At 43.2% G+C, this 72,089-nt stretch overlaps 1 long non-coding RNA gene across 1 annotated transcript; it reads left to right on the top strand.

Annotated features, from left to right (window-relative positions):
* Positions 1-21,364: 21,364 nt before the first annotated feature.
* LOC128325230 (uncharacterized) lies at positions 21,365-54,151 on the top strand. The gene is made up of 3 exons (XR_008307318.1): positions 21,365-21,511; positions 49,994-50,067; positions 53,358-54,151. It is a non-coding gene; the product is annotated as an uncharacterized LOC128325230 (long non-coding RNA).
* Positions 54,152-72,089: the final 17,938 nt, after the last annotated feature.

Below are 72,089 nucleotides of genomic sequence, written 5' to 3'. Positions count from 1 at the left end.
TGAAACCGTGGACCACCTAATCAGCTGTTGTAAAAAGATCGCACAGACTACAAACAAAGGCATGTCAAGATAGCAGGGATGATACACTGGAACATCTGCAAAACATACAAACTACCTGTAGCCTAAAATTGGTGGGATCATACAATTGAAAAAGTGGTAGAAAATGAAGATGCAAAAAATATTATGGGACTTCTGACTACAAACAGACAAACATCTGCCACACAATACACCAGATATAACTGTAGTCGAGAAGAAAGAAAAACAAGTCAAAATAATCGACATAGCAATAGCAGGGGATAGCAGAATAGAAGAAAAAGAAATAGAAAAAATAACATAATACAAAGATCTACAAATTGAAATTGAAAGGCTGTGGCAGAAAAAGGCCAAAATCATCCCAGTGGTAATTGGCGCCCTGGGTGCAGTTCCAAAAGACCTTGAAGAGCACCTCAACACCATAGGGGCCACAGAAATCACCATCGGCCAATTACAAAAAGCAGATTTACTGGGAACAGCCTATATTCTGCGACGATAACTATAATAACAGCAACAACATTGACAATAAAATTCAGCCATCCCAGGTCCTTGGGAAGGACTCGATGTCTGGATAAAACAAACCAGTCAATTAGGGGTGTGCACCGGACCGCGGAGCTGCGGTCCGGCACTGGGGTGGGGGGGTCCCATTAAGGGCGGGGGGGCTTTACTCACCCCTCCCGCGCTTTGCAGCTTTGGCGCCATAAATATAAAAAAAAATCCGGGCGGCAGAATCGCTCTCCGCCCGCTCCTATGGCTCCGGGGCTCCTTCTTGTTTTAAAAATCGGGCGGCAGGATACTTCCCTGCCGCCCCCGAAGCCCCCTCAAGCCATTTCGCTTCTTTAAATCTCGCCCGGACCGAGTCCATCCACGCTTGGGCGGGCGGCAGCGAGATGTCCTTCCGCCCGCCCGCCCCCTTCCCTGCCGTCTGCGAAGTGCAGGAAGCCTTCTGTGTGCAAAACAATTAGAGAAAATAACTAAATACAAAGACCTTCCTATTGAAATTGAGCGGCTCTGGAAAAAGAAAACAATAGTGGTGCCAATAGTTGTTAGTGCCCTTGGTACAGTACCAAAGAACTTGAACACCATCTCAACACCTTGGGGATCAATAAAATTACAACACATCAACTACAGAAGGCCACACTACTCAGGACAGCATGAATACAACAACATCTTTAATTCTTCTTTAATTATCCTAGACTCTTGGAAAGAGCCCAATAATTAAAGTACCAAATCCAGTCAATAACATCTGGTAGACTGTGTGTAAATAAATAAATAAATAAATAAATAAATAAATAAATAAATAAATAAATATTACACACGTGCACCCCGGTACAATACTGCTCGAGGCAGCTCACAATAGTAAAACAGTAAAAGTTTTACTGTTTTACAATTAGTTTAACAATAAAACAAATAAAACACAATGTAGAATAAAAATCACTAAAACAAACCCAGTTAAAATTAAAAACCCACCGGACTGTAATAAAACACATTAAAAAGCCTCTCTGAACAAATAGGTTTTAAGATATTTTTAGAAAACCCTAAGGGAGGGAGCATGGCAAAGCTCTTCTAGGAGGGCATTCCAGAGCTGAGGGGCCAAAACTGAAAAGGTCCTGTCTCTTGTCCCCACCAGTTTATCTAGCCATGAAATATTACCTGGCACTTCTCTGAGCTCATTAAAATCAGTTTTCCTGAAATCCAGGATACATGTTTGTCCACACTTGCCATTAGATTTCCATAAACCAAGAAATCCAGCATGATATGGTCCTTTGCCCCTATGTTCCCTTGCTCGGAGAGACCATATTACTCCTGTATTAAAAGAGCTACACTGGTTGCCAATAAGTTTCCAGGCAAAATACAAGGTGCTAGTTATAACCTATAAAGCTCTAAACGGCTTGGGCCCTGGGTACTTGAGAGAACGTCTTCTTTGGCATGAACCCCACTGCCTATTGAGATCATCAGGAGAGGTCCGTCTGCAGCTGCCACCAGCTTGTCTGGTGGCTACTTGGGGACGGGCCTTCTCAGTTGCTGCCCTGATGCTTTGGAACACACTCCCTGCTGAAATAAGAGCTTCCCCATCTCTGACAATTTTTAAAAAATCTTTAAAGACACATTTGTTCACCCAGGCTTTTAACTGAATACCATTTTAATAGTTTATACTTCATTTTAAAATATTGTTTTAAGGTTTTAAATTCTTATAATGTTTTATTTTTTTGTTGTCATTTATTTTAACCAATGTTTTAATTTGTCATTTATTTATTTTAACTAACTTTTTAACTTTTTGTTTTTGTTGTAAACTGCCCAGAGATGTAAGCTTTGGGCGGTATAAAAATATGTAAAATAAATAAAATAAAATAAATAAAGTTCATACTTCATCGTCATTTATCAACTACTCTGTTGATTAGGATCAAGTCAAGGGCAGCTGATCCCCTTGTTCCCTCCTCCACTAAAAGAGGAATTTGTCAGCAAGGTATGTAGAAATTTGTTGAATATTAGATGCTTCTCAGAATTTGTCTTCCAACAGATATCAGGGCACTTGAAGTCTCGCATTACAGTACATCATATCCTGGACCCGTGCACTGGGAAGCCAGCAGAATTCATGAACTGACAGGTCCAGTCAGCGCACAGCCACCTCCCTATCTCTCAGTAGGGAGTCACCAAGCACCACCACTCTTCTCCTCTTCCAGCAGGTGTGGTAATTGAGCTACCTCTGTCCTTAAAGGGTTGCAACTCTTCCTTCCTAATGAACACATTCTGCTGTAGCTTTCCACCATTGGGATTCTTGTCAGGAAAACACTGAAAGGAACTTATTAATTCTGGTGGTTCAGAATAAAGGTAAAGGTAAAGTGTGCCGTCGAGTCGGTGTCGGCCCTGTGGTTTTTCTTTGGTAGAATACAGGAGGGGTTTACCATTGCCATTTCCCGCACAGTACGAGATGATGCCTTTCAGCATCTTCCTATATTGCTACTGCTCGATATAGGTGTTTCCCATAGTCTGGGAAACATACGAGCGGGGTTTTGAACCGGCAACCTCTGGCTTGCTATTCAAGTTATTTCCCCACTGTGCTGTTCAGAATACCTCTTGATTTTCCTGCTCCTGATAGTTCATTGCAGTTTCCTTCCACTTACAGTGGAAGGTCATCCTCTTATTGCTGTTGTCCTTTTTGCAATGTCCCCTGTGTGCTGTCCAAGAAAACCTCATCTTCTCAAATGAGGCAAAGTGTAGGGACCTTCTCCTCCAATCCTCTTCCAACACAGCTTCCTATTTATACTTGCTGAAGGTGTGTAGTTTATGATACTGTCAGGAAAGAAAAGACATTTCAGGTCACCACAATAGAGCCCTACTGCCCATCTTCTTATCTTTTGTTCATGTGTGCTGTCCTCTGTTTTTACAATGGAGTAACTTTTATTTCATCCTAACTTATTTATTTATTGAAAGTTGCCTGAGATACTGTGATGAGGTAGCGATGTACTGTCACGGAACTGGCCAGACTGGTTCGGCTCGAATCCAGACTGGATTTGAACCGACCTGGCCCGGTCCAGTCTCAGGTCCGGACAAATTGAGACCAACCCAGTCTGGCCATCAAACCAAACTGAGCTGGTTTGCGGGCCAGTTCAGGGGATATATTTGTAAAGGGGTGAGGATCCAGTGAGAATTCCTCTTTACAAGTAGAGGGCATTCTCTATATTAATGCAGTAGGGAAGGGAGAGAAGGGTACTGTTAACTTTAACTTAGAGGCAGCAGAGACATCGGAAACAGGGGCTCCTCCAACGCCCCCCCCGCAACTCGCCCAAATGACAGCCCAGTCCAGCCCTGTTTGGGTTTCTATGCACATGCGGAGGCCATTTTTGTGACCACCATGCATTTTTGTGACCTCTGGCCCGGGCTGACATTTGGAAGGCCAGCAGAGAGGGGGTGGAGGAGTCCTCAACAGCACCGCCAATGTCTCCGCTGCCACTGCCTCCGCTGTCCCTGCCGCCTCTAAATTAATTAAATATACTACTACTACTACTACTACTAATAATAATAATAATAATAAATGGGCGTCGATAAAATTACAACACATCAACTACAGAAGGTGACACTACTCAGGACAGCGCAAATACTACGATGCTATATTTAATTTTTCTTTAATTATCCTAGACCCTTGGAAAGGGCCTGATAATTAAAGCACCAAATCCAGTCAATAACATCTGGTAGACTGTGTGTAAATAGCATAATAATAAAAACAACTTTATTTGGTAGCCACCCCATAACATTGTTCTCTGGTAAAGGTAACAGTACCCGTTCTCTCACACACACACTCCTCATTAGTATAGGGAATGCCCTTTACACATTAAATAAAATCCTTGCTCGATTCCCCTTTACAAGTATTCCCCCAAACCAGCCCGCAAACCGGTTCTTTGAACTGGGGCTAGTCCAGTTCGAACTCAGACTGCCTGAATCAGGCTGGTTTGATTTGAACTGCAGCTCCAATCAAGACATCTCACACATCTCTATGATGTGGTGCTATTTAGGAGATTATGTTTGGCGTAATGCCCATCCATGGCTTTTGGCCTGCTGTTGGAGAAAGGACAGGGTGGTGGTAAGCCCAAGCCCCACTATCTCAGAGTGATCCCAAGGGTCTTCAGCAGAGGCTTCTGGGAGAATATGTTGATGAGCTGCTGCCTCCTCAGACCTTAGCTTGCTGGTGGAGAGCCATTTATTCCTGAGTAATGTCTACGTAAGTATTTAACATTATTTGCATTCTGTTCAATCTCAGAACTCGAGGAGCTCTTGAAGAAGAGCAGCTATTATGATCTCCCTTTTTTGGTTCAATTATTTTGAGGGAACATTTCTTTTTCCCTGATCTTAACTGATGTAATGCCAGAAAACTGGGTGGCTGGAGAAGAAAGGCCGTAATCAACATTAAGGAAGGTTACTCCCACATAGGCATACCAACATTTTTATCTGTATGCACAAGAAGAATAAAAATTCTTATTGTGACTGGACTTTGTGGAAGACACCAGGAAAGATGTGTTGTTTTATCATCCCAACATGAACAAGGGCTAGACACAACATAAATATGAAACATTTTCACAAATGCTATTCCGAATTTAGAAACATGCAATCATTTCACAAAAACACTTTTCTTTGGGTGAACATTTAACATTTTTAACAAGCCAAAAAACCTGTCTGCTAGTCGTAAGTGATTTTTTTTTTTAAAAAAAAATAGATATACAAATCACTTCCCAATATTCAGCAGGGATTAGGGAGCTTACCATCATTTAAGAAGATTTTCTGATACTGCAGAAGCAGCCTCCTCTGTATTATGTGATTAGGCAATATTTCCTTTCAGCCAAGAGAAGGGTATTCCCTAGATTGCTTAACTCAGATTACTCTTTGACTTTTTCTCACACAGGGTAGTTTAAGTAATTAAGTGGAGGGCGGGGTGGGAATAACATCTGAGTCAGCATCCCTTCTTGGCTACAGAGGTGGTCAAGTTGTCAGGCTACCAAGGGAAGGGGCTTTCCAATTTTCCAGCCCTACCGAGAAGGATCTTGATCTTGACACTGATAGTATCAGAGACTGATCAGGCTGGACACTGGCTGAGCCCCCATACCCATGAGAGTGGGTAATCACCTGGCCAGGACAACTCCCGAATGTCCCCAGTACTGGTGGCAGCAATGGTGCGAGTCACCTAAGGGACTTGTGCTGCTGCTTCGCTCAGCAGCACACACCCATCTATAAATGGGGGCATACCATAGAGGCCCCTGTGTCATTGTGGGGCCTCTACTGCTACACAAATATTTTGGTGAGGCAACCTGCACAGCAGTTCCTAATCCCACCTTTCCCATAAGACATCATTGCAAGGAGAAAGCTCATTGGCCAATGGAGAGGGTGGGAGAGAACTGCCACTGCCTCTGCCAAGAAATCTGATGATATTTGGATGCCTTCGAGTCCTGTGATGTCTGGAATTGAGATTTCTAATAGATTTTTGTTATTGTAAATAACTATTTGTATTGCTGCCCATTGGCCCTAGGGGCAGGTGACCCAGTAGGAACAAGCCCAGATTATGCATCCTTTTTATTCCTTGTAACTAGTTACTTGACACTTGCGTCTGGTGAGCACCATAATAAATTTTGAGGGTTTAATATTAACCACATTTTTCTACCTAAGCATTAAATATGTGACTTCCTATCTGGCTGTCAATCTTAATCTAATCTAATCTTAATCTTAATCTAACCTAATCTGTTTTGCATTTTCACATAGAGAAAAGTTCTCTAAATCCTAAACCTTGGTTCTTTTCAACAGAGACCATTGTATTTCATTTGTGGGCTCCATTCTTATGGATTAGCGTCACCATCTCTGACATCACAAGGCAAACATGTGGGTCTCAGCATCTCTCTATGTACACCTCAAGTTTCATGCTTAACTCAATTAAACCAAGAGCAGTTTCACTGTCTTATGCAACACTAGATGGCACACAATGGGGCTATTCACACGACGTGCATGTGGCCATTCAGACGTGGGGTTGGGGGAGGCAGGGTTCAACCTACTTTCCCTCCGATGACCGCTCTTAGCCTCTGCTGCACATAAGCCATATGCCTACACAACCCACACTGCTGGGAGTTGTTCCACGCTGGGATGTTCCAGCAGTGTGGAACAGCAGAGGCCAGGACTCGTTATCTTGGCCTCTGAGTATTCCACTGTATCCCAGTTATCCCACACAGAGACGGTTGCTCTAGGTTGCTCAAGCAGCTTGCGCTGACACACGATCCTGGCAGCCAGGTTAAGGGCGTGTTTGTGCCCTTAAGCTTGGCTAAGGGCCGGGCTTTGGCACTGGCTTTGGTGCAGCAGGGCTGCTGGGATTCACATGGATCCCGGCGGTTCTCACAGCAGCCAAGAGGAGGGCTTGGCTGCTCGTGAGAACAGCCTCACTGTGTAATTTTTTCTCCTTTTTTTGTGTGTGAAGGGTTTTAATCCTGCCATGACCTAAATCATTTCATCAGTTCCTCCTTCCATCTTTTAAAACACGTTCCATGAAACTACAGAACTGGAACATATTCATGAATAGTTTCTTTCTGCTTTAACTCAAGGATTTCCTGACATAACAGAAAACTGGTAATTATCTGGCTCGGATACTTTTACAATAGCCTCTTTAAATAATTTCCAGTATGTGGCATTGGCAGTATGGAGTTTACATTGCTGATACCACTGCAATGCACCCTCTATTAAACAAGCTGCATTGCTCAGAATAATCTTCATCTAATGGCTATTTTTGTAACAGCTCTTTGCCTAAGAAAAGTTCTCCCAGCTTTCCAGTCTGTTCCAGATATCCATCTACTACAGGAAAATGTAATGCAATAATATTAGTGAATATTTGAATTCTCTATTAGCCTTCAGGAGAGCCCTTAAAACATATTTGTTTGGCCTGGCTTTCCAGGGTTTTTAAATCTGTTTTAATATTCTAACCCAATTTTGGGGCTTTTAATCACTGTAATTGTTTAATTGTTGCTTTAAAATGTTTTTAAATTGTTAATTGTTGTTATATTATATATATATATATATATATATATATATATATATATATATATATATATATATATTAGCTCTTTATTGTTTTAGTGGTTTGTTTTAATTGTAAACCGCCCTGAGCCATTTTGGGGTGTTATATAACTCAAATAAATAAATAAATAAATAAAATTCCCACTATCTACAGTGGAAGCTGTGGAAGCTAGTCTTGTTGCTTGGCACAGTTCTGCAGAAGGGAGGAAGCCTAGGCTTTTGGTTTGCTGTCTTTTTAAAAATGCACTCCAACATTGGCAAGGGCAAGTGAAAAGGAGATGGCCAACACATTAGCAAATTGACTGGCACTAATAGCACAGGAAGACAAGGAAGGTCTACTCACATGAACATAAAAACAGCCCTGCTGGATCAGGCCTAAAGCCCATCTAGTCCAGCACCCTGTTTCACACAGTAGCCTACAAGAATGCCTCTGAGAAACCCAAAGGCAAGAGGGGACGGTATGCCTTCTCTCTCGCTATTGCTCCCCTGCAACTGGCATTTAGAGGCAACTTGCCTCTGAGGCTGGAGGTGGTAGGGGTGTGCGAGCCAGCCATTTGGCCAACTTGGTTTGAATCCAGACCAGATTCGAACTGACCCCATCCAGACCAGGCTCGACTGAACTAGGTCTGGTCCGGTTCAGCCATCAAGCTGGCTTAGCTGGGTCATGGGCTGGCTTGGGGGATATACTTGTAAAAGTAAAGTGGAATTTCCTAGACTAAAACGGGGGCGGGGATGAAAGGGGAATATTTACAGCTGGCCTGGCCTATCATTTGAGGTGGGGGGTGTTGTTTGAAGAGCCCCCGCCACCACTGGCAGGAAACTAAAGGTAAATTTCATTCCCCACCCCTTTTAGTCTAGGGAATCCCCCTTTCAACAGCCCAGTTCAATGGTTCAAGAGAAGTAAACTCACAACAAGGCAGACAATGATGGTGGTTTCTATCAGTGGTTCATATATTGTTGCTTGAGCCTATGGACCAGCTCAGTTATGGCATAAATTGCCACTCTCTTCATAGTATGTGGGACAGAGAGTTCTTCTCCCATTGACCATAAATTTATATTACTACACATTTCTTCAAGGGACAGAAGGGGATAATTGCACCACTGTTCCCAGTTCAGGGCCAAGAAACAGCTAGTTGAGCAGAAGTATCTCAACATTTTTGCCACAGAAGAATATAGCATCCAGGCTCTTCTCCTGGTCATGTGGGTCTCCTACACTACAAAACAGTGTAGCTATGCTCACAATAGCTATGCTCACAAACTGTAGTAGGTAGATACAACTTGATGGCAATAATGTCTATAACTGTTTTATTATTACCGCTTCTAAATAAGAATACGACTAATATCTCACTTTCCAACAAACGTTCCAGCAGAATGTATACAGAGTATTTCATATGGGGATATTTTATTCATTTGGGGATATTTTATAAATTTTAGTGTGTATCCATGCAAAAGTATGATATACTTGATCCAGTGATGGTGGCTCTGCTCTCAGTTTGAATCACTTCTGCCCCTGTCTGTAACTGATTGCGCCATCACTCCTATAAGCAACAAAAAATCAGGATGCAAATTCCATTTTTAGTACTTCCTCCTAGCATCATTACTGAGAGTCCTAAATAGTCTGTCACCTCATCCACTAGCAATCTAATAGTGCAAGAGCGGAAGGAAATCCCATTATTTCAATGGGAACTTTCATTAAGTAAGTGCACAAGGGCCATTTCAAGTTTCAATAGGCAAGATAAATTTTTGGCAGGGGCAGCAAGATTCACAAAGAAGTTCAAAGGTCTACCTTTGGATATATTCAGGATATATTTCAAAAAAAGCAGTGTACTAAAACAACATCTGCCTTACAAATGCTTGCTTTGAAAATGCTTTGAAAATGCTTTACAAATCACAGGAACTAGAGATATAAATGATTCTGAGAAATTCACATGTCACCTGAAACATGGGAAGGGGGTGCTAGTTGAAGGGGGTGCTTAAAAAGGGGGGGGATACGGTTGGGGTTGCGGGGGGGGCAGACTGCTCTGTGTCAAGGAGCAGAGCCAGAGTGGATTTGGAGTTGAAGCCAAAGAGTGAAGCTGAGGAATTTTTTATGGGCCTGGAAGCAAAAGCTACCTGTTCACTAATGGATGCAGCTAAAAACTCTCAAATGGAGAATAGTCTGAAATGGCTTGGTCCTACTGGTTCTGAAGCAAAAACAAAACAAAAAGTGAGCCTCTTTGTCTCTGACTTGCCGGCAGCCCCAAATGGTGTCCATGTGAGTGCGCTTAGAATCAATCATAGGGCTGTAGCACGAAAGCAACTTAGTGGGGAATGAATTCCATTGAAATCAATGGGATATACTCATGAGTAAACAGAGTTAAGCTTGGGCAGTACATTTCTTTGGGCTCTCTGCCTACTTTATGCCATGGCAGGTGCAGTGTTGTCTGAGGACATTTGGGAAGAGAGAATGGCTGCTATTTATTATTACTGGAAAGTTGTCAATTGCATTCAATAAAAATTAATATCCAGATTAACCCTAGGGAAGAGCCAAGATGCAACATGCACCACACGTCTATCCAGATAAATGCTTCATGAGTAATTGAGCTGCTGTTTGCTAATAGATTTCCTCTGCTTTTTAATTCTTTTTTAAACAGCTGTCAAGAAATCCACTCCAGTTTGATCCCCTCATAATGGTGATCTTATTTGTGAAATAATTCTATTTACAAACAAAAGCAAAACCTAAGATACTTTATTTACTTATTCTTCAGTCAGGGGAGTATCTAGGGTGGCGCAGGCAGGGCACGTGCTCCAGGTGCCACTGCACATGCTCAAATGGCCTCTGTGAGGCCCTAGGCCATGCCAGGCCTTGCAGAGGCCATTAGAGCATGCGTGGTGGCCATTTTGTTTTCAGTGGCCATTTTTTTTAAAAAAAAGATTATTTTTAAAAATGGCCACCACACATGCTCAAATGGTCCCTGCAAGGCCCTAGAGGGCAGTGTGGGGAGGGAAAACCTTTGCAGCCCCCCCCCCCCCCGGCATTTAGGAGGCCCCCCAAAGGGGCTACAGGTTAAAGAAAATTTAAAAGATATAATATAAGTCACTGTACACACATAGTTTGGCACTATGTACAGAGAATCAGGCCTTGTGCATACTGAGCTGAAGCTTATGAGCTAGGATTGTATTCATTTGCTCTTACTTTGCTTCTTGTGATAAGTGAGTTAAATGTGATGTCTTAATAATATGGCTATTAATGGTGAGTTTTTCTTTGAATCAGTGTGAAATCATTAGTATTAAGGCCACTGGGAGTTTCTTGCTCTCTTTCTCTCATTTTAACTGTCTTTCTGAAATACTAGAATATATTCCAAGCAGTGACACAGTTTACTCTGCATATCCTTTAATTATTTTCAGAGTATCTGGGAAAAGTCAAATTCTCCATTTATTTTTAAAACTCATGTAATAGTGATGCTATAATGCATAGTAGAGAATTAGACAAGCACTTCTGTTTAGTTTTCCAAGTACACCTGCACATAGTATTTAGGTATTTCATGAGCCCCAGCATTCTGAAATTTGCAGTTTTCCAGCATTTTTTTGGTCTGGCTATGTCCACTGCTAAATAGCTTTTGAAATATTAAAAGATTAATGAGCTTGACTTGTATTTTCCAGCTGATATTATGGTAAAGTTATCTGAAAGATGGGTGTCAGTTGTTTGGATAGGGAGCGCAATTTCAGTGCTTGCCCTAGGCGCTATTTTCCTTAGATATGCCTCTGTCTTCAGTATTGCCTTCTTCTTCACTAATGCTATCATTTAAAAAAGCATTTATACTACCAATCTCATACATTCACTCACCTTCTTTAAAAATAGTATACAGTACAGTGTAGCTGAGTCACAATAAAGGCCTAAAAAACAAACAAACCCCAGACATTGTCATTTTAGCTCTAATATCACTAGACTAATACAAGTACAGTTAATAGCCATCTGTGTGCTCGAAGGGCATTTAGCTCCTCTGCTTTTTGTATAGAAAGCATTTAATATTTAGAATTGTAATTAGGATTTAAAAGCACCATTTCTTCACATTTTAATGACTACTATGCAAAGCCATGTTGAGCACTAGGAAACCATAGCCAGGGTTCTAAGCAGTCAGGTTCTGCCTCCTTACCTCTTGTGCCCTCAGGGTCATATTCTTGCCATAAGTATTGCAGACTGAATTTAGCTGTTTTCCACAAGGCCACCATCTGGGCTGCATCTTTAAACATTCCAGCCTCAGAGTACGATACCTGTTTCTGGCCTTTGTAATCTTTAGTTGTCTCTTTTTGATTTGACCTTAGATCGCCTGAGATCACACTTGATACCTCTGGCTCTGTTGTATTGACATCTAGTTTCTCCTACATCCCTGATGGATCCCAAAGTTGCCTGTGTACAAAATTTGTCTATAGATATATATCTAACCCTATGTGTTGCCTATGTATTTCTCACCAGTTTAAAAGCAAATCCCAAGGAACTCACAATAAACCCCTATGGTAAGATTCCATTTACTGAAGTGAAATTCAAACAGGAAACAGGAAATAAACATCAAATTAGGATAAGATTGAAAGGATCAGTACATCACATTATTTCCTCATCTTCACCCCCCACTAAGAAAAATCCACACACCACACAATACAGCTGAAAACTTGTTTAGTCTGGCTGAGGCTGCAGCCTTGTCTCTTTGAAACAGGGCAGGGGTGGAGGTGATGCTGAAATAAACTCTCATGTGTATTGATGGTGAGCCTCTTGCAAGATGAAAGATCAACTTCCTCTTAGAGGTACTGTACACGTTTTGTAAATCAAAAGATGTCTTCAAGGCTAACTAGTGAGTCCATGGCTGAGGTAGAATTTCTCCTCACATTCAGTCTCATGTTCAGGGCCGGCCCACTAATGAGGTGCAGTGAGGTGGCCATCTTGGACAGTGGGTTGATGGAGGTGATGCAACTCTGCACCTGCCTGCAACAGCCACCCCACTTCTACTGGCCAACCTGCCTCTACCCTACTTGGTGGCAATGGCTGCAGGTGCTGCTGTGCTCCTCCTCCTCCTCGCAGTTCATCCAAATAACCTTACCACACTTCTGTTTTCAAAAGGCAGAGGGAAGAAAAGAGAGAGACAAGAAGTTTCATGCACTTCCTGCCACACACGACTTGCTGTTCTGTTCCTTGCCCGCTGCTTTTTCAAAGGTAGCTGAGTAGAGTTGTCATGTCCTGACACTTCCGCCACCATTACTACAACCATCAGATAAGGGCATATGGGTTGGGAAGATTGGGTGGGGGGAGGAAACTGGTGTGTGGCATGCTTTGCATGCCATGAGGGTGGGGGATAGGGAGACTTGAGTGGGGGAAAGTGAAGCAGGGGAGGGAATTGGTGTACAGCCCACTCTGCATGGAGGGAACAAGATCAGTGTGCAGTGGGGCTGGGGCACCAATTCACCATGCCACCTCAGGTGCTGGGGCCATGGCTGTGCTTATTCATGTTGCCTGCCCAGATCCCAATTATTTAGTGGCTCACATATAAATAATGATCCAATTGTTCCATCTAAAGAATGTGTGGGTATTCATAATGCAGATTACTCCCCAAAGTCTTCAAATTATAACCTGGGAACTATTGTGCAGAGATTCCCTTCTGCATGCATAAACAAGATAGCTATGAGCAGTTTCATAGTATTTTATCTCAGCCATTCTCTCTCCCCCTTTCTCTTGTTCATCATGTCTATTCAGGCCCTACTTTTTAAATATTCTCAGGATGATTTTTAGCCAAGGAGTCCCCCTCCTTCAGATTATATTTCTTCTCTTCCTGTGCAGGCCCACTGGAAACAAAGATCAGCTGCTAGATGAGATCTGTTTAGTTTGTTTGGGCACAGTATCAAAGGAAGTTTGACTCAGGAAAGAGAATGATTACATCAAGGCCTATAAAAGACCCCAAAGCTATTGCTACCCCAGTTTTTATTTCTATGCACATGGGGACTCATTAGTTTCTACAGGTAGTCCTGTCAGCGCTGAAAGATCCCATATCACTAAATCTAGAATTTATGTATGGGATCCTTTGCATGACTTTCCCTTCTTATTTTATCCCTTTGCAAACGACACGCTTTAGCCATCAGAAATGATGAATTCTGTCTAGAACTGTTTCTTCTCCTTCACAGCAGTTATTTTCTCTTGATTATTTTAAACCTATTGTATTTTAACTTATTTTCAGTCTGAAGCCGAAGCAAAGCATTGAAGTATCTAGCACAGTGTGATAACAGTAGGCAAGATGTTTTGCAAATTTCATTCATTCTAACAGGTAGTGAAATTTCAAAGCCCTCCATTGGGACATTGAACTGGAGAGGCTTGCATTGGCAAGGAGGAACAGAGCCTCTTATACCAGCTAATACAGTCTTCTTCTTCGTCTTCTTCATCTTCATCTTCTTCTTGCACAAAGAGTGACATTTGAATATTTCTATATTCTACGTCTGAAAAATTTAACTGAGTTATATTGGATACAAATGTTGCAGGAAATTAAAATTTCTTTTCATGCAAAAATTGTATTGCCTTTTTCAAAACCTATAATAAAAACACACTTTTGGACATGTTTTCCTTCCTGAATCTGAACACTTAAAATAATCAGATACACAATGAAATGTGAAGATTCTTCATATTTATCAGGACCAAACTAGACATTACAAGCAAAAGGATGTGTTATTTTGACATTAAAAAAAATAATCAACCTCTGGAAGTTGCTATCAGAGAATCAGAATGGTGGATGGGAAGAGGGCATGTAATCCCTTAATCGCAGGCAATTTTTCCTCTCAGTACCCCTAGTTGCTTTTCCTCCATGAGGAAAAAGCAGCTTGGGGAAGGTGGTTTTGAGCAGGAAAAGGGACAAAATTAAAAGAGCTAAGTACCTCCTCTCCCTGCCACTACCAGTGGTGAGCATTGAGGGTTGTGCAGGGGGATGGCAAGAGTTACCTTAAAAAGTTATTACCGACAATGCCATTGTCACCTAGAAAATGTGGGGAACAGTAGCAACCTGCCCGGCATCCCATGTAGCGGAGGCCCTGCCTATGGCATTCACCTGGCCTCCACTCATCCTGGCCATGTGAATGGCCACCACGCATGTACAGAGGCCAGATGAGTGCTGCAGGTGGGGCCTCCACTGCATGGGATGCTAGGCATGGTTCCGCTGTCCCCCGCGACCTCTAGGTTCCCGTGGTCTCACCAGTAATACTTTTAAAGCTACAGGTGGACCTCATTATCCGTGGGGGTTCCATTCCTGCATATTACCGCAGATAACTTAACTGCAGATTTAATTGTGTCTATGGGAATGTGGGGAGTTAGGTTCCCAGACTCAAAAAAATTCCCACCAAAAAACCCACTAGAAAACCACAAAAATGGGCCAGATAAAGTGCCCTACCATGCTCTGTGGGTCTCCTGGTGTCCGTCAATGCCCCCCAAATGGTCCCAAAAATTGGCTCTTTGTGAGCCATAACTGAGTCTTTGCAACTTGTTGGTCTTCTTCATCATCATCATCATCATCATTTTTTCTCTTCCTGTATCCCTAAAAACCCTCCAATAAACCTCATTTTATTTTGAACTTTAACTCCTCCATTCAGTTCATTTTGCAATCGAAGCTTTGATCAAATTTATAATGAAGGTGGACTGCTCCATTTAAGATAGCTAATTTCCCCACACAAGCCAAAAACATAGCTCGAGGTCCTGTCAAGTCCCCAGGAGCAGTTCCATTAACAATGCCATTATTCCATTAGGAGCAGGATTTTCTTCAGGGCCACATAGATTGATGTTATAATCTTCTCCTTATCCCAAATTAAAATGTATCCTAAACAGTACAGGTGTCTTATCTTTGTTATATCCACCATCCAATTGTTTTAGAGTCCCTAGGGTCAAAGATCTTTCCTGCTAGGGTCAAAGACCTTCTTGAGAGTGTTGTTTGAGAACATCATTAATGCATTTTCCATCTTGTGTATGATCCAAGGGCAAAGACAGGTTGAACTTTGTCACAGCAATTAGAAATCTGGAGTGTAATAAGGTAGCACCAGCTCAGAGATGAAAGCCATGGTAACCGCACATGTCTATTCAGCATGAGCAAAGCATGCTGTCAGCTCATGTGATAGAAGGGCTGGCCCTATCACTAGACAACCAAACATGTTCACATAGATTAGCACTATGTAGCATATTATATTTGCTGCTGCAGCAAATGAAATGGTGTGATACTATCTAGGAACTGCAAGGATCCAAGAGGAACAGAACCCAATTTTATGTAATTGGTGTGTGTGTGTGAATTATTGTCTCTGATGGTTAGTGACACAGTTTTGAGGAGCAAGGGTAGTCTGGGCACTTACCTCCTGTACCTTTCACCAGCCAGGCTCCATCAAACAAGTATTCCGCCCTAATTCTACTACAAAACATGTCATTGGATGGCTCTGAATTCTAATGATGGAGAGAACCAAATAAATATTTATCTGTTTTTTCTATACCATGTATGGTCATATAAACCTATCTATGTCCACCTTTAACTTCATTTTTTTTGGTGAACTAAAAAGCCCCCAAATTCTTTAGCTTCTTTCATAAGCAATATACTCCAACCCCTTGATCATTTTTATCACTTTTCTGTACCTTTCTTTTTTTTATATGGGGTGACCAGTACACAGTGCAATATCCCAAGTCTGACATAGATTTATGTAAAAACTGCTTTTTCATTGATATATGATGCCAAGAACTCTTTCCTGGTCAATCATCACCATTTCAGGCCAAGACTATATGTGATTGGTGGGTCTTCTTGTGCACAAAAAGGGGGGCAAAGTCCCTAAAGGTAACAAGTTTTGATAATAACTGTTATAAGATGTTATAATATATTGTATCAAGTAAAACCACATTAGACAACTCACTATCTAATTGATTGATTAATTAATTCTATCTGAATCTAGATAGAAGCTCAGAAGAACAATCTAACAAACATTGGGGCTGTGCAGATTAAATTAATTTAAATGGGCTTGCAACACAGCTTGCTGGATCAGGCCCACATATTACTTCATGGGTGCGGAGGGAGAGGCAAAAGACTATAGTTTCTAGACTATGTATAGAAATCAAATATTTGCATTTTCCCATTTGGATCCTTGAAATAATGATAGGAAAGAAGATTGTTAACACTTACTTCTGTGCTGATCTGGCTTGCAAAAAGTTTTTTTTATTGATTAAATTTCTATGCTGCTTTTCTACCTACTGTGCTCAAAGTGGTGTACATCTCTCAGGGATCTGGCTTAGCCAGCCCTGTGCTATAGCAACCCACTGCCACCAACTAGAATTCTTCATTGCTGAGGATGGCTCTACCAACAAACCTTGGCCTTCTCTGCCCTTTACTTTTTTCAAAACTGAAAGAATGGTAAGGCAGTTCGGCATGGGGTGGGAATGATAGACAGAGACAAAAGTATACTAAAAAGATTCAAAAGTTTACTTAGTTCAAAAAAGTAGTTAAAGTCAAACAGTTATATGCAGTTACAAAATTGAGCAAAAGAAAAATCAAAAGTTCAAATAACTGGCTCCTCTTGCAAGACGTGCAAGATTTGCAAGACGTAGGCCTTGCAAAACTGTCTCACCAGAACTCCCAGATCAGCCTTTCCCTAGGCCTCTCTGATCCCTGCAGCAAATCTGACTCCCTCTCTGCCCTACTTTGGCAAAATCAGCCTCTCCTGTCTGCAGTAGCTGGTACAAGGGATTTTACCCCCTCTGTTGAAGTTTTCAGCTCTCAGCAGGGATGTGTACGAAACGCATTTTGTGATTCATTTTGAGCTCAAAATGAATTGCAAAATCCTTGAAACGATTCATCAGAACAGTGGCCAAGCTGGCTGTTTCGCTTTAAAAAAAAAAGGTTTAAACAGATTTTTAAATCGCCTGCTTGCCCCTTTCTTTTGTGGGTTGGGTGATAGATAGCACCCATCATGCCCTACAGCCTGCTTTGGTGTACCTAGGAGCTACACATGGGGAACAATGGAATGTTTCAAGTTTCCCATTGTTCCCTATGGCCAAAAGAAGTGGCACTCATAAAATGAACACGACAAGTTTTGCATGGCAACTTGCAATGCATTTTGCATCCCTGCCTTGTAAAACACTGCAGGTTAGAAGCACACAGTAAGAGGGAATCTGTCCGTCTCAACACAGAACACAATTTCCCACCAACTAGAATGACTGGCAGTCCAAAGCGATCATCTGCCCAATGGCCCAGGTGATGAGATGAGGCTCTGGACAACCAGACAGCTTGCCCACTGACTGCACCCACTGTGCAGGCAACTTCCGCTGCTTGGGAGCAGGAGCATACACACCGGCCACTTCCGGTCTGACGCTGACAGCGGCAGCAAGAGAGTATGCTGCTGCCCCACACCAGAAATTTTGCAGACAGTGCCGGCAGGGAAAACGGGGTGGAGGGTAAGAGCACCCTCCCTGCTCCTTAAAAGTAACCCCACCACCACCAAACCAGCCATCTGCTGGTTCATGCACATCCCTAGTGGTCTCAGGTCTCTGATTACCTGACCACAGGTGTGTGTTTGGGGAGGGGCGTACCTTCTAGCATCTTCAGCTGGAGTCTGGCCAGGTGTAGCTCTCGAGGAACTTGGGCCAAGTAGACACAGGGACTCAACAGCAGGCGGGAGAGAAAGTGGGCACCAGTCAGGCACCCATGCAAAAAATCAAAAACGAAAAAGCTGGGGGTGGGGGAACAAGAAACACCAGGGAAACAGACAGCCTGGGCAGGCTGGGCACCAGACAGAAGTCACAGAACATCAGCCTGCCCACCCCGCTACATGCAGCCCAGCCCAGTCCAGGCAGGCAGGCACACAGCAGCAGCAAAGAGGTGAAACTTGGGGCTGCAAAAGGAGAAACCAGCACATGGCACCCAGTTATTAAAGCCACTGGGGAGAGCTACAGGGAAGAAGAAATCCACACAAGGAAAAAAAAATTCAAAGCAGCACCCAGTTAAAGCGCAAAATTCAAAGCAGCACCCACCCATGGGGGGGGGGCTGGGGGGCTGGTTACAAGTAAGAAGAAGAAAAATAAACAGAAAGTATAACAAAATTCAAAGTATCACCCAGTTAAAGCCACAATGGCTGCTGGTACAATTAAAGAAAAATTAGTGGGGGCGGGGGGAGTAGTTATAGACACTGCAAATTGAAATGAGAAAAGAGAGAGGGGGGAGGGGGAGAGAGAGGAGCCATGGGCACTTTCTGTCTGGGCCAGGTAGGCCCCACCACCACTCTGCTTTCCTCTGCTACTGTGCTGCTGCAGTCTCTGTCCTTCTTCTCTCCTGATGGATCCTCCCTCTTCAAGAGACAGACACCATAAGGGTGTCTGAGCCACATCTCTCTGGCTCAGAGTCCTCTTAAATACATGTTGAAACTTCCTCCTCCGGCCCTCCCTCTCCCTGCTCCCTCCTCCCAGGCAATGGGGACACAGTTGCCCATGAGAGCACCTGATTTGAATGACAAGAAGCCAGCCAAGAAGCAAGGAGATCTCAAGCCAAGCAGAAACCAGTGCTAGAAAACCAATCAGCAAGGGGAAAACAGGACTCAAAAATGGCACCCAAACACTTGAATTGATTCAACTTGAAGCACAGTCATTTCAATTCAAAGTCGAAACAGGCCCTTAATTTTAAGAGCATTTCATTTTGAGTTCAAATCATTAGAAATGGCCCATATCTAGTCCAATCGATTCAAACTCGAATTGATTTGCACATCTCTAGCTCTCCGTGATTTTTAGCTCTGTGAGGTTCAGCTCTTTTCAGCAGCTCCTAAAGCTCAGGAAGCTCTGGAGCTCCTGGCAGCTCCTAAAGCTCTGTTTCTCATGACTCCAGACTGGACCCCAGACTGGACCCAGACTGACTAACCGACTCCCTTCAAACAATTCAGTTTAACCTCCCTTTCCCTCCTAAACCAATCTGTGAACAGAAACTGTGGACTGTTGACCTGCTACGCAACTTAGAGAACAGAACAGAACATGTGGAATACACAAACACAATACAAGCAACAGAAAGATAATAAGCAATTCAACACAAAATGGAGGATTGATCCTCATCCTCCACAATATTCTAGATAATTTAACAGTGATACAATATAATTCAGTAGATGGTAAACAATATATATTCTAAATTAGAACCTCTTGTGTACTAATTTGTGACTACTTTGTTTATTCATTCATTCATTTGGACTGTGAACACAGTCTGTGCTGAGTCGCATGTAGAAGGTAACTGTTCAAAAGCAATTAATCATTAAAACATCTGAACATAAAAGTATTTCAAAGTATAAAAATAAACTTTTAAAAACATTCCTGCTTATCCCTGGACAATTTTAAAAGTCTTGCAAAACGTCCAGAATGTATTACTCATCTTACAACAAGGGATGTGCGAACTGGCTCGAGGTTGAGCTGGTTTGCCATTGAACCAGGCCTGTTCGATGGCTCGCCCTCAAGCCAAACAGGGCCTGGTTCAGTTCGGTTAGGCTCAACTTTGAGCCAAACACACACAGCCTGGGCTGGCTCAAGGGTTCAAGAAGTTAAATTTTTTTTTTTGAAGTTTAATTTTTTAAAAAACTTACAACCTGATGTGCGGCAGCTTTCAAAATGGCCACCACAAGCAGGCAGAGGGCCAGAAAGGCTCATAAATGGGCCAAAATACCCCTAAAACTGGGGGAGGCCAGCAGGGGAAGCAGGGATCGTTGGAGACCCCATCCCAGCCGCGGCAGTACCCCCTGAGGCCACCAGACTGGGCAATTAGTTTTTAAAAAATTAAACTTCTAGAACCCTCCACCTTCGAGCAGGGACCATACTGTTTCGGCCTCAAGCTGAACTGGGGCACGGTTCGACATACACGGAACCAAACCAGGCCTGGTTGGGTTCAAGTCCAGTTCTATTCTAACCAAACTGGGCTTCCCAGTTCCATGCACAACCTACCATACTTACAACTTTCCTAGGGAAATACAAGATTTATTCCAGGAGTCCAGGATTTTGCAGACCCTCAGGCAAAGAGGCCCCCTCACCTCTTGAGGTATGAGGGAGTAGAGACCACATTATAAAAGGAGGAAAGGCTGGATAGACTGGGCTTATCCCTAAGAGTGGGGTTCTCACCCAAATTGAGCCTTGGAAACTACTATTAACTATTACTGTTATTTATATACCACTTTTCCGCAAAACAGCTCTCAAAGCAGTTTATGTTGGGCAGGTTCATGTTATATGGAACCTGCATTTCCAACAACCCATGATCAGTCAGAACTTGAAATTGGCATCACAGACTATCACATAACTTGGTTTGTTGAAAATAGCTGTGTTGAGTCAGAGGTACATACTGTTGGAAATTCTCTGTGGTGAGAGAATCCCTTTCTCATTATAGCAGAGTACACAGAGGCACAACACAGCGGTAGTTTAGTTAGGCATGCGTGTATGCTGAGAGTAAAGTAACTTGGAGCCAATTCATCGTTTCAAATCAATATATAAGGCATTTATTAAGGAACTCCATTCTAGATAGGAAAGTGAGGAGTGAGGATCTCTAATCTATCTATCTAGCTGGATGCAGATGGATTCTGCATCTTCTCTGCACATATGGTGCAGGGAGAGAGGCGTGCCATGTTGCAAGGTAGACGGGCAGGAAGGGAAGAGAGGAGAGGAAGGAAGTTAGTCCCTGAGATTAGCAATCTACATATCCAAAGGGATAGTGTCAGAGCAGTAGAGAAGGAATGACCAATGTCTTGACCCTCTAGCCCTCTGACTCACTAGTCTGTCCTCCACTGTCTGAGACGAGACAGCGCAAAGTCCTTAACTTCCAACACATACAGCCCCTGTCTGTGCCTCCCAGCAAGGCCCTAGGATGCTGTACTGGCCTGCTTTGCACCACCTTCCCTGCCCTACTTCCTGAACTTTGTATACCCTGAGCGCAAGCTGTGCAAACAGGTAATGTAAAAAAGCTATATGTCAACCCCCACTCCCTCCAATTACTGTTACTGGAGTTTAAAATCTGACAGATCGGGCTAGCTGAGAGAGTTTTGAGATGATAGTTGTTAAAGCAGAGCATTAAACAGCCTTTGGATAGAGAATCAGTACTATACTCAGCATTAAAGGTGAAAATGAAGTGCAAATTCATAGGGAGACATTATGATTTTATGTAACTGTGTTTATCCCTTGCCAAGTAATTTCTATTGTGTCATTTTAATTATTTGAGTGCATTGAACAAATGATTTCAGGAAACCATTAACATGGGCTCCAAAATGTTTTCTCTGGGTGCAGCTTTAGGAGCCAACACAAAAACATTTTTTTTGCTAAGCAGTTTTAAAATACTTGTTTCTAATATGTTTCCCTCTCGTCTGTATTTTGCCTTTGAAATAATTTTAAAACCTCTAATTTCTCTAAGCCCCTTTGGCTAGCATGAACTTTGAACCAAACACACAGTTAATAGTACTTCCCAAGTTTGTCACAGACATTAATTAATTACCTTGCTCTGCCAAAAAAAGGGCATAAATATCATCAGTTAAAGTTGTATTTTGCAGATGAGAAAGTAGTATAGTAGAACTTGGAGGAGGATCTGCCCTAGGCCACCAAGTCTCTCTCTTTCTTTCTCCCCCTCTTTGCAAGCCAAAATAACTCAAAGATTACTGACTTTTTAAATTATATACTTGAACTAAAGGAGGATTCTAATTTCATTTTCTTCGTAACCTCTTTAGAATTCTCTCTTAAAGAGAGAAAACAAACTCTCTCTTCTTATTTTCTGCACCAATTAGATGGCTGCAGTGCACACTTTTATTACTGACCTTAGATCTTCAATTAGGTATCCTAATACCTCTGGGAGAAAATATCCTGTTGGTATCGTGTGGGGAGAGACAGTAATTTAGTTCTATTAATTGACCTTTTAGGTGCCCATGATGTCAGGTTTTGCTACATTAATGTCAGGTGTACAGTTGAAAGTAAGATGGAGCATTTGCCTGTGAGATATACTTTTCAGAACTCACCCAAGTATGACATAAGCACAATGTTAGTTCTCTATTTTGTGACTGTGGGGTTTATAAACATTGCCTCTGGGGGTGCTTCTTCATGTTGTGAAACTGCAAAAAAAATAGGATTCTGCATATATTAGCTTAAATCCATGTCAGAGCATGCCAGATTAAAATTGACTCTGAGATATTCAGTGCAAACATATGTGATTACAGTGTTTTTTTCTGTGTAGTATGATATTCGTTTTGATGTAGGAATGTCATATGCAATTCTACTTGATTAACTGCCTCATTAGCCTTCCTATATTAAAACCGGTTGATATTCACCTGCATTAGTATGGGAGCCTCTTCTCCATAATAAAATCCCACACTCAGTCACCCTCCTAGGCAATAGTTGCTTCAGAAATAACCAAGTCATTTGTCCTACACTCATGGCTCCTTCATACATAGAAATTGAATAAATTAATAATAATAATAATAATAATAATAATACACACATTTTCAGAATGAATGGTATCCATCCAGTCTGACACCCTGGCTTGTTCTCAAACTATGGTTAAAACAAACCTGGATCTGCCAGGTTCATAAGCAATGACAAATCATGGTTTATTTTAAATCTTGAACAGAAGCTGTACATTTCCTCTGCTTGTGCAAAAAGGGAAGTGACAGGGGCGAACAGGTGACCACAAGATTCATGCTAGTATATGGTCCTCTACATTAATGGAGTAATAAGACCACTGTTCAATAACAGTAATCTTCTGAATATGAACTTTCAGGGGTCTGAATCTCTTCACTTTCACAGTGTCATGTAACAGAATAATTCATTTGAACTCAACTGTGTGAATCTAATGCAGCTCAATGGTAATTTCCAATATATTTTGTTATTAATAATAGCGCAAACAAACTGAATTTTGGCCTTTTTTCAGAAGTCATCTTTTTGTTCCAACTTTGAATGTGCAAATAACATTACTTTCACCACTTGAGAAGTAACAATGCTTGCAAACATATGTCACACCAACAAGACTATGGAGATCTATGGCAGTCCACCATTGTGGAAAATAATGTATTGTGCCTAATATTTAACTCAGCATTGTTCAGGAAACTTATGGCTTATGTGCATAGATTCAAAATTGGGAGGGATTTCAAACACTTTAAAGGTTATGGTCAATATGGTATATCATGCTGCGATCTGCAGAAGTGCACCTAAGTAATTTTGGAGCCCGGCCCTGAAGGCCTTTGGAGCCCCCGCCCGCCACTGCAAGTTAAGCATCATCCCCCTACACACACATCGCGACACGTGCAGTATTTTTAACACGTGGGTCCTTGAGGGAACAAACAGCAACTGAACTGACAAGAATGTAAGGATATAAAACAGGCACATTTATGCATATATGCATAAACAGAAACATTTCAACACACAACTTAACACACTCCCACCCCACATATTTCCTTCCCCACTTCCCCCTCTGTTTCTAAAGAAGTGGTCATGCTCGGCGCCTGGGGCAAGCTACAGTTACGCTTGACTGTTCATTGCAGTGCAGGCCGGTGGTGCAGCGACCACACCGCCCGAGACAGACTAAAGAGGATTTGGGGGGCCCCAGGGGGTGTGGAGGCCCTGGGCTTTGGCCGGGAAGTCCAGGGGTGAGAGCGCCTCTGACAATCAGTACTCAGTATGGTATGAGCCAATTACAAAAGCAGAACACAATCAGAAAGAAATAAAAGTCAAATATAAATGTGACAGATAGGAAAGAAGAACCCAGAGTGCAACTATAAAAGGATACTTAGGTTATAGAACAAATAACAAACAATAACCCTGTTCAGTCATTCACCAAAGCATGAACTCTGGCCCAGATGCTGCATCTATGGCAGTGTGATGTCAAGTCTTGTCCCCTGAAGAGACGTATTCTTGGAAAGTGTTGGGGCTGGGCTTAGGCTATGGAGCATGTTGGCATGAGGCTGAGGTTTGCTGGCACACTATTGTGGGTGCTGCTCCAGGGTACAATGTCCAGGCATTGACTGAACGGGGCTAAAGTTATGAATGGAAAGTAATTGTACCTCTTGAAGTGCATTGTTAAGCTGCCATTTGGAAAACTCTTTTCATTTTTGGACATGACAACTCTGGATAGATGTTGACAAGCTGAGAAGGATTCAGAAGCTAGCTACAAAGATAAAAGTGGGGAGGGAAGCCTACTAGGACAAGTGGAGAAATTGGCTGTTTTTAGCCTAGATGATGAGAGATGTGCTTTAAAGTATCTAAAATGCTCTCTGCAAAAAGAAGGGAACCATCATTCATAACAGCCACTGAGAACATGACAAAATAAATAGTTTTCAACTACAGAGAAGGGAACTTCAGGAGGGGCTACACAAACAGCCAATTCCTTGATAAAACTGTTCCTTGGAAGTATGGAGGAGAGAATGTTGGAATGTGGTCACACACAAAAACCACCCTGCACATTAAAAAAAAGTTAGCATATCAGGAAAATGGCAAACTAGAACCTGTCTCCTTGAGGCAGCAACTAAATGCAACCGCAGTGGTACACAACTCTACCCAGGTCCTGCTGGATGCTTATAAAGTAGATCCATCTCTGTAGGAGCAGTTAGAGCATAGATGAGAGCTGGTGCTGAAACACTCCACACATTCACCTTGCTTTTCCTCCCTAAGCCATGTTTTAGCTAAATTTCTCCCAGCAATGATCATTTCCAGTCACGGAGCCCTACAAAACAAACAAAAAAGCTTTAAAAAGGGAATAGCTTTGCTCCCTCCTCACTGAGCCATACTGCATGTTAAGTCCACCATACTGCTTCATAAGGATTTGGCAGCAGTTCCAACTTAAGAGCAACCCTGCTGGATCAGGCCCAAGGCCCATCCAGTCTAGCATCCTGTTCCACACCAGATGCCTCAGGGAAACCCACAAGCAAGAGCTGAGGGCATGCCCCCTCTCCTGCTGTTGCTCCCCTGCAACTGGTATTTAGAGGCCTCTTGCCTCTTAGGTTGGAGGTAGCTTATAGCCTTCAGACTAGTAGCCTTTGACAGACTTGTCCTCCATGAGTTTATCTAAGCCTTTCTTAAAGCCATCCAAGCTGGTGGCTGTTACCCACATCTTGTGGCAGAAAATTCCATAGGTTATGTTATGTGAAAAAGTACTTCCCTTTGTTGGTCCCAAATTTCTCGGCAATCAGTTTCATGGGACGACCCCTGGCTCTAGTGTTATGAGAGAAGGAGTTTTTTTTTTCTTGCTGTCTCCACAGCAGCTACTGCACATTGTGCCAAAACCTTCAACAAGCTGCCCACCACAATCCCAGAATCCCTCTCCTGGTCAATCACTGACAGCTCAAACCCCATCAGTGTATATGTGTGTGGGGGGGTCCCCAATATGCATCACTTTACACTTGCTCACCCTGAACCACATCTGTCATTATGTTGCCCACTCCCCCAGTTTGGAGAGATCCTTTTGGAGTGCCTCACAAACTGTTTTTTTTAATCCACTACCCTAAATAGTTTGGTGTCATCTGCAAATTTGACCACCTCACTGCTTCGCCCAGCTTCTAAATCATTTATGAATAAAACAAAAAGCACTGTTCCCAGTACAGATTCCCTAGAGGACCCCACTTCTTATTTCCCTCCATTTAGATAACGGTTCATTAAGGAAACCTTGAAGTGATCCTCACAATCGCATGAGGAGGCTACCGCCTTCTGCGGGGTGGACGCCCAAAAGTGCTTACCTCCCTGAAGACCATCGCAGTCAGGGCTCTGGGCAGGCGGATCGGTGGTGCAGATGAGTGGTGGCTCTCCTGCTGGCCACCCACACCTCACCTGGCAGCTCCAGGGCTCAGGTGAATGGAAGCACACTGCCCCCCAGAGCCCCAATAATGCACCGTGTGAGTGAGCAGTGCATTTCTGGGAGGCCCCCTCCCCGAGTGTGTCTGCCGCGGCTTCAAGCCTAAAACCCAGGTTAAGCGGTGGGCGCCATAAGTGGGCTTTCCATCAAGCCACCACTGGGAGCCGTGTGGCTCCCAGCGGTACTCATGACCAGCAGGAAGCAGGCTGGCCCAGTTCCTGCTGGTCATGAGAATAGCTTCCTACTGTTCCCTGTCCCACAACCAGTTGCCAATCCACACATGAACCTCTCCCCTTATCCCCTAACTGCTAAGTTTTCTCAAGAATCTTTATGAATACAACAAATATTTATATACCGCTTTCAACAAAAGCTTTCAACTTTTCAACAAATGTTTCCCATAGCATTTTACATAGAAATAAATTAAGTAAGTAAATAAATACATACATACATAAAATGGCTCCCTGTCCCCAAAGGGCTCAAAATCTAATAAAGGAAACGTAAGATAGATACCAACAACAGCAACTGAAGGGATGTTCTACTGGGGATGGATAGGGCCATTTGCTCTCCCCCTGCTCAATAAAGAGCATCACCACTAAAAGGTGCCTCTTTGCTCAGTTAGCAAAAGTTGATGAAGAACTTTGTCAAAAGCTTTTTGAAAGTTCAATTATACTATGTCAACTGGATTATCTTTATCCACATGCCAGTTGACACTCTCAAAGAACTCCAGAAGGTTGGTGAGGCAAGATTTACCTTTGAAAAAGTCATGCAGGTTCTCCTTCAGCAGGGCCTGTTCTTCTATAAGCTTAACAATTTTATCTTTGAGAAAATCAATTTGCCCAGCACAGACGTTCAGCTAACCAGCCTGCAATTTCCCGGATCACCTCTGGATGAGTTTTTGAAAACTGGTGTTACCTTGGCTACTTTCTAGTTCTCTGATACAGAGCCTGATTATAGGGAAAAGCTATATATTTTTGCAAGGAGGTCGGCAGTTTTACATTTGAGTGCTTTAAGGACACTTGGGTGGATGCCATCTGGCCCTGGCAATTTAATTTTTTCAGTCAGTTTAGAACATCACCTCTCTATCTGATTCAGTTCTTTAATCTCTGTCCCTGAGAAGCTTGGTTCAGGCAAAGGTATACTCTCTGTATCCCTGCCATGAAGAGAGATGCAAAGAGCTCTAGCTTCTCTGCAATCTCCATATCCACCTTAATAATCCCTTTCACTTCTTCATCATCTAACGGACCAACCATCTTCCTGGCAGGTTTCCTGCTTCTGATCTATTTAAGTTTTTGTTATTTCCCTTGTTGCTTTCCGCAACAAACTTTCTTTACAGCTCCCTTATTTTCTCCTTGCATTCCCATTGCATTCCTTGACTTTACTGGTTAGCCATGCTGGAGCGAAATGACTCTCCTGATTTTCCCTTTCAGTTTTCTTTGCACCTAAATCCTCATTTTAGAGAAGTTTCCACTTCTGAAGTTCAAAGTGTCTGTGTTAGAATTCCTTGATGATTCTCTCCTTGCATATATGCTGAATTTGATCACACTATGGTCACTGTTCTCTAAAGTTTCCACAACACTGACATCTCGCACCAGCTCCTGTACACCACTCAGGATAAGTCCAAGGTCACTTCCTCTCTGGTTGGTTACGTGACTAACTGTTCTAGGGCACAGTCGTTCAGCATATCTAGAAATTTGGGCTCTTTGTCATTACCTGAATGTGAACTTACCCATGTGTGGATAATTGAAGTCATGCATAGTTCTGTGGCCATCATGTTTTATTTGGCCCAATTCTAGTTTTCAATATATAGAGCAGGCCTGCTCAACTTTGGCCCTCCTGCAGATGTTGGTCTACAACTCCCATAATTCCTGGCTATTGGCTACTGTGGCTGGGGATTATGGGAGTTGCAGTCCAAAAACAGCTGGTGGGGGAGCTAAATTGAGCAGGCCTGATATAGAATGTTTTATGAGAAAACTCAGACATTCACCTAGGTAATTTTGGACCCTGGACCTAGAGGCCTTTGGAGCACCTCCGCTGCCCACAAATTAAGCATCACCATGCTCAGCCAGGCAACACACCATCCAGGACAGACGAAAGAGGATTTGCAGGTGCCCAGAGGCTGTGGAGGACCTGGACTTCACCCGGAAGTCCAGGGGTAAGGGCACCTCTGAGAGAACTAGTAAGTGAGATCCATCATTGACTGGGCAAAGTCATTTTGCATTTAAAAGCAAGTTATTTACAAACACACACACACACCCGCAAGGATATTCCAGTGAAAAAAAGTAATACATCTAGCTCCCTCAAGTAGAAGGATCGTTCATGCAAAATTTGCTCTCCCTAGCTAGTCAGGAAGTGTGATTTTATTTTGCACAAACAAATCCATGAACAAACTCTTAAAAATATATAATAGATACAAATTCATATATGTACGTGAATGTTTTATTAATGTGCTTCCAAAGGGGAAGTAAAAGAAAAGTTTGCAGTTTGTAAGGTGTCAACTTGAAACATTCATTTTCTTAAATAATTACCATCGATATATTTAATTCTCCTAAACGTATCCGTCACAAATCCCATGCATAGCAGCCTTCGCAAGAGTTCGCGAGCGAGCTGCCGATTAGTGACGGAGACAGAAGGAGAAGCAGCGCGCTAGGTTGGCTGTGCAGGGGACACGGCCACTGCCAGATTGGCAGGCAGTTGTGGAGGAGAAGTGGCTGCTGGTCAGCGAGCAGAAGCAGCCCGGCCGCCGAGGGGAGAAAGAAATGAAGATGGGGGAGGAGAGACAGGGAGAACTAGGGATGTAGATGCTCTGCACCAGGTCAGCTAGTATATGGTAAATTTGAATCATAGTAAATTTGAACCTGAGAAAAGATCTTCTGTTTCTCTGGGGCATGATCTCATTTTTGAAATATTGATCTAATTACTGAGTGTTAAAAAAAATCTGTTCAAAACCAGAACAGTTAAAATATGATTATATTCAGACTATGTTCTAAAAAATAATAAAACACATATAACCTGTCCCCCAGCATGTTCCAGTGCAAAATTCCAGTGAATTTCCAGTGAAATGCAACTAATTTTAGTGGCAGGAAAGTCTATGAAAAATTTGGTATCTGTAAGAGGTTTCCCGGAAGTGGGGGCTTCACAGCGGGAGAAAGCGGTGTAAGTTAGGAAGAGTTAAGAGGAAAGTATATAAAGTGCATATAAATGTAATAAGCATACACTGGAGTAAATCTGGGTCGTTAACATTGCTGCTTTTTATTGCAATTGATTACAGTTTGTTATGGTTTTTCAAACCCTCACTTTAGGGGAAGAGCCACCATTGAGCTGCGCCTTGCACCCCATACATGCCCCCTGCATCTGACATCAGATGCAGGGGGGGGATGATTTAGCTCCCAAACGGGGCCACACATTAGCAGCGCTGCCGGAATGACTCTCCTTGGCCAATTTAGCTCCCAATCGGGGCCACATGGATTCGTTTAGGAGCTAAACCACACCCCAAATCTGACATCAGATGTAGGGGCATGGCTAAATGCTCAAATACTCCGTACATCTGATGTCAAATGCAGGGGGCAGGGCTAGGGTGGCCACAGCGGTGGCAGAACCCAGGCCACTGCTGGCCTCCCTCCACGCCAGCCTGGTTGGGAAACTTCTCCCCATCCATCCCACCCATTTCTGACCAATAAACTTGGAAAGGGGGTGCCATGCCTCCTGGTTCCTATTGATCATTCACCTGTGTGCAGGCAGGGCACATGAATCGTTTGCGTGTGTGTGTACATGCATTGTTTCTGGTTATTTTTATGAGTGTCTAGCTTAATTTCCTTAGCTTTAGAGATGTGCACAAAACTGGTTTGTGCGGTTCGGTTCAAATTCGAACCGGGTTCGAACCAGGAGGGGGTGGTTTGGTTTTGGTTTTGCTCGAACCCCCACCCCCCCCGGTTAGGTTTGAATTTGAACCATTTCAAACCAGTTTGGACCGGTTCAAACTGGTTTGAACTTCCAAATGTGGGTGGGGTGGTATCTGGCACCCATGGGTACCTACCGGCCAAATCCCAAAGCAATCGGACACTCGTATGATTTTTTATGAATTTTTGAAATTTATTTTAATTTTTTTCTCATCGGGTATAATGCGACCCAAACTAGCCCATTATCCCCTTTTGTGGAGTGCCTAGGGGCACAAAAGTGGGGTGGGTGGTAGGCACCCAGGGGTGCCTACCACCCACAAAACCCCAAGGCAATTGGAAACTCCGATTATTGGTGAATTTTAAAAGTATTTTTGAATTCCTCATAGGAAATAATGAGGATTGCAGCAAATGTATAGCTTCACCTCGGGGCGGAAAGGGGTGTCCTAGGGTGGAGTGTGGTGGGTGGTAGTTCCCAAGGTGGGCAAGGAAGCTATCAGAATTATTTGAAAGGAATTGGGCAAAGGGCTGATTTTTTAAGTGATTAAACAACAGAACCCAGTACCCCATGGGTTAGCAACCCATGAGGGTGGTTGGAATCCTCGCTCTGGGCCACCCCAGCACCCCCCAAGTGCAGTTATGGGGCTGCTGAAACCTCCATTCTTCCCTATGGAGAAAAACCTTAAAGCCACTTTTGGAGTGCTGGGGTGGCCCAGAGTGAGTGGTCGTGTAGTGCACAGATGGTGCCAACCACCCCCATGGGTTGCTAAGCCATGGGGTACTGGGTTTTGTTGTTTCTAAGGTGTTCTGAGTGTAGATTCTTTGGTAGCATATCAGATTTTCAATGACAAACCATGAATCCACTCTCATTTGCTAACCTTAAAGACACATGAGCTTCAAAAATCACTTTAAAAATCAGCCTGTTGCCCAATTCCTTTCACATAATTCTGATAGCTTCCTTGCCCCCCTTGGGCACTACCACCCACCACACTCCACTCTAGGACTCCCCCTTTCCCCCAGAGATGAAGCTATACATTTGCTGCAATCCTCATTATTCCCTAGGAGGAATTCAAAAATACTTTTTAAAATTCACCAATTCACTACTATTCACTAGGGGTGTGCACGAACCGGTCCGGAGGCCATGTTGGAGGCCTCCAAACCAGTTTGGAGCCAGACCGGTCCAGCAGTCCAGCACTGAGGGGGGGTCTACCTTTAAGGGCGGGGGGGTAGAACTTCCCCCTCCCGCCACTCTTCCTCCTCCGGCACTGTAGTTTAAAGCGAAGTTTTTGGGGCGGCAGCATTCCTCGCTGCTGCCCCTGCCCCCGTCGTCACGTGTTAGTCTCCGTAATAGCAGCACGCATGCGCGCGTGGTGGCGCGCACACGACTGTCGCCACCGTGCGCGCACGCCTCCTACGTCACACCTCCCCGCCCTTAAAGGTAGACCCCCCCTCGGTGCCGGTCCGGACCGGTCCAGACCATGCACATCCCTACTATTCACAAAGTATTCACAAAAATACTTTTAAAATCCACTAATTAATAAATAAATAATCGGAGGAGTGTCTGATTGCCTTGGAGTTTTTTGGGTGGTAAGCACCCCTGGGTGCCTACCACCCACACCACTTTTGTGCCCCTAGGTGCTCCACAATAGGGGATAATGGGCTGGTTCAGGTCCCATTATACCCTATGAGAAAAATAATTAAAAAATATTTTTAATATTCATAAAAAATCGTAGGAGTGTCCGATTGCTTTGGGGTTTGGGTGGTTGTTGGCACCCATGGGTGCTCCACAATAAGGAATAATGGGCTGGTTCTAGTCCCATTATACCCTATGAGAAAAAAATAAAAATAAATTTCAAAAATTCATTAAAAAAATCGTACGAGTGTCCAATTGCTTTGGGGTTTGGGTGGTAGGTACCCATGGGTGCCAGCTACCACTCCACCACCTTTGGAGGTTTGAACCAGTTCAAATCAAACCACCCCCAGTTTGATTCAATTCGAACCTGCAGCTCGAACCTGATGGCTGGTTTGGTTTGAATTCAAACCATCGAACCACCCTGGTTTGAATTCGAACTGGTTCGAATTCGAACTGGTTCGCACATCCCTACTTAGCTTATGAAATCACCTGGCATTGTGTGTGTGTGTGTGTGTGTGTGTGTGTGAGAGAGAGAGAGAGAGAGAGAGAGAATGAGAGAGAGAGAGAGAGAGAGAGAGAGAGAGAGAGAGAGTCCAATCAACTTTGCAATGCTTGGAACAATATGCACCAAATTGGGTACAGGGGTAGAGACACATAGGGACACCTCAACAGAATAGTTTGTGTTGATGTCATCCATCCCAATTCAAGATTTTTTAAAAAGAAAAGCCAAAATCGCACTGAGAATAGCAGCAAAAAAACCCTTCACATTTGAGAATCACTTAAAATAAAATAAAATAATAACAACAACAACAACAACAACATAAATAGATGGACCAATTATCTTGAAATTGAATACACCGAGTCCTGCCATCCTCCACTATGTGTGTTCCAAATTTCAGAGCTCTCTACCCAGCCATTACCATGCTCTGGTTTCTTTTCTCCCACACTGGTTCAAAAGAATCTCTCTCTTGTTTTTGTCATTTTGCAATAGTGTGGGTGCATGTTTACACTTTGTTTAAAAATATATTAAAAAAAAAAAAAGCTCAGAGAACGATAACTGCGACTGTGGGGGGGAAATTGCTCAAACTGCAGAAAGCGGCTGTGGTTGTCATGTTGTACTTCCACTGCTATTTTACCTTTCAATTTTCTGATAATTTTAATAATTTTATTTCTGGATTATAACCAATCAGATATAAGCTTCCAAATACAGTACAGAGTGTGAAAGCTGCTATGGATTTTGGATTTGCCTGTGTGGTGTTGTGGTGTCCATTGTTTTAGAACAATGCTGGCAATGCATGAGAGCACCAGGGAGAAATTTTATATACACACACACACACACACACACACACACACACCGGAAGTTGACTGCACAGCACAGGAAACAGGTCTGCCTGGTTAGGAATTGAGAAGGGTGGCAGGCAGAGCCAACACTCCCCAAACATGCACAGCCTTTTGAACAGCTAGTGTTGCACCTGGAAAAGTGGTGGGGTAGCAAAGGAGCAGGTAAGGTCCTTCTTATCTGCTTTTTAAAGGAGCTGACCCTTACCCTGCCCGTGGCCCCTGCCCACAAGTGCACATCCCTACTCACTCTTCAAAATGATTTATTATTTTTAAAAAATAGATGTCCAAACATCCATTTCTGGTGGTACTATCCATGACTGGTTTTACCATGTCATTCGTTGTTTGCATAGAAAAGCTTTTAGGTTAACATTAGAGTCTCAAGCAAGAGTAAGTTATGCATACTTCAATCTAGTGCAAACACATACCTGGACCGATTTGGGCTGGAACCAGTAATTATGAGCAACATTAGAGAATGCTAGGATAAGCTTTTTTTTCCCTCCAGAAATTCTAAAAATGCATATAATTAATTCTTCCAAGCACAAACCTTTTCCCATGAGCCCCTACATCCTCTTACTTGTGACTGTGGCTGGCTGCTGTGTTGCAGTGGCTGGTGGTCTCTGGAGGTAGGGAGTGAGGCCTTTCCCCTCATTTATCTTTCTCCCTTTCCACTCCCTCTTTTCTCTCTCTTCATCCTCCTATCATCCTCTGGTGCTTGGAACAATGCTATGCATGTGGGACCTTGGGAAAAATCATTTTCACCAGGGAAGGGTAGGGGGAGAAAAAGATGAGGCCTGGGAAAACTAAACTGGGAGAGAAAGAACAGTATTCCACTGCTTACTCTGCTGCCATCACTGAAGCTTGCAGTCCAGCAGGCAGAACAAGACAGGCTTGAAAGGGAGAAGTATACAGAACCAGAAAATAACTACAGTGGGGAACTGACTCAGTCCAGAATACCGGGTGTGTATTTTGAGTGTACCAAATTCATATTTCAAACCGGGTAATATGAAGATAGGAGACATCAAGCCCCATTGCAAGCAGAACATTAAAAAAAGAAAAAAAGGACTTAAGGCAAACTAATCTGCTCTTGATGACACCTTGGAAGAACCTCCTAACTATAAGAGCAGTTGGGCAAAGGAATAAAGAATTGTTGTAGAAGCTCTTTCTTTGGTGGTCTTCAAGAAAATGTTGGACAGGCATCTATCAGGAGCACTCTAGATGTAATAAGAGATCATGTCTCAGGCCAGAGGTTGGACTAGAACTTCCTTTGGTTTCTTTCAGCTTCTACAGACATCCCCCACCCCACCCCGACCCCAGTCCCTTCCCCTCTAAGTTGGTTGTGCTTTGTGGCAGGGTTTTTTGCGAGAAGAAAAGATGAGATTTTCCCTACAAAATGTTGTACAGCTTCTGAAGATTACATGTTTAATTTTACTAAGCAAGAAATCGTGAGTGAACATAGGACTTGTTAGTGCTAGGCAAGTAGCTGCTTCGGATATGTTTAAAACTTCCTTTCTGAGCTCTGAAAGATTACATCTGTGCTTCTAGACCAAGTTCTTCTCTCTGTAAGCTGTGGGGAGGGAAGCTTGTAAAGTTTAGGCTCATCCAAATGGCCCCGTTATCTTCTAAGACCACAGCCAAATGACGCAACATATATACACTCCCCCTTCATACCTGCCCCCATACCTTTTACAGAAATGACCTAAACTTGGTCAGGTTCACATGTCCCCAGAGATGATCACATTTCACTGCTTCAAAAAAGCTTTGGTCTGCACAGCCTGTAGCATCAAATTTACACTTCAAAAAGCAGACAGCTTTTTTCCACATCTTATTCACTTAATGGGTGAGAATGTAAAATTAGTTCCGTTGCTGATGAGGACCTTGAGCCAAATGAAAAGTGTTCATTTGTCAGCACAGACTTACCGCCCGAAACATGATTATATAGCTAATCCAATAATGGGTTTTGATGCTAAGCATTTATTTATATACAGCATATATTGTTATCTGTTGATGATTAGGGGCTACAATTTACTCTTATTTTCCAAGTGTGTCGTCAGATACAGCAGCATCCTAGATATTACATGTGGTTAACTGCACTAGAAATATACATGAACAAAACCTTGGGAACAGATTGCTGTATTTTTCTCTGCTTTCCAATGAATCAATGTTGAATTTTAGCTTTTACACTTTAAAATATTAATGATGAATAAAGCATTTTAAGATGAGAGCCTCTACATATTATTTAATGTGACACCAGATTAAAATTTTACACCTAAATTTTTCTGTTTTAGGGCATATTTTCCTTTTATACTTTTTTTTTTACCAGCTTTTAGTACTAATGTTTAATGATCTTTGGGATAGAGCGTATGAATGTCATAATCCAAATGTAAAAGAAATAGCAACTGGGTTATTTTTTAGGACTGACTAATTTCACAAATAACTCTAATGTGTTTTATTTCTAAGTAGCTTGTTGAATTTTCTTTCGACACACATTCTGCAAAGCACACATCACATTCTCCACAATAAAAGCACACATTAAAATGAAGGGGGGGAGGTTTATTGAGGATTTTAGAATAATTTTAACACAGCTACATTATAGTTCCATTGCTTTTAAAATAAGTGTAAATGTCACTGAATTGTAGGACTAGGTAATATTATTCATTATTTATTTATTTATTTTATTTAACATGTCAAACATATAATCAAACATATTCATGTATATTAAACATGTAATCAAACAAATAGGCATAAATGTAAACATAAATTCCAATGTTTAAAAAAGGGTTAAATTCTTAACACGAATGTAGCAAATAATACAGTGAAATATCCAGACACAATATAACATGAAAAATAAATTCATTTGGTATTAAAAAAAAAGATAATTGCAGATTTGGAGCACATTGAAAAACTGCAATGCTATTTGAAATTGAATCAAGTTACTTTGGGGTTCATTTGTTTTTAAAAGTTCCACAAACTCATATAAGGATTTTATTAACTTTGCTTGAAATTTGCCAGGAAGATACAATAGATCAGAAAATATTAAACTGGCACAATCATGCCAGTATAGTTAAGATGAGGAATGTTTTCAACATTCCACCATTATAAGCCCTGAACATTCTATTGCTTATAAAATCAAAAGTATCCATCCAATTTCCATGAAATTGTGCACTCATCAATTAGGGGACAAGAGACAGCACTGCTCCAAATCTGGTTCAGATCCATTGCAATATGGCTGAGATACAGCAGTTTAAGTTTTAAACTCCTAAAAAGAGGGTTCAAAGTGTTTGTGAAGTTTTTTTCACCACAGATAATATGTGTGTGTGTGTGTGTGTGTGTGTGTGTGTGTGTGTGTGTGTGTGTGTAGGTTTTTTAGCATTCCTCCAAAATTCAGGCCCATACTGAACTGGTGCTTTATGCTTGTTTAAAAACATCAAGCTAATGATTTTTGAGTAATTATTGTTCAAAATCCCTATAATAACAGGGGAAATAACTAAGGGAAAGTTAGCTAAGAGCATAACAGAGTCTGCCCACTATGAATTTTGAAGCCAAGGAAGGCGGGTATTGGCAAATTTCTAGCCAGTCCTGGCAATTTCTGTTCAGACTTCCTGGTTCTGAACATAGGTGCCTGATAAGGACAGTCTGTAAGCACTCTGCCACGTTTTTACTCAGATGTAAGCCCCAGAGAAATAAATGTGGTTCCCCCCTCAGAAAGGTTCCCTCCTTCTATATTATGCTGAGTGGCTGGGAGGATGTGGGGGGAAGATAACCCACATTCTTGCCCAGGATCTCTGCTGGTTCTGAACCTCGCAGTTCTGCTTGATTTAATTTCCTACAGGATGGTGTTATCAGCAGAATAGTGGTAGGCCTTAAACCAATCTGACTGAAATAGTAGGCTTTAACTCTCTGAATTGCACCAAAAACAAAACTGCCTGGAAATTCAGTAATCCAAAAACCTTCGGTTTAAGATGAGAGTTAAGATGCTTTACATTTTCAGTAATGCTCTAAAAAGAATGGAAATTGGAAGTTAAGGTGCCCGTCTTAATTTCCACACCATATAACCGGTAAAAACTTTGTACAGTCTGGTATATGTATTTATTATTTATTTGTTGTTTTTGTACACTGCCCCAAAAATCCATCTCTGGGCAGTTTACAGCAAAATAAACAAATTAAAACAGAAATTAAATCCTTAAAACGATTTAAAACCACAAGTCTAGTTAAGAGGTTTAGGTGAATAAATGTGTCTTTAGAGGCTTTTTGTAAGTTGTCAGAGATGGTGAGGCTCTTATTTCAACAGGGAGTGCATTCCAGAGTCTTGGGGCAGCAACAGAGAAGACCTGTCCCTGGATAGCCACCAGACGAGCTGGTGGCAACTGCAGACAAACCTCTTTGGATGAGCTCAATGGGTGATGGGGCTCATAGGTTATAACTGGCACCTTGTATTTTGCCCAGAAACGTATTGTTAGAAAAATGTAGGAGTAATATGGTCTCTCTGAGATGACCCAGAGACCAATCTGGCTGCCGCATTCTGTACCAACTGCAGTTTCCAGAATACATACAAAGGCAACTCCACATAGAGCGCATTGCAGTAGTCAAGTCTGGAGGTTACCAGCATATGTACCACTTTCTGAGTTGTTAATCGCATGAAACGGACGCACCTGGATTATCAGCCAAAGCTGATAGAAAGCACTTCTGGCCACCACCTCAACCTAAGACACTAGGGAGAGGTTTGGATTGAAAAGCACTCCAGATTGCATACCTGTTCCTTCTAGGGAAGGGTGACCCCATCCAAATCTGGCAGATCACAATTGTCTTCCTGCATTCTGACCCCGCACAATAAGGACCTCTGTCTTATTTGGACTCAGTCTCAGTTAGGGGTGTGCACGGAACCACACAGCTGCGGTCCAGCACTGTGGAGGGGGTTCCTTTAAGGGTGGGGAGGGTTTACTTACCCCTCCCGCTGCTTTGCCCCCTCCAGCGCTCGTATTTACTGTAAAAATTGGGGCAGCAGGATACCTCCCTGCCACCCCTTGCCCCTCCGCAATGCAAAAGGCTCCGGCAAGCCTTTTGCGCACACGCACGTCGCGTGCAAGCTTTACGTCTCCCCGATGCCGGAGACCCGGTCTACCCAGCCTCGGCCCCTGCTGGCGGGTAGACCAGGCCTCCGACCTCCGGAGGCCCGGTCTACCCGGCCTCGTCCCCGCGGGTAGACCGGGCCTCCGACCGCCGGAAGCCCGGTCTACCTGCCGGCAGGGGCCGAGGCCAGGTAGACCGGGCCTCCGGCGTTGAGGAGACGTAAAGCTCTCACGCGACGTGCATGTGCGCAAAAGGCTTGCCGGAGCCTTTTGCATTGCAGAGGGGCAAGGGGCGGCAGGGAGGTATCCTGCCGCCCCAATTTCTACAGTAAATACGAGCGCTGGAGGGGGCAAAGTGGCGGGAGGGGTAAGTAAACCCTCCCCGCCCTTAAAGGAACCCCCTCCACCTTGACTGAACTGGCCAGGTCTGAACCGGTCCGGACGGTCCAGAGGCCTTTACAATGGCCTCGGGACCGGTCCGGACCCATCCCTAGTCTCAATTTGTTATCCCTCATCCAGCCCATCACTGCCTCCAGGCAGGCATTTATGGAAGTTAGGCCTTCTCCTGATGATGTTGACATGGAGAAATAGATTTAGGTGTCATGAGCATGCTGATAACACCACACACCAAATCTCCTGATGATCTCTCCCAGCGCTTTCACGTAGATGTTAAAAAGCATTGGAGACAGTATGGAGCCCTGGGGAATGCCATGTTTTGAACAACAGCTGTCTCCAAGGGACATCATCGGGAATCTGCCCATGAGATAGAAGCTGAACTACTGCAAAGCAGTGCCTCCCACTCCTAACCCCCTCAGACGCTCCTGGAGGAATCTATCTATCTATCTATCTATCTATCTATCTATCTATCTATCTATCTATCTATCTATCTATCTATCATATTTGTACACCACCCTAAATTTCCATCTCTGAGCTGTTTACAACTTTGGTCAATTGTGTCAAAGCTGCCAAGAGATCCAAAAGGACCAACAGAATCACACTCCCGCGTGTCTATTTCCTGTTGGACATGGGCTTGCAGATGCAATAAAGACAGAAAAGAATTGCTTCTTTGCCTAAGCATAGGTCTTCAAATGTGCTCTATGCTGTACTCTGTTGGATTAGACTCGAGTCTTTCTCCCATCATCTACCTTGCCACTTCAGCTGCCGTAGTTCTTCCGTATACCAATGGACCAATTGCAAAGCAGGTCAGAAAGGATGCTTAGGACCGATCATGTCTACTGCCCTGGAGGCTTTACGCACAGGGCTTCTGCCCCAAATCTCCTTCAGAAGAGAGTGTGTGCATTAACACACCAGCCAAACTTACCTCAAAGTCCCTTCAAGATTCTTGGATCCACTCCACACACAAACCGGGCTTTGTGATGCGAATTCTGGCTTATCTCGACGTATTTCCGGGTTTTTAAAATGCTGGTTTTAAGCTACTTTTTCTGAAAATGTCAGAGCAAGTGGGAGAGGCACTGAAGTAGAATCATTAGCATGATAAGAGGCATGCTCTCTTCAGAAATGCAGATCTATCTCTGTAGGGAGCTCTCTCTCCACCCCCCATTGGCTAGAAGGAAAACACTGACACCTGCCATGTGAACTTGTTCAAAAGAAAACCGAGAACAGAGGGAGGGACTGCTTCCCTCAATGCTATGAGTGTAGTTCGAAGTGGCTTCGCTCAACATTTACCCCAAAGCCTGAAGCCAAGTGCGAATAATTCCCAGGTGAGTTTGTTGTTCCAGTTCTTCACCAGGGCATCAACAGAATCAACAGCAGAGCTAACACTAAATCCTTCCAAGACTTCTTGGAATCGTATTGGATCCAATAACCTTCTCTGGTGGACCATCCTAATAGGCCCCTTACGCCTGTAAAGGTGGAACATAATTGTGAGTCCAACCTTCACCAGATGGCAGTTGTCTATGACAAAGGGGAAATCACAGGAGTTCCCCCACCCCTCATGGAACACCAGCCTCAGATCAGAGGAAAAGACTCATGGAACACCCCTCATGGAACACCCCTCATGGAACACCAGCCACCAGATCAGAGGAAAAGACCAGATCAAACATGTGTCCAGCAACATATGTTGGTTCCAAGACCACTTAAGATAGACCCATAGTTGTCATGGCCACTATGAACTTCTGAGTAACCCTGGACAAATTGGTCTCAAAGTGAACATTGAAGTCCCCCACCACCATAAGCCTGGGAGACTCCAACACCGAGCCCAAGACGAAGTCCTTCAGCTCAGTTAGGGACTCTGTTGGGCAGCAGGGTGATCGGCACATCAAAAAAAGTATCAATCCATTCCTGGTCCCCAATCTTAAGTTCATACATTCAATATTGCCAGACACTTTGACAGGGATCCTGCTAAGCGAGATGGTAAGACACACCTATTTTCCCAGGCTTTTAATTAAAATTAATTTCAAATTGTTTTATTCTGTGAAATTGTTTTGTTTTACTCTGTGAATTGTTTTTAATCTGTGAAAGTGTTTTAACTGTTTATTTTTATTTTTATATTGTAATTTGGATTGTGTACACCGACTAGATGTGTGTGTGTGTGTGTGTGTGTGTAGATAGATAGACAGACAGACAGACAGACAGATAGATAGATAGATAGATAGGTGGTATATAAATATTTATGTATTTGTTACATTTATATACCATTATTTAGATGATAGATAAATAAATATTATGCTTATAGACCACAGTCACCGCATCTCCCCACCCACATCTTCTCACCTGCTCCTCAACAAACTACCCTGGAGGGAGAATCTGGGACCAAACTGGGCCACCAGCCTCCCCCAACCAAGTTGCTGTAATACATACCAGGTTGGCCCCTTCATCCATAATCAGATCATGGATTATTTCTGATTTATTCTGGACCGACCTGGCATTACAAAGGAGCCAGGTGAGTCTCTGTGGGTAGTTGGCACTGCTCCCTGCAGTCAAAGGGCTTGTAGGACAGCCAGAAGGGGAAATAGCTATTAGATTTCTGATTTCCCTTCTCCTATAATGGCTTGCTAAACTGCCAACGTTACTGATCAGAGGTGCATCAGGCAGAAATTCATTAGGGGCTTCTCTAGGAAGTGATTAGGGAAGATGCACCTGTTAAATGTCTGCCTACATGCATCCCTCCCCAGCCCACTGTCCAACTGAAAGATCAAGGCAAAGTGTGGGTGCATAGAGCCTCATTTCTAAATCTATCAAAGTACCAAATATTTACAGCTTATATGGCACAGAAGTTAAGATGGGCACATTAACTTGCAATTTCCATTCTTTTTTGAGCCCAAGTGAAAATGTAAAGCATCTTAACTCTCATCTCAAACCAAAGGTTTTTGGATTACTGAATGTACTAGCAATATAAGAGACACAAAAGAAACTATGTTTCTGATCCAGTGAGGCACACAAGACCTTTCTAGTACTTCACAGCAGCATTTAAACTTGTTTTTGGGGAAAAAAATAGCTTTTGATGCAATGTTAGGGCCTGCCTTTGGTTTCAGACATTTAAAAGTCTCATTGTGAGCACACAAACCCATACACATGCATAAAGGAGTTCTCTGTATTAAGGCAAATAATAGAATCATATAATAGAATGGAGAGACCTTGGAGGTCTCATAGTTTTATAGTCAATCTGCTCACAAGAGCAGGGACATTGGTATCAGACCAGTCCAATGAGATTTTGCCAACTACCAGAAAGAGCATGACAAAAGGTGGACAGTCATGGTAGGAGTACAGTCTTGTTTCCAGTGCCTGGCCCTCCTACTAATTCCTAACTCCAACCCCTGACTCATAACCCTACCTATTAAAAATAAAACTTAAAATCCAAAACTATAGTCGATACTTAGAAAGACCACAATTACACTGTCCGCTTCTGAGAAAAGGAGCACTGTTGGTTTGTGGACAAGCTCACTGTCCTGATAGAAAGAAAGGAAACTTCTAACTATAGTTCGTTATTAAAATGGATCTGAAACTTTCACGTTGCATAAAACATGATGTTTCTAGGTGGAAGGTGCCTCATAAGAACATAAGAACAGCCCAGCTGGATCAGGTCCAAGGCCCATCTAGTGCTGTTCCACCCAATGGCCCACAAGATGCCTCAGGGAAGCCCACAGGCAAGAGCTGAGGGCATGCCCTTTCTCCTGCTGTTGCTCCCCTGCAACTGTTATTTAGAGGTCTTTTGCCTATTAGGCTGGAGGCGGCCTGTAGCCCTCAGATTAGTAGCCATTGATAGACCTGTTCTCCATGAATTTATCTTAGCCCTTTTTAAAGGCATCCAGGCTTTATCTAAGCCCTTTTTAAGGCCATCCAGTCACATCTTGTGGCAGAGAATTCCATAGGTTAATTATGCATTGTGTGATTTCTTTTGTCAGTCCCAAATTTGTTGGCAATCAGTTTCATGGGATGACCCCCTGGTTCTAGTGTTATGAGAGAGGGAGAACATTTTCTCTCTATCCATTCTCTCTACACCATGCATAATTTCATTGACCTCTATCATGTCGCCCCACAGCTGTCTTTTTTGTAAACTAAAAAGCCCCAGATGTGGGAGTGCAGTCACCTTGTAAGGAAGATGCTCTAGGCCCTAATGGCCCCAAGACTGGTTGCCCTCTTCCACACCTTCTCTAGTTTATAATGTCATTATTATTATTATTATTATTTTACATTTATATCCCGCTCTTCCTCCAAGGAGCCCAGAGCGGTGTACTTGAGTTTCTCTTTCACAACAACGCTGTGAAGTAGGCTAGGCTGAGAGAGAAGTGACTGGCCCAGAGTCACCCAGCTAGTTTTATGGCTGAATGGGGATTTGAACTCGGGTCTCCCAGTCCTAGTCCAGCACTCTAACCACTACATCACGCTGGCTCTTTTGAGTTATGGTGTCCAGAATTGTAAACAGTATTGCAAATGTTGCCGCACCATAGATTTGTATAAGGACATTATGAAATTAGCATAATGTCAGATAATTTTCAATCCCCTTCCTAATGATTCCAAGCATGGAATTGGTATTTTTCACAGCTGCTGCACATTGTGTTGACACTTTCAATAAGCTGACTACCACAACCCCAAGATCTCTCTCCTAGTCAGTCACTGACAGCTCAGATCCCATCAGTGTATATGTGAAGTTGGGAAGTTACCAGCCATGGGAAGTTACCAGCTGACAATCACAAAATGAATTGCTTTTATCTGACAGTGGCTTGAACTGGTCAAGTCAGTCTCCCATTAAAATCACCTGATGCCCCAAAGGACTTGTTTTTGCTTCTTGTTTTTGAACTGGGTTGGATGCACAGGGTGGGAGGGACTTGGATTGATCTCAGCAGGACTCCAGTGGGTAGGTCTATTCATATCATAACATCCACCCCTATTCTTCCTCTGCTGACCACACTCCAGTGCACTGCTCCAGTCTCTACCAACATGTCTCATCAGCTGAAACACACCCTGCCACAAATACCCATATATTGCTGCAACATGATGTTATATTGGATTGCTTTGCTTCACTGAAAACACTGTGCGACACCTGGCCAAGACTGTGGGTTTTGCCCATAATTCATCCGAGCGCGGAAATGCATTGGAAGAGATGGAAAACAAGATAATAAAGCCAATTAAGAAATAGCTGAATTATCTACCTACATATATACAAAATACATTGCGGTTATGTTCCAATAAATGTACTTTTGGTGAGAGTGGTTGGTTTCCCCCCACCTTCCATGTATTACCTTTAAGTTAGGTGATCCATTAGGCATTTGCCTGGATGCAGAATAAATGAAGACAACGTACATTACATTGCCACTCTAGGTGCAGAAACAAATCTTTCTTGTAGCAGCCAATGTAATCTTCTGAATTTTCCTTCCATAAAACACCTCAAGAAGAAGAAAATGCACCTTGGTACGATTTACGCTTTATAACTCTAATGATTCTACAAACACAGCCACAATGTGATGAAAGGCAAAGCAGTCCCGATCTGATTGAGAGCTAATAAAAATCAGTACTGAAAACTGAAAATAGCACCCTTATCATCTTTCTTTCATTTAGACCTGATTACTAGGGGATTATAATGCAATCACAGCTATGTGTGAGAGGTAGCTATGGGAACCAGTTTTAACTGTTTATCTAGCCAAAGATCTTAATTTAAGTTTGAACACTCAGATTCATTTATATGTAAGACACCAAGGAGACAAAATGCAGAAGAAACAGATGCTTGCTTGTTCTTCCCATTTAACTTCATAAGCTACCAGCCAATTTGTCTTTCACGGACAAAATTAATTTCTGATGACAATGTGAGCAAGTAATAAACTAGGAGTTCCTGTCCTGGGAAACTTGCTAGGGCTGTGTAAATGTTCTGGGGTTAGTGGGTGGGGGCAATGTGGGGAACAAACCTCCCGCACGATTTGCTCATAGCTATAACAAGGACATCTATAACAGACATTTCTTTGTCCTTGTGCTGTTACTCATTTTCAGAGAGAAGGAGTCTGTGACACCTTTTTCCAGAGGTTAATTTGGGGAAAAAAAATGCAAGAGAAACATATTGCCCCTTTATTTAGTTCCTGGGGGCTATTTCCCAAGTAAATGCCTTGTTTTCTTTAACTTCAGATTCCCAAATCATGCATACTTCAGTCTGCCTGCTTTCTCTCCATTTAGCAAGATAACAGCTAAAATTAAACAATTTTTTAAAAAACGGAAGACAAAAGCTATACTTCTACCAGCTGTTTTTCACAAGATTTATACCCGAATGTACCATGAATAACTGACTGATGCATTTGATCCTTTGTTCCATCATGGTTGCTGAATAATTTGGGGTGGGGTGAGGGTGGGGGAAGGTTCCGATGAATGAAACAGGTGTGAGGCTTCACATACAACACATGCTCCTCATGTTTGTTTGGCCCTGTGTCCCTCAATCTGGCCACTGCTCCCCTGCTCTTCCTCCATTGTGAGATTATTGTTTTGTTTTAGACTCCCCACCCCCACCCCAATGCTTGTATAAGCCCACCCATTTGCAACCCACAACAACAAGCAAACAACTAATTGAGCCCATTCTTATGAGTGAGTGAGAGGGCTATTGGGCGGAGGGGAAGGCTGCTTAAACCTACCTCCCCTCCCCCATTAATGAAACTGTTCCAGGGTGCTGGCTAAACACTCCAATTGTATTTTTGGACTAGTGGGGGGGATCAATGTGATTATGCGGAGGAGTTCATTACAGTATCAACTGGTGCAAAGTTTTGGTCTGGAAATGATGAGAAGACAGGGATATGGTGTGACTTATTTAGGGCTGATCGGGGTACAGGAAAATAAAAAGATTGGTTAGGTAAGAAGTGGAGGCAATGAAATCTGTAATTAGCATTATTAATTAGAGTATCATGTAGAGGTGTTTTAGCTTAAGGTCCAAATTATCGCTGGGGAGCTCTGGAGATGGTCAGCTCTCTTAGCTTGGTTTCTAGTGATCGTGGGAATAGCTTCACTGATTTGCAGTGGTTCTGCTGCTATCTCTCGGGTAGATTCCAGATGGTGGTAGTTGGTGATAGTTGCTCTTCCAACAGAAGCTATTATATCGAGTCCCTCAGGGCTCCGTTCTGCCACCAGTGCTTTTTAATACGTACATGAAACCGCTGGGTGAGGTCATCAGGGGATTTGGTACAGGGTATTATCAATATGCTGATGACACCCAAATCTATTTCACCTTATCATCATCATTGGTGTATTCATTCCCTTAACGCCTGCCTATAGGCAGTAATGGGCTGGGTGAGGGATAGCAAATTGAAGTTGCTATTGCTAGCAAGACGGAACTGCTCATTGTGGAGGATCAGAATCTGAGGGATAGGATAGGTCTTCCTGTACTGGATGGGGTTACACTCCCCCAGAAGGAACAGGTACACAGATTGGGGGTGCTCTTAGATCTAGGCCTCACCCTTGTATCTCAGGTGGAGGCTAGGGCTAGGAGCACCTTTTATCAGCTTTGGCTGATTCAACAGCTGCGTCCATTCCTTGAAGAGAATGATCTCAAAACAGTGGTGCACCAGCTGGTAACCTTTCGGGGTGTCTAAGCCAGCTCAAATTTGAGCCTGCTCGAAGGGGTTTGGGTCAAGCCAAACTGGGCCTTGTTTGGCTTAAGCCAGCAAGAAACTAATTGGTAAAGGGGAACCTGGAAATGATTTCCCTTTCCCAGTAAAGTGGATGACCAGGAGACATTGTTAAATATAGTTGGGGTGGAAGGGGAGTCAAAATTTACCATAAAGGTGTCACCACCGGCGGCTGCAGTAGCAGCTGCCATAGGGGTGGCTATAGTGGCTCCCTGCCAGAGCCGGCAGGCCCATTTCAGGCCTCTTTGCATGCATGGAGTTTACGCGAATGGCCTCCACGCATGCACAGAGGCCATTTGCATGACCTCCACATATATGCAGAGGCCTCAACCAGTCCCGAACTGGGCTTGAACCACGCCTGTCTGTTCCAGCGAGGATGGAGGGGACCTGCCGTAGGCACCCCTGCCCACCCCCACAGCTGCTGCCACAGCTGCCACCAATGGCACCTTTAAGGTAAGCTTTGTCACCTCTTCCACCCCAACTATGTTTAACAAATCCCCCTGTCCCCCCACCTTCTCCTTTACAGGGCCTGCCTGCTTTGGCAGGGGTGGGGGGAACTGCCACAATCAATCCCCACCCACCCCAGCGGCAGCTGCCACTGCCAGTGGCAGCACCTTTAAGGTAAACTTTGACTCCCCTCCTGCCTCAACTATGTTTAACAACCCCCCCGGTCCCCCCCTCTACTGGTAAAAGATTACCATTTCAACTTTGGGTCCACACAGACCAGGCTCAGTTTGAACTGAACCAGGCCAAGTTTGAGTGTGTACAAAACTGGACTGGACCCGGTTTGGCTCAGGTCCAGTTTGATTCGAGGCGAACTGGGTTTTCTAGTTTTGTGCACATCCCTAGTAACCTCCAGGCTAGATTACTGCAATGTGCTCTACATAGGGCTGCCTTTATACGTAGTTCAGAAACTTCATTTAGTTCAAAATGGGGTAGCCAGACTGGTCTCTGGGGTAACCTGGAGATATCACATTATTTTGATTGATTGTTTAAGTGCCATCAAGTTGGTTTCAACTCTTAGCGACCACATCAATAGATTCTCTCTAGGATTATCTGTCTTCAACTTGGCCTTTAAGGTCTCTCAGTGGTGCATTCATTGCTGTTGTAATCGAGTCCATCCACCTTGCTGCTGGTCGTCCTCTACTTCTCTTTCCTTCAACTTCTCCCAGCATTATGGACTTCTCAAGGGAGCTGGATCTTTGCATATTGTGTCCAAAGTATGATAGTTTGAGCCTGGTCATTTGTGCCTCAAGTGAAAATTCTGGATTGATTTGTTCTATGATCCATTTGTTTGTTTTCCTGGCGGTCAATGCTATCCTCAAAAGTCTTCTCCAGCACCAAAGTTCAAAAGTGCCAATACTTTTTCCTCTGTTTCACATATTATTACATGTGGTGGTGACTCAGGATCAGGCTTTCTGTGTAGCTACTCCTGGGTTGCAGAATGAAGTCCCCACAGAAATTTGTGGTTTAGAAACAATACTGGCCTTTAAGAGAGCCTTAACATTTATTTTTTTGGTCTGGCCTTCCAGGGTTTTTAAATTGTTTTAATTGTTTTAACGGTTTTAAACTGTATTTGAATTGTTTAAATTTTATAATTTTAAGTTTGATTTTTAAATGATTATATTTTGTTTTGTTTTCGTAAACTACCCAGAGCTGTTGGATGGGTGGTATAGAAATGTAATAAACAAACAAACAAATCTCTGTGAAATAAACCTGTTAATTACTGACATTTGTATGGAGCTGGAATCCAGTCAGTAGCCAAAGGTCAACAGACAACACCATTCTCCTATATCTCAAATCTTGTACAATTTTGGGGAACCAATCAGGTGCAGTGTTAGAGCAGAAACCCTCTAGAATAGAGAGGGCTCATAGAGGAAATTCTAGGACATATAGAGGCTGTTCTCTAGACCAGCCTAACCCAGCCAGGAGCAGCCCAGCCAGAGTTAGGCTGGTCATGAGAAACAGCAGGATCCTTGTGGATCCCTCCACCCCACGCCCGTCTAACTATAAAACTACTAATATTATATTAGAGAGAGAGAGACCTTTTTGTTGTTTTCCATTATTGCTCCACAAAATAATAGGAGAAAGTTTATAACACAGCTTCAGAGACGTAAGTTTTGGGCGGTATAAAAATATGTTAAATACATAAATAAAAATAAAATAAATGTATGCATCCCTCTAGCAGTTATTTATTTGACACATTTACAGCCTTATTTTCCTTTTTGCTTCGGCTAGCATCCTTCCTTCCTTTCCTCTATGTACTCCTTAAAGGCAATACTTCACTCGTGTAATTCTTTTATACCTTTCGGCTTGCCTGTATACACTCAATAGTTTCCCCATCTCCTCCTCTCCCTTCACCACCTTGCCCTCTTTGCCTCCATTCTTTTTCCTTACGTAACTTCATACCATATAATATCCATCCATTAGCGTTTCTAAAACCCTTCGCTATCTCTTGTGCTTAACATTCTTTTATGGTGGGATTTTTAAAATATCCTTCCTATTAATGTTCTTCTTTCATTGCTTCTTTTGAAGAAAGTTTAAAGTAAAGTTTCAAAGTGTTTTAATTTTTATTTATACAGGGGGAAATGAATTTAGGAGAGAGCCCCGGAAGAGCCTGAAGGTTTCGCGCTTTCAATTTTTCAACACAATCCAACGCTTCTCTTGGAACACATCTCTCCCAGAAAGCTATACAGCACCTGCATTTAAGCAGCAAAGTGTTCCCTTTCTTCTTAATAATGTCTTACATTAATAGTGCCTTTAATCTAGAAAAATCCCAAAGCACTTTCCATATAGACGCAGTAATCTCTCCATTTGCTGCTGAAATGCAGCTGTCTCTGGAGTGAAACTTGGCAACAATGGAACAGCAGAACGGTTTACAAGAAGAAATTATTAAAACATTATCCAACTGAAGCTGTAAGACAAGTTAAGGCCACTTTCACACCAATCCAGCTAGCTGGCTCCCACATGTGTATCCTTAGTTGGATGGGGAATCACAAATGCAAATGAAGGCTCCATATATAATATCCAGACCAGTTGAGCACTTGGGGATGCTGCCTATACAAAGCCCGATTATTATTTCTTTAACAGAGTCCTCTTCCCACTTGCCCACCAAATAGCTGATTAGTAGGATCCAGCATCTTTAACTGAACATAATCTCTGCGCAGGGAGTTTCCCCCATGTAAAAACAACTTTGTTAGGCACCTAGAATGCTTGAGCCATGGAACTGGGCAGCAGGGCCCAAGCATATTATTTTCTGTGTCACTAGGCAGTTTGCAGGCAGCAGAAACAAGGGCTGTCCTTTCTGCCCTACAGCAGCACCCATTTTATGACCAGAAAGGTTAATACAGATCATCAATCCAGCCAGATCAGGTGCTCTAGGCAGCCAATGGGACCCAGCTGGCCATACATAACTGCTGTATCAAGCTTGGTTATCTCGTCTAAGCAATCTGACAGACAGGGTAGCTGCTCCATAGATGGCCTTTCCATGCCATGCCATGCCTCGCCTGTCTAATCCACCCCTGGATTTCTGCCTTCTGGAACCTGCCTGCCTGCTGCATCTAGGCCATTGAATGTAGGATTGCTGTCTTTGAGATTTGACTTCTTTCCTGTTTAGGACCAAGCTAACTGCCTTTGACCCTCCAAGACTGCCATATTTGGAACCTGACTTATTGCTAAAGGAATCTTCATGTGAGTTGACCTGTGCCTGTTTGTTGCTTACTTCATTAGCCTGCACTGCAGGATAGGTTCAATAGTTGGAAGAGGGCCTTCTTCTAACACCTTTAATCATCCTTTTCCTGACTCAACGCAAACAAGGTTTTACTCAACTAAAAGCTGAATGACAGCACCATCCTGAGCTTGTCCCAACTTCAGAGGGAAAGGTTTTTGGATGCCTCCCTATCACTGGCTAGCTTCTCCACTGTTGTGAGCCATAGACTTAGAAGATGCTAAAGACTAACGTTTTCTGTAGTCTCTGGTCTTGTAGACTATAGAAGATGCTACACTGACTGATGTTTTCTATAGTCCATGATCCTACTACTATGAATATTTATATACTCATATAAATGTAAACGCTTCATATCTTATAAATATAAGATAAACTCTTTATATCATATGAATATAAACTCATTAACCAAACTTCTCAAAGTGGTATACATTAAGAAATAATAATAATACTGAGAGCCAGTGTGGTATAGTGGTTAGAGTGCTGGACTAGGACCGGGGAGACCCAAGTTCAAATCCCCATTCAGCCATGAAACTAGTTGGGTGACTCTGGGCCAGTCACTTCTCTCTCAGCCTAACCTACTTCACAGGGTTGTTGTGAAAGAGAAACTCAAGTATGTAGTACACCGCTCTGGGCTCCTTGGAGGAAGAACAGGATATAAATGTAAGAAGAAGAAGAAGAAGAAACATAAAGTAGATACCAGCAGCAGCCACTGGAGGGATGCTGTGCTGGGGTTGGATAGGACCAGTTGCTCTCCCCCTGCTAAATATAAGAGAATCGCCACTTTTAAAAAAATGTCTCTTTGTTCATTTAGCAAAGAGCGAGGTGATCGCTTCTGTTTCTGTTTTTAAAGCCCCAGCTGTAGCACAGATCACCAGAAGGGGAGGATGAGAAGGAGATAGGTAAAGAGGATTACATGGTACCCTGGGCAGGAAGGCTTACCCTGGCATTCCTGGAGTATGACCACATCACCTGGGGCTCCCCTGCTGAATGATGATATAGTTCAAGTTTCTTATTCTGGATATGTACTGTATACTGCAACATAGTGAGCATTCCTGTAGCAATATAGTAAGGTTCAAATGATTCACAAGGCAGCACAAGACCATCTTTTGAGCATCTTTGCTGCTGTCAGGCATTTCATCTTGATTTGGGCCTCAGAGCCCAGGAAAAAGTGTGATACATGGAGGGCACATTGTAAGCCAACACAATTTGTGACATTGCACAACATCATTACTGATCATGTGGCATGTCTGTTAAGGCATAAGCATTAGGTTCCAATTTTCCAGCTTCGTGGAACTTGAGCCAAAATAAGATAGTCTTAACTCTAGTCTTCAACTGGTGGGGTGGGTTTTTTTCTAACCATCATTCTTATAAGACCAAATATAGTGAAGTGAATTTGCTAGTAATGCAAAGTGCCTTACAAAATGGTGCTCTGTGGGGCAAAGAGCAAGCCCTCTCCAGAAGCATCTGCCTCCCTCACCCCAGACTAATCTGGGAGTGGAGCAGATAACAATTTATGGGTCATGAAGTCACAATTGCTGCTGCCACACTAAAGGCTCTTCTAGATGGCAATAAAGAGCGTTTTGAAAAGAGTGTATGTGATTAAGTCATCCTTTCCCCTATTTGTCGGAAAAGTAGAACTTGGAAGTGGCAGGGTTAATCACAGAAAGCAAGAGCTGGCCAGCAGATGGCCCTGCAGAAACTGTGCAAGATCCCTGCTAGCCATGTGACCTGGACATGCGATCCCACTGGAAGGGCCAATGAAAGTCTGTAAGAGTGTGTGGATGCTGAGTAAGCTTTCACCTTCAACTTAATTTCAAGCTTCTTCAGAACACTGCTTATTGCCATCTGGAAGATACAAATACAAGGATAACAAGAATATTTAGGGGGACGGGTTTACCAATAACCGATAGGTGCTGGCAACCGTAAATGGCCAAAACAAAGCTACCAGGAATGACTGCAAAATGCTAATATTTTTCTAATAAACATGGAAGTAAATAGTGGTCTTATTTCTCCCGCATAGTCAATCAGTAACTTTCCTGAGCATTAAACTGACATACAAATAATTGATAGGAAAGAAAATGCATTCCACTTGCAGCTCTGCTGTTCCTCAGTTATTTAAGATAAATCTGATCTGCTGCTTCCTGCTGTGGAGATTACATCTTGAATACTTAATACCAATTTGGTTACTTTTTAGGGAAAAGAAAAACAAACTTAAATACCACACACACAATTTATCTAATTGTATAACACTAATGCAAAGCATGATTGTAAATGCAAGCAAGGAAGTGAAGGAAGGAAGGTGGGGAGGGGAGAGAGAGTGAGAACATCCAGTAGATGCCTCCCAATGTCACGCCGAGCTAGTAATAATTCCCAGGATAGCTGCTTTTTAAAACAAAGTTTGATCAGCAAGGAAAAAATATATTAAAAGTTAAACCTATCATTAAAAAATAATTACAGTAGAATTATTCACTCTGGCATTTCATTTCAAAATCTGGTCTCAATCAACATGCTTTAATGAGATAAATGTTGGCTTTCAGAGTTTTTTATTCTTCTACTGAATATATAAATCTGCTTTGAATATATTCAGCAGTTTAATGATAGGTATGAGGAAGCAGCTTTTACTACATCTTTAGGTAAGCTCCCTTCTATGTCATAGGGCTTCTTCCCACTGAGCTTCACCTTAATCAAGTAATGTCCTACATGGGCTTGATAGTCTTGTGGCAAGTTCGTTCACTCTTCAAGAGCTAAGTGCCATTTACCCTTGAGGGGCAACAACCAGAGTTCAAGGTGAAGGGTGGAAGACCATGCATGAGATAGATAGATAGATAGATTATGGTACTTGATCAGAAATCATTCACAGCAATTACAGTTCATAGCAAGCATACAGTCAGTACAGTCAATCTATCAAAGTAACCACATTTAGACAAAGAACAGTTCTCCTAATAAAGTAAACACCTTTGCCTAACCAAATGAGGAAGATATAACCATTACTTGACGGACTGAATATGCAATCGTGCAGAATTTAGCAACACAGAAAGTAACAGAAGCACTCTTAGCAAAAAGATATGTTACATAAAATTCTAAGGATCTTCCCAGTAATCCTGTTAAAAGGGGCAAAATCAATTTACTGTGTGGGATGCTATAGAAAACCTATATTTTATATTGAATATTTTATAGTGAAGTAAAATATGTGCCACATTTTCCACTTCTCCTGAACTTCTCTGAACTTCTCTTCTACTTCTCTGCCCTTCAGCCATGCCAATGGAAAAACATTGAGATAGACCAGGATAAAAGCTCTCCGACGTGTTGGGCATGTCAAGTTGGAAAGATAACTTGCTGAGGATAGAGAAGGGCTTACCCACCAATTCTTGATGGAAGCAGGGAGTTTACTTCTCTCCTCCATGTATTAGGTACAAATCCAGGAATTCTGACCTCTTCGTTGACTCTACCCTACCCACAATGAAAAATGCTAAGAGATAGCCTTGAAATTTACACCATAGACAAATGTATATAGCATTTTGTTGTAAACTTATGCAATATTTACATATGGAATTGGAAACACATTTCAGATTTTAGGTTCTCAAACACCAGAACTGATGCCCCAGTGCCATGTTTTCATATCTGTTTAGCTTTCGTGTGCAGCTGAAGTATTTCACAATGCATCAAGGAACATATCAGAAGAAAAGATTATGAAAAGCAAGGCAACCTGTTAAATAATAAGATAGTAATCTGAAGAGACTCACCCTTCTCTCATAAAATAAAAAATGCCTAGAGATAGGCATTAAGGCCAAGCTTACTTTTGACGAGAGATTAGAAATGTTTAACTATCTGGGAATGAAAGCCACATACCATCCTGAGGTAAATGTAGAGCACTAAAAATGACTTCCCCATCAGTAACTCAGGAACAGAACATTTCACAACTTGGCAGCTGGATGAAAAGATAATCATGTGGATAGAAGCATGGACCTCCCTGCCTTGAAGAGATAACAGAACCAAAAAAGAAGAAGTAGTCAAGAAGGTATTTGCTTTCTAAGGTCATTGTGGTCTTTGCAGTTTATTATCATGCTAAAACTGAACTTCAGTGGCAATGTGGATTAAAAAAATAATAATATTGATAACATCATCTTTTGTAGTGCTTCCCTCATAAACACAAAGAAATCTTATGTAGATTTAATGAAGAGTTTATTCAGAAACAACTCCATTTTCTCCTTCTCCTTTTCATCCCTTTTCCTTTATGACTCCACCTCCACACTCCCTACAGGATTCCCACAGGGACAAACTTCTAATTAACAAAACATGGTGGAAGATTGCTAGATAGAGCGCAACACATTAACACACAGATGTCTGGCTTCCACACCACTATTATTAGTATTAGTATTAGTATTAGTATTAGTATTAGCATTATACATTTCTATACTGCCTAAAATGCAAGTTCTCTGGGCAGTTCACAAAACAATAAAACAGCCAAAAAAGATTAAAGCATTTCAACAATTAAAACTAAAAAGTTAAAACTATTAAAACACAATTAAAACACAGTTAAATTGCTGTCTTCTGATGGTGCAAAATGTACAAAACTATTGGTGCACAATGGAAAGCCGTCTTATTCCTTGAAGTTTAGGATAAAAACTGACAGCAAAGAATGACAATAGTTTTTGAGAGAGTTAAAAGTGGTTTGAAAGAGGCTTCACTTCTCATGATGTAGACACATATTTCATTTCTCCCACTGCTGCCTGGATCAATCAGGTTCTGCAAGTTTTGAAACAACCTAAAAATCCTGAAAAACCTTCTAACCAGAGGCAAAAGTGGGATAGGTATACACACCAAAAACCCAATCCCTGTTTGAAACCACTTTCAACTCTTGTCTGTCTCTAGCCATAGAGAGAGAAAGTGAGACACTGAGAGGTTATTTTTTGAGGAACTAACATTGCTCTTTTGTCAAAATTGTGTTATTTTTATTATCACTATTTTACCTTGTAAATGGTTGTCACAGTTAGATCAAATCTTTTTGACATTTGTCAGTATGATCGTTTTAGCATCCTGAAGAGTTCTTCCTACCACTGAAGAGTGAAGGGCTACCTCATTAAAGGCCTCTACTGTCCTCGAGCAATCTCTTAAGACTTTCACCCCATTACAGTTCTATCTTTCTTTGCAGAGGTCAATAAATGGGCAGCATCCACCTCATCATCCTTATAAATGCATCATTTGAAGCATTTCAATTAAAGTTTCATCAGATCACTGTACTGAGACTGCTTTAACGAGGGAAAGTAATGACCTTGCATTGCAGGTTGTTTCTGGCACACCAGCCCCCTCCCCCTTTTTAAATTCTTCTTGATCTTAACTGTAACCCTTTGATACCTTTTGGATCAAGAGTTGTCTTGAAATGCTTCAAGCACATTGTGGGACTTTCAGGGGACTGTTGTGGGATGGTTTCATTCCTTCTTGTCTCAGCAAAGTCAGTCTGCCACCTATGAATTCCCCATATACATTCAAATTATCAAAGATTAAAAGACTACTGGGGGAAAAAATTCTCTTTTTTATTTAAAGTATATAACAGTGGATACCTGGTTATATCCCTGAAGCAAATAAACCTAAGGAAAATTCCATAGTAAGATTAAGACAACTGCTTTGATGTTTGGTACCCAACTGGAATGATATTATGATTAGAAATGGCAATCAGAAAGAGCATAGGAGAAAAATATTATTTAAAATGACACTTGGAAAGGGAAATCTATACTTCACAACCATCCTGAATAGGGCATTTGACCAAAGTGAAGCTTCTCATCTTCGAAGATTGCAACATTGGACTGGGACTCAAGATTGGGACTCAAGATCTAGGCTGCAGTTTGGAATAATCACCCATCATGATCAATTTCAACCACAACTGGTTCTCCACCTTTGGAGACACATCTAAAATATTCACTTTGACTGACAGTTGCCAGATACTATATGCCACTCACAACCATTCATGCAGCTTGATCCAGAGCATATTTACTTGGAAGTAAATCCCACAACATTCAATGGGATTTATTCCCAAGTAAATTACTTCAACTACTACTACTGCTGCTGCTGCTGCTACTACTACTACTACTACTACACCATCAGTGTATATAGCACTTTATCAAGTAACAATATGGAAACTGGCTCCTTTCGCAAGGAGCTCAAAATCTAAAATTCACCACAGGGAGAGGCAACAGAGGAGAAGATGTAGGTTAGGGTGAATCAGGGGTGTACCAAGGTTGGAGTGGGCCCAGAGATAAGATTTTATAATGGGCCCCTCATTGCCTTCCTCTCCTTCTCCTGGCCTAAAGGCCTTTGGAGGCCCCCACAGTCTGCTGACAAGTTAAGCATCATCTCTCTGTCTCTCTCTGACACATACAGTATTTTTAACATGCGGGTTCTTGAGGGCACAAACAGCAACTGAACTCACAAGAAAGTAAGAATATAAAAACAAATATATTCATGCCAATGTGCATTAGCAGAAACATTTCAACACACAACTTAACATACTCCCATCCCACATATTTCCCCCCTCCCCTCCCTTCTGGCTCTAAAGGATCCAATATGTAAGCAACTGAATTTGTAAAGATGTACAAGACTCTCTGTGCAGATATACATTAGTAGAAACATTTCAGCGGGTATAAGGCTTCACTGGGCCACAGATCTAAGAAAGCCCCTGCCTTCTGCCCCTTCCTCTCCACAGCATCTCCAACGGGCAGGAAGTGCCATGGAGACACAAAGGCAGCAGCCCCCACATCAGCCTGGCTATACAAATAATAAAGCAAAATTGGTCACCTCTTAAAATATTCTGGCCACATACAGCTATGATCATGGTTTCCCCCACATCACTTTTGAAGTTCCAACGGAACTTATATTCTATTCCAACTTATCATGATAGCCTGCATCTCAGCTATGACAGAGGGAGGTGTGGCAGTGAACATTTAGAAGTCAAAATAATTAACCCATTTTACAGCACGGACACACACACACACACACACACACTATGGAGGGATACATATAGTAAGAGGCTCCCTTTGCTTCTGAAAACTCTCAGAAACATTTCGCTATATTATATTCAGTAAAATTAAATAAAATATTTTTCAGCGGATTCAGATAGATATCTGAGCAGTAACTTATTCAGTCTTCAAATAAGTAATGCTAAGGATGGGGCAGTGGGTGGGAAGAGTACAAGAAGACAGGAATTCAGGGAGGTGATGAGAGGCTGTGATTGTGGAAGAAAGGGGGACAACCAAGAGGGTGGGGACAACAGAGAAAAAGCAGAAGGGGCAACAGAAAAAAGGAGAAAGAACAAAGAGAGGGGGCAACGAAGATTGCAAATAAAGAGGGCAACAGAGAGGAAGAGGGAATGAACAAAGTAAGAGGGCAAGGAGGGGACTAAGTGTGTGTGGAGGGGGAGAGCAGGTGATCTGATTTGTTTAAGGGGGAGAGCAGCAGTCAGCAGATGGTTGTAGCTGTGTGCTCCCCACTGTTTTGAGCTTTGTGTCCTGCCTGCTAAGAAGGGTAGAAAAAGAAGCACAGCTATGTATTGGGAAGGGGGAGGGAAGTCCCTCGATAAGGGGAAAGATGAAGAGTCAGGAAAGGATTAGTTTCAACTTCAGAATCCTGGGGGCTGGGAGGGAGGATTTAATTTTTCCAACCTTCTCTATGCTCCTCTGACTGAATGATGGGAGGGACGAGGGAGACTGTGTGAGCCCTCAACCCAGATAGGTGGAATTAAGTTGCTGCACTTCAGACAAGAACACACACAGACACTCTACCCCAGCCAGCAGAGCAGTCGGAAAGCAGCAGAGCCGAGGCTGTTGCTACTCTCTACTGGAGCTGCTTCTTCTCAATCACAAAGTCAAGGAAGCTCCAGTCCAGAGTGTGGGAATCCCACCACCACTCCTTCCTTGTCTCCTTCATTCAAGTTCTTTGCAGGAGCAAGGAACAAGAGCGGCTGGCCCGCCGACAGCGAGCAGTGAGTCCCTACCCCAGCGGTCGTTGGGGAGCAGCAGAGGTGGCACTGTGGAACTTCTTCTTTTCATCTCTGGACTCCTCGTTCTTTTTTTAAAAAAATTACAATGAGGCAGGCACTGACAACGTCATTGCTGCCACCTAGCTAAGCTTCCCTTCCCGTTCCTGGCTGCACTTCAGCCTGGCTGCCTGCCTGCTACTCACAGCTGAGCAGACACGAGGCAAACAGGCGGTTTCTGACCACCCTGCCTGAGCCCAGACCGGAAGAGAGAGGGCAGGGCATGCATGCACAACTGGGCAGGACCGGTCTTGTTGCAAGGGAAAGCCCGCCCGCCCACCCTCTCACCACACCAAGGGCAGCGATGGCTGGCCATTGTGCGGTCCGCCCAGGCTGGCTGCACCTCGGGAAGGCACCAGCCATGGGGCAGTGTGCATGCCCTGCCGTGCTGCACCATGGGGGGAGACTGGCCTCGGGGGGGTGCCTTTGAGGCAACCTGGCCAGGAGACAACTGTCTCCCCTTGCCTAATTTACCGTTTGCCCCTGGGGTTAATAGAAGGCTATATGCAGAAGAAGAGGGTGAATAGAAGAGGAATATATCAGTGATGTACTTAGGCTTAGGCCACCTTAAGTGGCACAGCGAGGAAATGCTTGACTAACAAGCAGAAGGTTGCCGGTTTGAATCCCCGCTGCTACTATATTGGGCAGAAGCAATATAGGAAGCTGCTGAGAAGCATCATCTCATACTGCGTGGAAGGAGGCAATGGTAAACCCCTCCTGTATTCTACCATAGAGAACCACAGGGTTCTGTGGGTGTATACTAAGGAACTAGTCCCATTGAACTGAGTGATATTTACTTATGTGTGAACATGCTTAGAATAGGGCAAAATCCAGCAGTGAAAAGAACTGCAGATATTACTTCCTCCAGTTTGTGTGAGCAATGTAGTGTGGGAGATGAGGATTCATGGTAGTTTTTCTAATCAACAGAGACAAGTGGTGATTTTCCACAAATCCTCTCTTCTCACATTGTATTGCTCTCATGAACAGACCATTCACAGAAACGATTATTTGCACACCTACAGTAACATCTGCACATATCTGTTTCTCTTGGAGAGCATTGGAATGGGATTGGTAATGAGTAAAGTCCCATCATTTTCAACAGGTGATTTGAGCATCTTGTTTATCCTACCCAATGAATGTAGTAGGACTTAACTGCCCGTGCCCTCTCAGCCTTCAACATTTGCACAAAAATCTTGTAAATGATTGTTGACAACAAGAACAAGAACAACAACACAACAATAGCAATAGTTAACTTTGGATGTTTGGAAGATCAAAAGTAGCCAGTTCTGGCTAGCGGAATTCCATAAGAACAAGAAGGAGGAGCTTTCCACCTTTAAAACATGTGGAATTTCATTAGGACTATGAGTTTAAACCTCCTCCATTTAAACTTCCTCCATTCAGCTTGCAAGTCCTGGCATTATATGCTACCAATTGAAGTGGTTTTACCCTAGTTCTTGCCTCCAACAACCTTTCTGACTTTACCTTTAGAGGTTGTGAGCCACTGCAGTATTGCTACTTTCCATGCTGCTCAGTAACATCAAGAGACCTCATGGAAGGAGCCCCAAACCCCTTCACAAGGCTGTGTTGCTCCAGCTTCCAGGAGGAACATATGAAGGTAGAGAAAAGGACCAGAGCATGGATTCCCACCACATGATTTGAGACTTATGATGTTCCTGAGTGACTCAGGAAGGAATCATAATGCAATGTATCTTGTGCCACTAAAAATAATGTTGGGAAAGACCCTTAGAAGGAAGGCTTGTTTTTCTTCAGCAGCAGCAGGCCACATGATGAAGATTATCTTTCTCATTCTTGGAATTCCCAACCACAGCTTTCTCTGTTTCACAGTGAAAACAACTGATCCTGTTACCCAGCATATATCAGTCTTCTTTTCTGACGCGATTTCAGATTAAACATGTGCATGAACCACTCGATGTCACCAAACTGGTTTGCCTCACTTGATCATCAACCAACTGTGAGTGGTTTGGTCCGTGATCAGATCAAACCAAACGAAGCCCGCATCAAAAGGAGGTGGGTGGGCAGCAAGAAAAATAATGTAAAATGCTTACTGGCTGGTGTGGCTGCCAGCACTGCTGCTCACCCCCTGCCACCCAGCACAGCCCAAGCATGTGGTGATCTGTGTTTAGCAAGCCACCCATGTGGCAGTGGCGCAGTTGTGGCCTCCACGCTTGCCCACGTGGACCGCTTGCTAAATACGGATTGCCGCACACTTGGGCTGTACCAGCGGGGTGAGTGGAAGTGCCAGCAGCCACACCAGCCAATACTTTGATTGCCACCCCCGCCTCCCTGGCTGTCCCTTAATAAATTTCTCCACCCCCGTACTTGTAAATGGGAATCCTCACCAGGTTCCCATTTACACACGAACCACCGAACAAGATGCTCAAATCACCTGATGAAAATGATGGGACTTAAAATGCTCAGTTTCCAGTGAACTGTAAACAATGGTTTCATTTAAGTCTTATTAAAACCAATTTATTCATTACCAATCCCATTCCAGTGCTCTCCAAGAGACAAAGATCTGTGTAGATGTTACTGTAGGTGTGCAAATAATTGTTTCTGTGAATGGTCTGTTCATTTACACTCGAACCACCAAACCAATTCGGTCAAAAGGACCAGACTAGCCAGTTTGGCAGCATGCGGTTTGGTTCAAATTCCTCTAAAATCTGAACTGAACCGCAAATGTTGGTTCATGCACACCCCTATTTCAGATGCCTCTTAACAACTCGAGCAAAGCACCAATGCAGAATATCTTAAATGATGCCATTGCACGTGTACATTTTCATCTCTAAATGCATGTGGCTATGGCATTTAGAAATAATAATTCCAGACATCATTTATTCTTCAAGCTCCTCATTGCAACAAGGAGAGTTTATCTGGAAGGATATCTGAAGACAGCACTAGCAGAGAATTGAAAAAGCCTCAGCAGTTGCTATCCGTCATTTGACATATGTAGGCAATGGTCTGTAGTGATATAACCAGTCAGAATCAGGAATGGTTTGTCTTTCATTCCACCCTTTAACGGGAGGGCTTCACAGCACACTCTAGTCATAATAGGCATAGTTTTTATGGACAGTTGGTTATGGTGGACAAAAAACCAATTTCTAAATGAAATATAGTTCAATGCAGAACACAAAACATGCTTCTAGCTGACAAGGAGGATTGTTTAGAGACATTTCAGTAATGCTCTTATATGGCAGGTACAGTAATGAGCAATGGCAGAGGTCCTCAAAGTGAGTAGTAATGTGACTCCTAAGTTTAAAAGAAAACAGGTTAAGAACTCCCTAACAATATTTAAAGGCATGTCTGCAGAGGTGTATTAGCAGAAAACTGGGAAGTACAAGAAGAATTTCCAGCCAAAGGAGGAAGATACAATTTGGCATGGGGCATCTTGCCCTAATGGAATGCTTCCTTGAGTGGTCTGTTGCACTTTTTTCTAAGATTCCATTCACCAGCCATTTGACCAGGTTGGTGGTCAGGAGCATGGGATCATGCGTGGTCACTGTGAGACTTGCAGGTTTCAGATATGCTGAGTAAGCATACTGTGGAACCTTCGGTGCAAAAATGCACTTAAATAAAAAGAATAACAGGTCAGATTATAGCACTCTTTCTGATTCTAGATTTAGATTCACAAGTTACATGGGGGTTGAGTTTGACACATCTACTGTGGTAGGACGGGGGGGATATTGAGGGGAGACAAAAGGGGCAAACTACATTTGGGGAGGGTGACCTTGGGGAAGAAAGACAAAAAGGCGCTTCACATGCGCAACGAAAACTGGGCTGGGCTTCCTTAGCCCAGTTTTCACTGCGCGTGAGAATAGCTTTAAAGTGTTATTATGTGAAAAGTGCCTTTATTTAAAGTAACCTCAAGAATCCAGTAATGGGAAGGCAGGGGAGCTACTTGTTTGGCAAGCAGCCACCTCCACCATCCCCTCCTCTGGAACCAACTATGCACATCTACAATCTAGATATTCACACATCGATGGTGAATCTGTCAAGTATGAAGAGGACAATTCATGCCTTCAAACACTTGGGGACATATGGTGGGTATGCATCAGGGATCCACAAATGGACTGGGGTTAGATGAAGGGAAGATAACATTATCACACTGTGAGCATATCACTCCAAATGTATGTAAGTCTTGTCCACTAGCATCATATACACTTTGAAGAGAAGGAATTAAAAAACTAAATGACCTACAGAACTCCAGAGATAGAGACACAATCATCCACTTAATACTAATGATGCATTTATATAACGTGTTGAGTGTTCAAAGCACTTCACATACATTATCTCAGAAATCTTTTCTTGTAGGACCACCATGCCAGGAACTAGAAGAATCACTCAAAAGTGGTCAAATAAACATCTGCCATATCCCATTCTGTCACCAGTCTCTTATAACCAGCAGTGTCTCTCAAACCACACACTATTACTGCTACTTAAATAAACAAACAGAAGCTTTGGAAGCTGGTATAGTGCAGTTCAGGACCCTTACATGTGCCCCTAGACACTACTGTGAGTTGCACAATCTCTCAGGACTATTAATATTATTAAGACTAAAGCAAAGAAAGCAAACCTTTAAAATGGGTGTGCAATAGACCTATATCTATCTGCATTGCTCATTGAAATCCACCCTTTCGTTCACTATTTTCATTCAGAGTTAAAGGATATGTACTTCATTTTTGTATCTTGTTCCTGAAAGACATAATTCAACTATTTTCTCCATAAATACAGAGATGTGAATCAAGAATGAAGTGTAACTGTCTCTGTCTTCCAATATCATTTCAAGTGCTCTTCAAAGATAAGAAACAGAAGATGGAAGCAAAAAGTTACAGTCATTTGAAACTGCAAACATATTGGTCTTGCATGTAAAAGGAGTGAAGAATTTGTAGCTTTTGTGGCTACCTGGGTATGGGCTACCTCAAATGAATGGTACAGATAGGAAGTGTACCACTGTATGTGCATAATGGCCTCATTCAGACATAACACAGAACCAGAGTTAAATGAGGCAGAGGTTGGAACTCGGTTATGTCCGAATGCATGCAACTGTGGCTTCGAGTCAAAAGTGACCTGCGGTTTGCCTTGCCAAACTCCAATTTGAACCTTTCGTGTGTGGTACATTTCATCGCCTCAACCTAGGTTTAGTGGCAGCAGTGTTACATCCGAACACGGATGCTGCCATAACCATGGTTTTGTGCTGCTTTTGGAACCATAATAATAGAGAGGGTGGCCCAGATCTGCCCAGGAATGCGGTAGCTCTATGCGTGCCATGGCTCTTGATGGTTGTATCTTGGAGAAAGAGACACTCCCATCCTCCTCCTTGCTCTTCCCCATTCTGCCTGGAACAGTGACACATTTGGAGTTTTAAAAGAGACACTACTCTTTCAGGTTTTGCTGGCTTTTTGCCACTTTCAAAGGGAACTGCATGCCTGCCCAGAAATATGGAAGAGAAAGACAGGGATTGTGAAAAGTGGAATGGCAGTCCCACCAACCACTATGCATGTTAGCTGTTAGCACTATTAAAGCCATACTGGCAGCCATCTGTGCAGAAACAGTGGTGCGCACAACAGAGCACTGCACAGTAGCACTGCACTCCAACAGGACCCCCTCTTTGGGATCACCATGCCCCCAAGAAGGTTTGGGTGTGGATGTGTCCCTTACACATTGTGTGTCCCTTACACAATTACGCCCCTCACTGGGCATCCTTTGCTGCCATTCTGTGCACCCCCAACATGGGTGGCCTGGCATAGGAAAGGTGGTACCTGCACCAACATAAGTTCCCATTGTTGGGGTCCCAGGCAGATGGAAGGTGGTGGACATGGGCTGCCAATGCACCCACAGCAAGGGCACTCTTCTCCTGATGCTGAATGGAAGACTTTGCTGCTGTTAAAAGCTGGAGTGACCATATCTATTGGGGGTGGGGTGCAACAACATGAGTGGGGTGCTGTGGTGCCCATGGACAGTAGCAGGGTGGATGGGCTAGTCCCATGTTTCTGAGGGTTGTGTGGGAGTGCAGCACAGGTCTGAAGCGGGGGAGGGGGTGTTATGTGCAGGGTGCATTTTATTCCCTCCAGCAAAACATGTTACAATCTGGGATGGATGGCAGTGGGGAGGAAGCAAGTGCAAAAGTTGAACGGAGGGCAGTAGGGGATTGGGGATGCATGCTGCTAAGCAATGCTTGATCATGGGAGGCACCACACGCTCCCACCTCTCCTGGCAACACTAGCCTGCCCGCCCTAAAGGGTGTGTGACCTGAAGGTCCCATGGCCATCTCTCAACGCCGACCCAGACAGCGGCATGCCACCTCCCATCCTAACATCTTGTGTCTGTGCAATCCATGGGGCAAGGGGGAGTCTTGTGGTGACAGGGTCCACCTGTCGGGCGGGGGGGGGCAACAACTCTCTGACATGCCTACGTATCTAGGCAGGTCATTCCAAAGGATTTATTTCAACTAAATAATAATGCTGTTGTCCCTCTCCATGCCCCCTCCCTGCAGCATCACCGGTGAGAGAGGATCCTGGCCAGCCACAACCTATCTATGAAGAACCTGCAAGGCCTGCCGCATTCACTGTGCCTGTGGCCCAGCCATATCCTGCCCCATGCAGGCCAATGACCAATGCAGAGCGTGTGGCCCAGCTACACAACAGGAGGCATGTGGACTGTCTCCAGCTCCCCACGTGTGAGCTGCTGCATAGAATGGACCAAATATTGGTGGGACAATACCCCCCCCCTTCGGGGGGCTTGCTGAGGCTGCGGGGGGGTCCGCGGGGGTTCCCTCTCTCCGTGTGGATTCCCTCTCCCACCGTTGGCCGTCCTTATCACCGCCGCAGCCCACCGTGGCTGGGTAAATCACCATTTCGTCCCTTTCGGGCCTCCGTATGAGCACGGCCTCACAGAGGGCATTGGCACATGCACAGTGGCAGCCAAAATGGCAGCCACGCGCTCATACGGAGGCCCGAAAGGGCCGAAAATGGTGATTTACCTGGCCGCGGCGGGCTGCGGCGGTGATAAGAATGGCCGGCGGGGGAGAGGGAACCCGCACAGTCACACACACACCCCTCAGCCTCAGCAAGCTCCCCGAAGGGGCTAAAGGTATTTAAAATAAACTTTTTTTTTTTTTTAATTAAGGAAATTCGCAGACCAATCGGACCGGACCCTGCGGTCTGGTTCCGGTCCAGCGGAACCGGGGTGGTGGTGGTTCGGTTCGACCTCAAACCCCCGAACACCCAGACCGGACCACCGGACTACCGGTCGGCACATCCCTAATGAAAGGGAGCGCTACGTAGCCACATTCGTGCTTGGGCTGCTCTGAGGCAAAGAGAAACACTACGGAGACAGAAGGAGATGGCCATGCACAAGCCACTGCTCCCCAAGAGCACAGTGGAGGGGAGTCTGAGTCTCCACCCAATCCTCCTCCACCATATAGGCTCACCACTCCTCCATAGTCTACATGCTACTAAACAGGTGAATGCGACCAAGTGGGCATAGCTGCACTCAGCCTTACATTGTTTTATGTTTAGAAGGCACTTCATAGTAGCTTTAGACACTCCCACTCCCACATATTTGTAAACCCCAATACCACAAGCTTTCAAGCCCATCTAAAGCTTCTAGTTCTGTTCACACCCACTTGTGTGAACATCCCTGTTGGTTGTTTTCCTCTTTGAAGCTGCGAGCACAGTAAGGAAGGGGTTAAACTGTCATTGGCACAATGAAGCCGGCTGGCAAAGCCAGAATCAGCTGATCGCCCAGTGATGGCCACCTAGATGATGTGCTGATGCCCTAAGTGAGCATGGAAAATTTAAAATGGTGCCACTGCTGAGAGGATAGTCCACTGCTGGCTGTCATTACTTGGTAAACAAGCACCCAGTGGGGAAGCTTATTGTGTAGTGGTTGACAGCCATGGACTTTCGAGGGGCTTTATAGTTTGGTCAGGTAGACCCTCCAATTGACATACTCCCAAAAATACATGCACCCAAATGAGAAGAAGCAGAAAAATCCATCAAGAAATACACTACGGAATGTACTGCAACCATACAGTCAAATATAAATATGTACTGTATATACTAGCTTAACACGCACAGAGCATCTGCACGCTAGTACTTGATTGCTCTCCTCAGCCCCTGCCACAGCCCCCCTCACCTCAGAGTTCTTTCCACCCTCGCCTGATCTGCGCTCCTGCTCCTCTTCCTCCTCCTCCTCCTCCTCCATCCCCTCACCCCTCATGGTCACATCTGCACCATTGTGGTGCCTGTGGGCCAAGCTGCAGCCCGCTATCCCCAGAGACCTCCCCACCCTGCCCTGAGCCCTGCTCCTACTCCTTCCCACAGGAGCAGGAGTAGCAGCAGCAGTGGTTGACCAGGCCCTTCTTCGCTGCAGCCGCCACCATCGCTACATGTTCCCCTCAGGCTGCTGACAGGCTCGAGCCCATCCCTCACCCTTCCTTCCTTCTCTCTTCCCCTCCCTTCTTTTTCTATCTTTCTCCTTCCTCCACTCGCTCTTCCCATTTTCCTTCCCCTCCGTTCTTTCTTCTTTTTCTCTCTCTTTCATTCTCTCTCCCCCTCCCCCATTTCTGAGTTAACAGAACTTGTTCATCTTGTTTCCTTATCTAATTCACACAACAGCAACCTCCTTCTCCTGAAGGGACTCTTTCCTCCCTCACAACCCCTCTCTTCACATACCCCTGCCTGATTGATTGATATATATATATTCCTCTCCACTCCAATCAAGAACATCTTCCGACTAGTAACAGCTGCATTCCGACTCACCTTACCCATCACAAGCTCCTCCTCCCTATCTGCATATGGAATCCCCACTGCCCAATCCCCATGGTGCCGCAGGCTCCTCCTCCCTATCTGCATATGGAATCCCCATTGCCCAATCACCATGGTGCTTCTGCTCCCACAGGCTCCTCTTCCCTATCTGCATATGGAATCCCCACTGCCCAGTCACCACGGTGCTTCTGCTCATGAACTCTCACAAGAGATGTCATGCACAGGATTAGCCATGGGTACACCATATATATATATACAGTATATATATATTTGTTTATTTATTTATTTGATTTGATTTCTATACCGCCCTTCCAAAAATGGCTCAGGGTGGTTTACACAGAGAAACAACAAATAAATAAGATGGATCCCTGTCCCCAAAGGGCTCACAATCTAAAAAGTAACATAAGATAGACACCAGCAACAGTCACTGGAGGTACTGTGCTGGGGGTGGATAGGGCCAATTACTCTCCCCCTGCTAAATAAAAGAGAATCACCATGTTAAAAGGTGCCTATACCTCATGTACATCTATTTGGATGTAGTCCAAACTTAATGGGACTTAGTTTTGATTAAACATGCAAAGAGTGTGTGTGTGTGTGTGTGTGTGTGTGTGTGTGTGTGTGTGTGTGTGTGTGTGTGTTTGATGCAGTTCTGTTTGTTCATTACTATAAACATGATTACTAGGTTTTTAATTAAATTGTTTCAAAAAGAAGGGGTAGCAGAGACAGACAAGTCCAGCCAGGGGTGGAAACTGAGAGGCTGGGAGGATAAAAATTAAAGATTTTTTAAAAAGACTTACTTTTTAAAAATCAGATTTTTTAGAATTTAAACTAATTCCAAAAATTGTGTCATATTTTAAAATAGTGTAGTTTAAAATCCTATCTGAACTTAATTCAAACATTTCAAAGCAAATCTTTTAAAATATCTTAACCCACGGCCCAGTAGCAAATACACAGCTTTCCTGTCACTGAGTGCAGCCCAAGCATACTCACAAACCCAGCCCCGGTTAAGGGCAGACTTGCACCTTTAAACCCTGGCTAAATGGCAGGGTAAAAAGTTGGGCTACCCATGAAGGCAGTGCCAGAATCGGGCTCAAAACCAGCAGTGCACACGGGCAGCCAAAGCTAGGCTGGGCTGCCCACACCTGGGTTTGGCTGTCCGTGTGCACAGGCTCAATATATTGTTAAAGTATTCTTTCCTAGGTAGTATAAGGGCTTTAATCATTTGTAAATTAACATTTTCAATTGTTGTTATCAAGCAATTACTATGCACTTTTAAAAAAAGAATGGTTTTTAAAAATTGCCTTCTAGGTTGTATGCCTTGGGGTCAAGAAGCAGTTTATAAATTAACAACAACAACAATAAATACATATTAACAATATTAACAATTAACAACAATAAATACATATCTGATGTGCAAATGAGAATCTTGATTTAAGTCAATGATTTCAATTTCTTTCTTTCTTTTGCAGCAGTTTAAAATCCGTCAATCCTGTTGACAGGGGACGATTTCAAGGGATTGAAACAGAAGATGTCCCTGCTAACTTGGCAAAGCGGCACCTTTTAATGTGGTGATTCTCTTTATTTAGCAGGGGGAGAGTAACTGGCCCTATCCACCCCCAGCACAGTACTTCCTCCAGTGACTGTTGCTGGTGTCTGTCTTATGTTTCTTTTTAGATTGTGAGCCCTTTTGGGACAGGGAGCCATCTTATTTATTTATTATTTCTCTGTGTAAACCGCCCTGAGCCATTTTTGGAAGTGCGGTATAGAAATCAATCAATCAATCAATCAATCAAATAAATAAATAAATAAATGCGAGAAAATATGTAGATAGTTTTAACTGCATGTTTCCATTGACTTGCTGGACAGTTTAATTGTGTTCTATTATTTTATGTAAAGCAACCTTTGGGATTCTTCTGGAACAAAAAGAGGAGGGGGTGGGGATAGAAATAACAAAATAGTGGTTGGCAGAAAGCTGATTCATAAATCCTATTGATAAAAATATCACACATGAACATAAGCTAGAGTTAGCTGTTGCATGTTGCGAATGTTGCTTTAAGGGAGCCCGCATGCGTGGCAGGATGCCAGGGATGCGGAGCCAAAGATGGTGCTGCTGCCTGATGCCAACATTGCCAGCGCAGTGTCTGGAAGCCAAAACTTAAACAAACCGCTAGACCCATGGAACCCTTCACAGGTGCCCACCTCTGTTCCCTCTAGCAGGGATTCCCAGATGTTGTTGACTACAACTCCCATAATCCCCAGCCAAAGGCCACTGCAGCTGGGAATGCTGGGAGTTGTAGTGTACAACATCTGGGAATCCCTGTTAGAAGGAACACAGGTGCCCACCTGACATCACAATTAAACTGAACAGTTCAGTTGGTGTGCAGTGCCCAGCCACGCCTGCTTCATTGCCACCTACAGCACAGTAAAGAGAACCTTTTCCCCCAAGGCCCATAAAGAGGCAGCTTGGGTCCTGGAAAAGTAACAGTGAAACACCTCAGGTCTGAACACATCATACCAACCCACCCACCCCCCAAAAAACCAAACCAAACCACTGCACAGATGCATTTGCCTTTCAAGATGTCACAGATGCAAACAGGAGCATACCTTTATATTTTCAATGGGTTGAAGTAAAGGGCATTCATTTACTTTTGAACAGTTTGTTTTGTACCAACTTCTGAGGCAAGTGCACGGAGGGACCTGATCACAACCATTTCCTTTCCCCCAAAACTTAAGGTTTACTAGTTTGTTTAATGTCACAGTGGATATGGTTGTACTTAGTATACAATTGCTGTATCTCAAATACAATCAGCATCATTTAGTATCTTGATAGGCAGTCATGTGGGCGATGAAGGGGAACCAGCATTTCACAACGAGACAACCAAGAAAGAATTAATTTAGCCACAGCCTGGATTTTGTCACATGATTTTACAGTAAAACAAACTTGTTCTAGTAGGAAAATAGAATGATCTGGTAATAGTATAATACGTTTTCACACTTAACAATTCAAAATGAGCCTCACCAATTGCAGCATGTGAAATGGCTGACTATATATAACATGGTGCATTAGTGTTCATGTGCTTGCATTTACACACCCATGTGCACTACATCCATCCCCTTAGCTTTTCAAGACTTTGGGGAGGAGGTTAAAACCTCAAGAATAGCAACTATAGTGCATGTAGACATACAATCAGTTTAGGGATGGTGAACAGCCTTATGCGCACTCTGAAAATTAATCAGGACCTTGGAGGAGCATCTTACCCTGCAAGGGCATCATGGAGCATGTAGTCCAGCTCTGTGATGCCCTGGAGCATTCCTAGATGGAAATTTTACTTTGATTAACCACAGAAGGGCCAGTGTGCATTCACATATCATCCCACTTTAAGTTGAAGTCCCTGCAAGCTATCAGGGAGCACTTCATACCCGATTCGGGTTTTTCATTGCTCATTGGAGCTTAGCCCAATTTATGTCCGAGGTAAAAAAAATCAACTGTTTGATCAGTATTTTAGACAAATTCTAAATCTCTGTAACACACAGTACTTCACCCTCTTAATCCTGCAGTAACATCTACTGTTTGGGAACTCTCTTGGTGGGGGAAATACTCTGGACATCTTTGCCACTGTTCAGGCCACTCTCTGGCTCCTCCAATCCTCACTGAAGCCACTTTTGTCATCTTGCTACGCATCCACCTTCCCCAGGATGAGGCACTTTGTTGGAGATGGACTTCCAGTGCATCAACCTTTTGCACCAACTATCCTAACGACCACTAGGGGCATTGGGAGTAGAGCTAGTGAGTAAGGGTCTCCCTAGCTGTTCTACTGTCTCTACTCAATGACCCCTGGTTGGACTCTTCTGGTATCTTCTGTGAGAGTCAGATTCCTTTCCTCTCCTCTTAGAGAGCAGCTGGCAACATACCTCTCTCTCTCTCTCTCTCTCTCTCTCTCTCTCTCTCTCTCTCAGGATGAGGTCTTTCTTATCCAAAGTGTACTTCACCAATAAATACTCAGTATTTAGTTCTACAAGAATCTCTGTGTGTCTTCGCTAAATAGATGCAACAACTAAACTCTGCATTCTATTCTGTAACTGGAGTGGGTTACACTAGCTTCTTTAGTGCAGTGCGGTGTGAAGATGGGCATCACCATCGGCCTCCCTAGAGATTTTGCTCACAGTAATTTGAGCTGGGATGCTTGCACAGTCAAGCACTCCTGCTTTGAATGCTCATCCCATCGCTAAATTAGTTTGGTGTTTGTTTGTTTTTAATTAGAATAAGCAGCCTCAAAATCTCTCCAAAACGCATGGGGGAACAAAACCGAGACAGTGAACAAAACAGAGACAGGGACACTATCAGAAAACAGAGCACACGAGCCCTTTTCAGATGATATGCAAGGCAGAACAGACACTCAAAGAGGGGGAGAAGCTGAGCAGCATTGTGGCTGGGGATGCTGGGAGTTGTAGTTCAAAAACACCTGGCGAGCCACGTTTGCACATGCTTGTTGTAGATGGAGGAGCATTTGCTCACCGTAATTCCATAGCCCTCAGCTGCAGGGTACATGTCAGTGGAGAGAATGTTCCTTCCAGGAGACTGAGAACTCTGCAGGAGTTCTTTAAAAATCCCTGTGGGGTTCCAGATGACATGGAGAGAGCACTATGTCCACAGGTTGTGCACAGTGCTTCAAATGAGCATGTGTAGATCAGGCTGAATCCTGCTTCCATGACGCCATTCTTCCCCTCTTCGAGTGTCCATTCTGCCTTGCATACCATCTGAAAACGGCTCCTGTGCTCTATTTTCTGATAGTGTCCCTGTCTCCCCCATGCTTTATTGGAGAGATTTTGAGGCTGGTTTTTAAAAAATAAATAAATAAATATAAATTATATATATATATATATATATATATATATATATATATATATATATATATATACACACACACATACATACATACATGCAATGGGATGAGCATTCAAAGCAGGAGTGCTTGACTATGCAAGCATCCCAGCTCCAAAAACTGCTGGAAGGCCAAGTTTACCCAACCCTGATATCGGCAACTGATATAGAATATTCTAGCAACTAGAATAAGATATTGTATGACCTGCTTTAAATAATTCAGACATCAATTCTAAGGTGCCAAATACTTTATCTTGTTTATCTGCATCGCAGCTCCTTGAAGTATAT

Source organism: Hemicordylus capensis, chromosome 4, assembly GCF_027244095.1.
Source record: "Hemicordylus capensis ecotype Gifberg chromosome 4, rHemCap1.1.pri, whole genome shotgun sequence".
NCBI lineage: Eukaryota > Metazoa > Chordata > Lepidosauria > Squamata > Cordylidae > Hemicordylus > Hemicordylus capensis.
Note: the sequence above shows the minus strand (reverse complement) of the source record. Positions and strands in the feature narration are given on the sequence as shown.